The sequence below is a fragment of the Arvicanthis niloticus genome, chromosome 26 (genome assembly GCF_011762505.2).
Source record: "Arvicanthis niloticus isolate mArvNil1 chromosome 26, mArvNil1.pat.X, whole genome shotgun sequence".
NCBI classification, from domain to species: domain Eukaryota; kingdom Metazoa; phylum Chordata; class Mammalia; order Rodentia; family Muridae; genus Arvicanthis; species Arvicanthis niloticus.
Window position 1 is genome coordinate 5005280 of NC_133434.1, and position 70580 is coordinate 5075859.

At 43.4% G+C, this 70580-nt stretch overlaps 4 protein-coding genes across 8 annotated transcripts; 2 read left to right on the forward strand and 2 right to left on the reverse strand.

The window, feature by feature from the left end:
• Nucleotides 1–8819: 8819 nt before the first annotated feature.
• On the reverse strand, nucleotides 8820–26473 carry Ddx25 (DEAD-box helicase 25). 2 transcript variants are annotated; one of them, XM_076924631.1, is made up of 12 exons: nucleotides 26293–26473; nucleotides 25662–25705; nucleotides 25366–25410; nucleotides 24766–24901; nucleotides 22428–22520; nucleotides 22216–22318; nucleotides 20646–20760; nucleotides 19232–19409; nucleotides 13607–13844; nucleotides 12592–12754; nucleotides 10354–10542; nucleotides 8820–9028 (listed from the first exon to the last, which is right to left on the reverse strand). In XM_076924631.1, the coding sequence occupies exons 5-12, from the start codon at nucleotides 22487–22489 to the stop codon at nucleotides 8967–8969; spliced, it is 1110 nt and encodes a 369-aa protein (XP_076780746.1). In that variant the 5' UTR covers nucleotides 22490–22520; nucleotides 24766–24901; nucleotides 25366–25410; nucleotides 25662–25705; nucleotides 26293–26473; the 3' UTR covers nucleotides 8820–8966. The 2 variants fall into 2 exon arrangements, with proteins under 2 accessions (XP_076780746.1, XP_076780745.1); XM_076924630.1 differs by having other exon boundaries at nucleotides 25662–25728.
• Nucleotides 26474–27305: 832 nt separating this feature from the next.
• Nucleotides 27306–35035, forward strand: Pus3 (pseudouridine synthase 3). 4 transcript variants are annotated; one of them, XM_076924635.1, is made up of 5 exons: nucleotides 27448–27475; nucleotides 29024–29134; nucleotides 32571–32978; nucleotides 33081–33646; nucleotides 34321–35035. In XM_076924635.1, exons 3-5 carry the CDS (start codon nucleotides 32604–32606, stop codon nucleotides 34817–34819), a joined length of 1440 nt encoding a protein of 479 aa, XP_076780750.1. In that variant the 5' UTR covers nucleotides 27448–27475; nucleotides 29024–29134; nucleotides 32571–32603; the 3' UTR covers nucleotides 34820–35035. The 4 variants fall into 4 exon arrangements, with proteins under 4 accessions (XP_076780747.1, XP_076780750.1, XP_076780751.1 ...); XM_076924632.1 differs by lacking the exon at nucleotides 29024–29134 and having other exon boundaries at nucleotides 27306–27475; XM_076924636.1 differs by lacking the exons at nucleotides 27448–27475; nucleotides 29024–29134 and adding an exon at nucleotides 27510–27850.
• On the reverse strand, nucleotides 28676–38570 carry Hyls1 (HYLS1 centriolar and ciliogenesis associated). Its single transcript, XM_076924637.1, has 4 exons — nucleotides 37923–38570; nucleotides 36323–36373; nucleotides 31854–31977; nucleotides 28676–29972 (listed from the first exon to the last, which is right to left on the reverse strand). Exons 3-4 carry the CDS (start codon nucleotides 31865–31867, stop codon nucleotides 29027–29029), a joined length of 960 nt encoding a protein of 319 aa, XP_076780752.1. The 5' UTR covers nucleotides 31868–31977; nucleotides 36323–36373; nucleotides 37923–38570; the 3' UTR covers nucleotides 28676–29026.
• Nucleotides 38571–65582: 27012 nt separating this feature from the next.
• On the forward strand, nucleotides 65583–67643 carry LOC143438776 (prostate and testis expressed protein 3-like). Its single transcript, XM_076924466.1, has 3 exons — nucleotides 65583–65631; nucleotides 66974–67096; nucleotides 67519–67643. The coding sequence occupies exons 1-3, from the start codon at nucleotides 65583–65585 to the stop codon at nucleotides 67641–67643; spliced, it is 297 nt and encodes a 98-aa protein (XP_076780581.1).
• Nucleotides 67644–70580: the final 2937 nt, after the last annotated feature.

Below are 70580 nucleotides of genomic sequence, written 5' to 3' on the forward strand. Positions count from 1 at the left end.
CTTGCTAACTAACCCACATGAGAGTGATAGCCTTGCTCGGGCCCAAAAGTCCAATTGGGAAGAATTCATGTTCCTTTTTCTGGAGTGAACAACCTTGTTGCAGGGTTTAGTGATAAGACAGTAACAGGTCAGCAGGAGAGAAGGCAAAAATATAGCCTGGAACTTGTGGCAGTCCCCTGCCTCTGCTGCATCTGATGTGTTCTAACTATAAATGTAGCTGCCCAGTGCCCAGCTAGTGAGAACTTTCGGGAAGAGCTCCCCTGAAGCTAAAACTCAAAGCAACCAGCCTTACTCCTGTCCCAAAGGCGGGAGACTGGGAGAGAGAGGGTAGAGCAGACAGCCTTCTCAGTGAACCCCTTTATCCATTCTTTTGGCTGTGTCCCTTGACTCTCTCCCACTGGGATTCCCATCACACCATTCATTCCTAGGCCCTACCCCCTGCCCACCTTGATTTAATGATCTCAGATAGACATAAAACGGGCTGAGCTCAGAGTAAGTGACTGAGACATGAACATTGCCTCAGGTCCCCGTGGACCCCAGCTGGGTACCACGATGCCCGAGTCTCCACTTGGAGAGGATAAAGTGAACTCATTTACTCAGTTATTTCAAGTGAGCTAACAGAAAGCAGTGCCAGAAGACCAAGGCATAAATCTCTCCTAGAATCCAGATTCCCTGCCAAACACCTTGGATACAAACTTTCTGCTTGCTCAAGAGAGTTTTCCCACCCCCATAAAAGTGAGGAGAGAGAGAAAAAAAACGTACCAAAGAACTAAGGCAAGAGGGGTGAGAAGGGAGGGAGAGGCTTGTGCCTGCAAGTTCTGGGAATGACAAAGTTGTCAACACTTTAGTCTCATAAAATTCTTCCAGTAAGAAAGAACATTTTTCTTGTGGGGCTAGGGATCGAACCCAGGTCTTTACACTTAACACACAATCATTGAACCCCGGTCCCCCTTCTTTCTTTTAATCAAGGTCTCCCTGTATAGTCTAGACTGGCTTCAAACTCATGATCCTCCTGTCTCAGTATCCCTAGTGTTGGGATTACAAGTATATGCCACCATGCTCAATTTAATCAGAGGTGTGTGTGTGTGTGTGTGTGTGTGTTGCTCGAGTGTATGTACATGTGTGCAAGTGTGTGCTCCAAGAAATTGAAGCTAGGACCTCACACATGGTAGGCTCTACCACTGAACTAATCTCTTTCTACCTCTCCCCCCTCCCTTTGGGACAAGGTCTAACTGCCCAGGTTGGCATTGAACTTGTGCTTCTCCTGCCTCAGGCTCCTGAGTAGCTAGGATTATAGCCCTTCATGAAGTGGTCCAGCATTCAGGTTTTTAAAACAATGCTCTTGAAAGGTGTTGAGGCATCGCTGGTCAGCTGGTTTAGCTGTTTCTTTTGTCTTCAGGAGTTTTTTTGTTGTTGTTGTTTGTTTGTTTGTTTTTGTTTTGTTTTTTGGGGGGTTTTCTTGGTTTTTTTTTTTTTTTTTTTTGACAGGGTCTATGTAGCCGCTGGAACTCACTACGTAGAACTCAGAGATCCTCCTGCCTCTGCCTCCTGAGTGCTAGAATTAAAGGTTTATGTCACTATGCCCAGCTGTGATCATAGTCTTAATGCTTCCAAACTGTAGCCAAAGTCAAGCAAGCTATTCACAAACACTTTGAAATTCTTCTTAGACAGAGAGAATTTTCCCCTGAGGAGCACAGAGCAGCTCAGTGCACAGCTGTTGACAGCTGCACCACGGAGGCTTCAACTATGATCTATTGTCTTCTCCTCTTTAACCAAAGCTTTCTTCAAAGTTTCCGGTCTCTGCAGTAGACAACAACAAGCATGTGGGAAGGCACCTACAGTCAGAGAGTTCCCATAATGTGTCAAGTGGTTTTGTGTTTCCAAGCTTGTCTGTACCCAAATTATATATCTGCTTTAAGTATAATTGTGGCCAGTACGGTAGCCCCTTCTTCCTTTTGCAGTCTTACCAGATAATCATTCTGGAATTGTGGGGTCCAGAAGCTAAAAGGATTCCCGAGATCCTTGTTTTTTATACCGAAGTCAGTGCTGCAAAATGCACTGGCCCACACTAACCTTTTCTGCACACCGAGGCTACCTACTTTCCACTTTTCCATTCTCTTCCCATGGCTGGGGAACACATGTTGGGTGCCCAGTACTGGTTAGAGTATTAGTCCCAAAGAGAAGAAATGCAGTAGACGCTGCTGTCTGTAGACTGGGGAATAAGCAGAGGCTGAAGCCGCTGCCTCAGAGGCATCGCAGACGTAAAGGACTGCAGAGCTGGATAGGACCTGGAAGACAGGCCACAGAAGGTAAAGGGCCTTCATCAAGCCAAGAGCTTGTTGTTGAGGCCTCTAGCCAAGCATAACCCTCTATAATGAGATCTGGTGCCCTCTACTGGCCTGCAGGTACATATGCAGACTAAATGTACCTACTCAATACATCTTAAAAACAAAAACAAAAAACTGGCACAAGAAAAAACAAAGTCATAGATCCCCAGGACCACCTTATGTATTCAGGATATAGAAACCTATTATGAAAAAGGAGATAGCCAAAAAATGCAAACCAGATTTCTTTTCTTCTCCCCCTCCTCCTCCTCCTCCCCCTCCTCCTCCTCCTCCTCCTCTTCCTCTTCTTCTTCCTCCTCTTCCTCCTCCTTCTTCTTCTTCTGTCTTTTGAGACAGGGTTTCTCTGTGTAGCCCTGGCTGTCCTGGAACTCACTCTGTAGACCAGGCTGGCCTTAAATTCAGAAATCCTTCTGCCTCTGCCTCCCAAGTGCTGGGATTAAAGGCATGCTCCACCACTGCCTGGCACAAACCAGATTTTTAAAAAGAGGTGTTAGAAATATTAGAACTAAACTCTACCCTACCCCACCCCGCCCCAGTGTGTTGCAGGATACTGACTGGAGAGCAAGTTCTCTACCACTGAGCTACACCTGCAGACTCATAGATAACTGTGTTTTCAGAGGAAAAAAGTAGAATCAATTTGATATGCCTCACACCGCAGTGTCTCAGATGGACTGAGGTAAAGCCAAGGCACTGGCTACCAGGCTGATAACCTTAGTTCAGTGCCTGGACCTGATATGGGTGAAAAAGAGAACTCAATTCTGAAGATTGTCCTCTGACCTCCACACCCATACCGTGGCATGAGAACACACAAACGTCAAGTAAGAAAATGTAATATTAAAATCACAAAATAACCTAGCATAAAACTCAAATGTTTCTAGAGTAGTGGTAACATTTTAGACTAGACTAAGATTATGAGCATATTACAAGATTAAATAATTAAAAATATTTTTAAGTGTGTGTAAGAGAAAGAGAGAGAGAGAGAGAGAGAGAGAGAGAGAGAGAGAGAGATTATATACTTGAATGCAAGTGCCAAGTGGGTCAGAAGCATTGTAACCCCTGGAAGTGAAATTATAGGTAGTTATGAGCTACCTGATGTGTGGGCTGAGAATCGAACTCAGGTCCTCTGCAAGAGCAGTATATGCTCTTAACCTCTGGGCAATATAATTTTATGTTGGACTGCTATCTAAAATTGAAAAAGCAGGCATATGGAAAAATATATTCTCAATAAAATGGTTAATATCTTTATTGTATCTGGAAAAAAAAAACCACACATGTATTTCATATAACTTGATAACATTACGATCTTACAGGACAAATGATACTACAGATGGTTTTCAAATGACGAATCACATACAAAGAAATAATCTTGTTTGCATGGGGAAAAAATGTGAATCGAAACAAGTGAGCGTGCAGCCCGCAATGAGAATATCAGCTGATGGGAAGGTAAGGACGGATGGACAGTGATGGGAGGTGAGGACAGACTGATGGTATAGTTTTGGTCTCAGGAAGTCGTTTACTACTATCTGCTGGCCGTCACAAAAATGCTCCAGTATTTTTGATTTGGCGCTCAAACTTAACATCTGTAACCCTAAGAAATAATCCAAAATACTGTACAGCATGCCTTCTCATGTTGGAAAGCTGGATACCGCATGATCATGAGCAAAGATTGAGTGCATAGTTACTGGACGAGATCATCTAGCCAATTGGCACTATTAAATGATAACCTGAAGACTGGGAACACCCGGCAAAACACACCTGGTTATTCACCGTCAGACATGCACCAGGATGAACTCTGGTCCTACCAAGATGGAGAGGGCATAGCAAGACATAACTGCTGCGGCTGAGGAGAGTCTTCGATGGCGTCTTTGTTACCAGCACTTGCTGTTTTGTTGCTTTTATGATAGAAACAGTAAACTAAAATAACCTGTATTCTGCATAAAGACATAGTCATGCAGGGAAGAAGCTCGTGGATCTGAAAGGAAAAACGGTGCGATTAGAAGCTAATCCCCACCCATCCCTCTCACCTGTGAGCAACAGTCTCCTGAGGCCTCCAGGACGTGTATTCTTCACATTAATTGCTTCTTTGTGGCACCGTGGAAACATGGTGTCTTAGTGGGTCGAACGTCACAGATCGTTTTATGCCAAATTTGCACTGATTCTACAATCCAGTACAAGTAACCATTTGCTCTTTGGCCGATCATTGTAGCTTAGGAAATTATTAAGTCCAAAGTAGAACACCCCTATTCCTTGAAGATGTATTTCAAAACTGAAATAAACGCACAGTTATCCCCATCAAGAAGAACAGTGAAGACCTTGGGTTGACGCTCATCCTCCTTATAGCATTACAGCTTTCTGCTTGTTTCTAACATCCCCAGAGGTGGAAGGCTTAAATGCTCGTCAGTGTGGGCTGTGCAGTTATAGAGCTGGGCCCTGGGGCCTTCTGTGGGGCAGCTAGACAGTTATTTTCACCAAGCTCCAGGGCTCTTCATGTGCACTTCCTGTTATTTTACTAGAAGTGTGTTAAATTCTGTCGGAAGCAGAAACTGTGTCCAGTTAAAGGTGGAGAATGGGCACATGCCTTAATCTAACTCAGGAGGCAGAGGCTGGTGGATCTTTGTGAGTTTGGGGCCAGCCTGCTCTGACTAGCAAGTTCTGGACCGGCTAGGGGTGTACAATGAGAGCCTGTCTCAACAACAACACTCCTGCAAACATGGAGGCGGTTATGAATAGGGGCCAGGGACACGGCTCACTAGCAAAGGCACTTGCCACCAAGCCTGAGTTCCATGTCAGAATCAACATGGTGGGAGGAGAGAGCCAACTATGAAAGCTGTCCTCTAACCTCCACATGTGTGTTGTGGCATGCACGTGGCCCCTCCCACATCAATGGAGAAAATGTAGTTAAAACTGTGAATGATGCTTCAGTCTCACTTATATTATAAACAACAGTTTGCAAAGCAACGGGAGAGGTTAGAACACTGTCTAGGGGTAATGGGCCAGGCAATACTATATGAACAGGCTTGGCTCAACTGACCTGGGATGCCCATGGCAAATACAAAGGCAGAATCTGGATAAAAACATTATCGCAGGAAGTGAGGGGCAGGAGGAGAGGGGGAAGCAGCTAGCAGACAGGTATGACGGGGTGGGGGTGGAGTCATATATAATTCTCCCAGTGTGGAATTTAAAAGTTAGTGTTCCTTAAAGCATATAGCTAGGCTGTATTTCATGGGTTGTGGAGCAAACTGACACAGGTCTTTGATATTTCTGATTATTTCCTGGAAGTGGCTGAGGGCTAGAGTGGTCAGGATTGAAGAGAATAGAACCTTCTGTAGCTCCCTTGAGAGACTAGCAGACACCCAGTGCTAGCTCTGCGAGGCCCAAGCAAGATTGGTATGTATGACTGACTGTTTAATGGTGCCAGACAGAAGGTGGTCCAGGCCCAGGCTGAGAGGCCCTAGGTCTGGACTTGTATTTCTGTTTCCAGCCCAACAGCAGAGAGATCTCTGCTTGGGTCCTTTTTCTAATCTGGATATCTGAATAACTAAGAAGTCCAAGAACCAAATGCAGGTTTGGCACAACCAGCACTCCTCCCCCTCCCCTCACCCCCACCCCGTGTCTTGTAAGGAGCTGTTCACTTTGTCACTCCCACAATCCTCTAAGACTTTCCATCATTGTTCATGTGTGCAGACTGCCAGTGGCTTTCACGGTGACCAAGCTCCACTGAGGAGGAGCGACACTTTCTCTAAATACAGTAACGTCCCTTGAGCTGTCAGGCATCCTACCAGACCGTGGGCAACTCCTTTGCCTTTCCAATGATTAATAGCTGCCTTAGATGCTGCACCTAACATCACAACCACAGGGCTCAGGCGAGGTGATCGCTCACCGTTCCCCTCGCAAATCACAAGCCTGCCACATGTAATCACCGAGTTCAGTAGGCTAACAGTATTGAGATGGCCAATATAAACCTCCAGGATTTGGTTTAGCCTCTGGTGCCAAGGAATACACAGCTGATTAAGCCAGCTCACAGATGCTCTGAAGCCATCTGGCTGTTTCTCATTTCTCCATTTATTCCTTTTTCTAGCCAGCACTCAGAGGGATGACCTCGGCCATGCCATTGTGGAGATATGAAAACTGCTTACAGCTTGGAGCAAGGAGACCCTCCTGCAAAGTCTCCGGATCGTTGACTCACCAAACAGGGACAGCAGTTTAATATGGCTGTGACCTTGTTGCCTCCTAGGTGGTGAGACAAACGGATGGGAGGAGGGGACAAAGGGCAAAGTGTTTGCAGGCCCTGGGGGAGGTACTGTCAGGTGGGGCTTACCAAAGCTCTTGTGGTTATGGGGACCTGCTCAGGCCTTTACCAGAGATCTACACTGGAGATAGTGTGTATGTGGGGTTTATTCAGGATACACTGAGCCTGAGCTGGGGAGGATGGAGAACTTCTTTCTCAAACCGTGAGACAAAAATACCTTATTATGTCTCTCATGCATATCGTGTCTTACTGTTGGGGTTCAAACTGGGGAAAATGCTACTGACTGAGGAAACAGCAAAAGAAGAAGAAATATTTCCTTATCGGGAGAGTGATGCTCACGGATTTGCTGTCGTGGGTACCGTCTTACATGAGGTACTGATGAATACACAAGAATGGCAGTTTCTAATCATACAGAGGAGAGGAAAGCAGATTCAGTGTAAACAGTGGAGCAGAGATTCCCCAGTGATGAACTGAGGAATTGGCAAACTGTCTCTGAGAGTCTGTCTGACTCCACGTCTTGTTAGACAGTGGTCTTTCTACCCATTGCTCTGCCAACACTTACCGCTCTCTACCCAAGCACTTCTGGATTCTATCTCGGCATCTGTCTTTGTTTACCTGGGACAAGTGACTGGTAGGTTTTCCTAGGATCTCTTAGTAATTCCCAGGATGAGCTGGTCTGGAACATTGCCTCAGGGGACCCACATTAGGAGACTGCCATGTTGCTAAGTATGTCCCACCCCCCTTCAGGAGGCCTGGTCTAGCCTCTCTACAGCTGGCCTAGAGGCCATTGGAGACCCATCGGTGTGATGTCAGATAGATGTTCTTCTTTTACTTTTCTGATGATGGCTTATGCTGGGTCTCTGCCATTGCACGCTCTCTGCTCTGGTGTCTTCCGTCTTGCTCATTCCCCTTTCTGTGATGGTTAGCGCAAGGATGCATGTCACATGCCTAGTGTTGCACGAGGAGCTCGAGACTTAGAGGTTAACTCGGGCACAGTGACATCCAAGTGGAGCAGCCCAGCAGGGTGGCGGTAACTCACTGGAGGCACCACTGGCAGCTTGGGGTGTGGGAGAGCTGTAGGTTTCTGGCACACGTGAATTGCCTTGATGAGAATCTAGCCATTCATCCCATGTTTTCAAGCTCATGATTTATTTCTAAGCAGCAAATGTGGAAACTAAGAACATTTTTGCTCAACAAACTTTTTTTTTCTTTTTTTAAATTTTGGGATAGGTCTTGTGGTATTGACTATTCTGGCCTCAAACTTGTGGAATTCTGCCTGACTGGGCTTACTGACTGCCACGATTACAGGTATGCATCACTATGCCCTGATACTGTGAGATTTTTATAAACACTCCCTTTGGTTGTGCTTAATTTTTTTGGTGGATTTGTGTGATGCACGCATGTGTGTGGGTGTACATGTATGTGTGAGTGTGCATGCCTGTGGGTGTGTGTGTGTGCACATGCAGGTGTGCAGATGCTGTGGGTTTGTGGAGGGCAGAAGCTGATGTCACCGCTTATTCCCTTGTTTTCCAGGACGTGACAGTGTCTCACTGAACCTGGAGCTTGCCCTATCAGACAAACTTACTTGGATCTATGTCTCTGGCTCCCAGCTCTGTGCAGTTCTGTTCTACTAGGTCTGGTCCCATGCATGCTGGGAATGTGAAGTCAGACCCTCATGCTCACATGACCGCTGAGGCATCGCCTCAGGTCCTGCCTTGTTGTTTTTAAAACCCTCATTGCTCTTTTTTTTTTTTTTTTGGAAATATTTAGAATAAAGCCACATTTTTAAAGTCTATGAGATAACATGACAGAATAGACCTTTTCTAATCTGAAGATAGTAACAAGCAGAAGAGGAATTTAGAAGTTCTGCATGTCACCTGGAATATTAAAAAAAAATGTGCGTGCTCTTGCTCCGTAAGTTTTAAAGTACGCTTTCATCTGAGAGCATGGGGGTGGTAACGGGGAAATGAATATGCAGAGAGGGCAGTCTGCAAGTGAGGCCTGAAAATGGACTGCTTTTCTATCTATCCTGCCAGCTGAAATTCTAAAAATTGGTGACATTCTACTGCCCCCTTGTGGCCAGGTTCATAAATAGGTACGATCTACACAGCGTTTAGACTAGACAGCCAGCCCTGCGAGCAGCACAGGTAACATTGTTACCTATAAACGGGTTCAGAGAAATCTTTCACTCTCATTTAAAAGGAGTTTCAAAGAGCCCTCAGGTCTCAGGTGAAGAGAGTCGTGGCATTTATTTGTTATCTGTGACAGCTTCACCTGGACAGAGCCTCAACATAGAAAATTATCTTCCAACTCTGCTGGAACATTCTCACGTAGTCTAGGACAGCCCAAGAGCAACAAAGGCCCCTCTCTCTTCAGTATTCGATCTTCTCAATCTCATCCATGTCTTCTGGGTCGAGCTGCTTAATATTGCTATCTGGAAGAACAAAAGAGAAAGGGACCAGCGTCATCCTAGGTCCTAAGTGGACGCTCATTCTGGCCAGTGGTAAGTTTCTGAAGAGAGTGGCACCTTTGAAAAGACACAATCTTAAGTAGGGTGTGGTGGTGCACATCTTTAATCCCAGCACTGAGGAAGCAGAGGCAGGTAGACTTCTGTGAGTTTGATCTCTGGTCTACACAGAGTGAGTTCCAGGACAGCCTGGGCTACATAGAGAAACCCTATCTAAGAAAAAAAAGGGGGGGTGTGTGCTCCTGTGAATTTTGTATAGAAAGCTCAAGATAAGTAAGGGATACTCACCAAATAGCTAACCCACATAAACTACAACAGCATCAAGTGGACTGGGTCCGGGATGTACATATCTTGACACCTTGTGCAAAAGACAGGCTCAGTGGGAAAAGCTAGGGAGGACCAAGCCTCGTCACTGTAGTTACTTCCCAAGAGCCCAGCACAGCAGTAGTGGCCTTCATGGGTGCTTCTCACTCCGCTATGCAGGTAGCTTAAGATGGGGTGCCTAAGGAACTCTTTGAAGAGTCAGTGGGATATGCAGCAGTCTGCCTGAAAACCTTTACAGATTCCATTCCAGATGTTCTGTGAGTCCACTGCATCCAACAGAGATCCATCTGGGAAGACGGTACCTAATGCCTCTCTGCCATGTTCCCTGCCTACATCTGTGCTCTCTTCAGTGGGGGTCATTTTTTTGTTTGTTTTCTTTCAATGCAGAGTCTCACTTTGTAGCTCTGCCTGTCTTTAAACTCAGTGGTCCTCCTGCCTCTGCCTCTTGAGTACCCTCATTAAAAGCATGTGCCACTCCCCTTGGTTTTTGAAAGCACGTGCAAGAAAGGAGGCAGAGCTATCAGTGGGGAAAACCTTGAGGTTCTCATGAGTGCAATCTGCCAGTTCGGGGCCCCAGCAGGCTAGCTGAGCCTGCTTGTGTAGGTGTGGGGCTGGAAAAGGGTTGCAGAGCTCAGAAGTCAGGCATGTGCTGTCTGAGAGGGTGCAACAAGAGGAGGGCGAACTGTCAACACAAGAGGAAGCTGGGACATAACAAATCCTTCTTTGTGGTACCAGTCACTCTGTGGGCATAAAATTCCACAGATTGCAGATTGAGCTTCTGTGACTTCTACTTGACACTTACCTTCTATTTAACAAGCATAAAGGAATTGTGTAACCACTTGGCCCGTGTTATGACTTTCATCCTATGAATTAGAAGCTTTTCCCACACGGCTTCTGCTTCACACAACCCCTCACTGTCCACATGGCCTCTGAGCTCCTTACTGGGACTGTGAAAGCCTGCTACTTACTGAAGTGGTCTTGTATTTTCATAAGCAGTGGCAGCTTATCCACTTCGATCATGTTGAAGGCGAGACCTTTTTTCCCAAAGCGTCCTGTCCGCCCTATACGGTGGAGGTAGGTCTCATAGTCTGGCTCTTCTGACTGGTTTACAGGAAGATCAAAGTTCACGACGATGGTGACCTGCTTCACATCAATTCCTAGGAGAAGAAAGACTCAGTAGCATCTTGCAATATTTTCTTCAGGACAAATCCACCAAGAACTGTATTTGCCAAAGGAAATCTTGTTTGTGGAAAAAAAAAAAACCTGGAAAATTAAAACTGGTTTTATGTCATAATGTCAGTTTGTTTACACACTGTGATGTCTGTGATGCTGGTAAGACTGTTGATAAAGGCTAATTCTGCAGAAATATAAATAGGTACAAAGCATTTTATGTATAAGTGAGTGGGGACAGGGGAGAGAGAGGGGAGCCCTCCCAAGCCTATAGGGCCAAGCTCCTCCCGACATCAGTGGGCTAAGCCGTAGGTCCAGGGCCTTCTTACTCATTACAAAGAGCAGCTCCACTCCCTGTCATGGCTACCTTCCCATCAGGCCTTTCATCTATTTCTTAAATCTCTTGCTTCAACCGTTACAATTTCCAGAATGTTTTCTCCTCTATCTCTTCCCCCGCTCTCAAACGTCTCACAGGATGGTCACCACAGCTAAGGCCAGGCCACTTGTGCTCAGAGCCCATGCTACAAGTCCCTCCCACCCTCAAACCACCACCGGGCTCACTTCTTCATGTTCAGTTCCAGTTTCAAGGGCTAGTCATGTTCCTACCAATTGAATTTTTCTTGTGGCTAGTGACGTGGCTCAGCGGTCGAGTGCCCACCTAGCAAGCACAAGGCCCTGGGTTTGATCCCCACATCAAGCCAAACCAACCCAACCCAACCAACCAACAAAAACCCCAACAAAATAATAAAAAACCCAAAACAAAGAGACAAACAAAAAACCCCCTAAACTGTTTTCCTCCCTCCAACACCGGTCCACCCAATGTTGCCTAGGACACTTCCTTGCTCTCTGGGCCTTCCATCCCCACCCTGACGGGCTGCCCGCACAATGATCTTCCCTCTCTACTCCGAGCTTTCACCAACCCCCTTTTCCCCTAGGACCAGAGATTGTTCTATCCAGAAAGGAAACCATGAAACTTTATATAGCCACTCACTGAAAAACAAAAAAAATCCAGTTCCTCGGTCATACTATGGTTGTTTCAAGTGGTCAAGAGCTGACACAGTTAAGAGTCACCGTCTGGACAGCACAGAGTCCCTTTGGAGAGCCCAGGTGAGAAGTCCAGCTGAGGGTCATGGGATTCACCCTTTTTCAGGCAGGCTAGGCTTCCAAAAGTCAAAGGCTGAACCTGCTGTATACAGCAGCCCCTTCGTTCTGTTTCCTAAACTCCCAATGACCTAGAGCACATGGTTTGAGTACAGGGTCCAAGCAAGGACGTGGGAAGAATGAAGAAACAGCCTGTCTCTTTTCTTAACACTCACCAACCCACAGCGATAGCTTTCAAACTTAAAACCCCGAGGTACACCTGAGATACTAATAATGTTGGCATTATCAATGAACTGCAAATTAAAACCATGTGGAGACACTGTCCATGTCCATCTGAATGGATGAGACGAGGAGCTGACAGGCTGAGTGAGTGACAGGGACACAGGACAACTGCTATGGGAAGGCACATCGGCTGAGACGAACTCAAGAGCTGCGCAGTTTCTTAGAAGGCTGTCTCACTGCTGGGACATTGCTGACCCAAGAGCAAAGAAAGCACACGGACACAGGACCTACGTGTGAGTTTCTGTGACACATGCGTTCAGTTAGCACCTAGCTGCAAGCAACTCAGACAGCCAACTGGTAAATGACTGTCAATGGAATACTATCCCCAATGAAAAGGAACAAACTACTGTTCCATGTAGCCAGCAAAGCTGGGGGAATCCAGCAGCAGCACATCAGGCGAAGATGTCAGATACTAAGGTTGTACACTGGTTCAGCTTAGGTGGCAGTCTGGAAGAGACAAAAGCACACCCTGAAATCCCAGTGGCAGTTGCCAGAGGCCATGCGCTGGGAGGAGGCTGACTGCAGAGCAAGGTGAGGGAATGCTGGGAGGCGGCAGGGGGCTGATTACAGCGGTGGTCACAGGACTGTGCATGCCAGCCAAGTCGAAGGCGCACTGTGTGTACACTGCACAGCAACACCCAGCTCTGACATACCTCGAGCACAGACATTGGTCGTTATAAGAACCTTCTCTTTGCCATCTCGGAACCTCTGAATGATGGACGCTCGCTGCTCCACTGTGAGCTCTCCACTCAGCAGGGACACCTGGTGGCCGTCCTGCATCATCTCCACAGTCAGCCACTTGGCATTTCGACGTGTCTAGGAGAGAGAAAAGCAGTGGTCAAACCCCACCTGTTATGCTTGTGTGTGCAGGATGAAAGCTATGGAAGAATTTTTCTTCCTTCCTTCCTCAGCCTTCTAAGAAGTCTCAGAACGTGGCGTGGCATTCTCTGACTGCGTTTCTAAGTCATGTTCTCTTAAACCCAGCCACGCTTTCACCTTCTCTTCCACAAGCGGATGACAAAACCAAGCCAACAAACAGTGTAAGCGTTCTTTGTAGGAGCCAACCGTCTGACACCTTCATGTCCACAGTAAAACAGCTACCCAACTTCTGGCTCCTGCTCCTCCTGCTCCTCGTCATCGTTTTTGTTAAATGAACCAAGAAGAAAACAATTCTAAAGCTAAGTGTCTCGCCCAGTTTATATGGCTATGCTGGAGCAGAGCTGACCTTGTTTTTATTTTACGCAGGATTTCAGTTCTGTCCACACGCCAGCAGATGGCAGTCTAGTGCGGGGCCCATGTCTCAAGATCCTACTCATGGTAGGAATAAAGCCGAAACAGAATAGCATGAAACATGACAGCAAAAAAGCAAAGCACAGCAACCCCCAAACCCACATAAAATAAACATAGTGGGACATCAGTATTAAGTAACACCCAGGAAATCTTACGATAGGAGCAGGGCCTCTAAGAGGGACCTTACTTAACATCAATTTAAGGTCCTATTCCACCTTTTTATTCCTAAGTTTTACCCCTAAAGATGTTCTATTCAGAGCTGTCTGACGATTAAACTGAACACAGCACCTGGCTAGGAAGCATTTATTAATAGGATAGTCTCCAACCCCCACTTGTGTGGACCTCTGTCTGTGGCAAGGACACAGGCAGCAGGCTTACCTGACAGAAGATGATGGCTTGGCCAATGGTGATGCCCCCGTAGATGTTACAGAGGGCCTGATATTTGTCTTTCCTGTTCTCGCACAACACGTAATACTGCCGGATATTGTTCAGGGTCAGCTCCTCTTTTCGCAACTTGATGACATTGGGGTCAGGAATGATTCGTTCGGCAAACTGCCACACAGAGTCCTCAAAGGTTGCTGAAAAGAGGAGCATCTGGCATTCAGAGGGTAAAGCTCTGAAAGAGAGAAAGGAAGACGGCCATCACCCAGCTAGCAGACGGCCGCTCTTCCGGCACTGCCAGCAGCTGCTCTATGCACACGTGTGGATATGCGGTGCGGTGCGGTGTGCTGTGCTCAGCTACACCTTCACGCAAGAGGTCAAGCATCCTGTCAACCATCCTGGGTGTCAATCTCAGAGCAAAGCTTAGGTGACCATTCTGGAAGGTCAGCAGTCATTCATGTCAATCTCCTCCCTGCTGTCAGATTCAGCAATCTCACACTGGATAGACATCTGAACTGAGTGAAATGAGCCACTTATTTAACTGTTTTAGCCAAAAGAAAGGAAAATGGGGTGGGGGTGTTGAGCACCCAACATAAATACACTACTCATTATACAGCACTCTCATGAGTAGAAAGTAAAAGGGACCTCAAGGGAGCCCCCTTGACTCTCAAAGCCTTTTATTCTATGCCAGACTCCACTAACTTACTGGTTAGAAGGTGGCGAGAGGGAGTCTCCCTTGACCTCCGGCCATAAGAACAGTTGGATCCCTTACATGGGGCAGCTAAGCACAGACTCCCAGGAGCCTAGTGCAGAAGTTCCAGAGTTGGTGCTCCAAGCCTTAATAGTAGGTAGAGATAAATCACCTAGCTGAAGGGAAAACATGCCTACTTCCTGGCAGCCTCTTCTCACCCCAGACTGTCAGCAGCCAAGTTCTACCTCCTGGAAGGGAATCAGACATCACATAGTGCTAATGTCCCTTATGACAAGCAACCTAGAGTAAAGCTTCCAAGTCAGGCGTACACTGAGCCGTCTACTGGAATTTTGGTCCCTCGGATCATGAAAGAGTAGGCATGTGCCATCAGACAGGGAGAAGAAAGCGGCACCTTTTGTGAAATATAGATGCAGCAGACAAAGCAATGGAGACAGGAGAGCTGGACAATTCACAGACGATGTTGAAAATGGGGCCTGGGGGGTGGGTAGGCCAAACCAAAACAGCAACAACACTATCTGGCAAAAATACTGAAATTAGTAGAAAGAGAAGGTGGGTGTTGTATCTGCAACACAGGAAAAGGAAATAATGGGAAAGAAACAACCAGAAAACACCACCAAGTAGGATCCAGACAGGAAAAATAAGGCTAAAGACCATCATTTACGCCATTTAACTCTAGACAGAAGGAAACGCACAACAAAACACAGATTAACACAGGCCCTGCATGAAGAGCTTAGGACCAGGCATTCTGGGATGTAAGAGGCCAATGTAGAGACACACTTCTAAGTTTAGGGAGAGAGAGAGGCAGTGCTTCCAGATTTCTAAAATTGGCTTCCTCAAGAGCCCAGCGCTGGGGTGAAGAGCAGTCTCTCCATTACCCCAGACAGCACCTAAATGAGCATGTGCTACTGTGCTGTCCCTGGGAGCTACCTCCATGACCTGGAGTAGCTGTGAACTCAGGGTTTACAATACAGCTTCCTGAACTGTGGGCTGTGGCCCCATCTGGGCTTGTGTGTGACTGAAGGTGGGGGTTGTGACATAGTCTGCAGTTCAGTAAAAGGTATGAATGGCCAATGACCAACAATTAATTCGTAATCAAACACGCAACAAACCTAAGGGGTTTCTAGCAGAGCCTGCCTGGGTTGCACAGTGTGACTTCACCGTAGTCCTGTTTCCGAGCACGTGGGATGTGCACTTTGTGCCACTGAAGCCACACAAATGCCAACAAATGCTACTTGAGATCCTTGGCCCGACCCGGCCACCACTGTATGCGTGTGAGCGTTTCACAGAGCTTTCCGCTCTCACAGGGACGTCCCTTAGCACGCTCTTATCAAGTTAGTATGTTGCAATCGTTGCACTGTTGGATTTTAAAACTGCTGAGTTGCTGATGTGAGTTTCATAAAAAAAAAAAAAAATTCTAGCAATGTCCAAAATGGTATGAGACATCTTCCTGCTATTTGTATTACATACTTATACAAAGTGGTATTCCTAGCACTGGCAATTTAAAAAAAATCAATCAATTCCAGAAAATGTTGAACATATTCTGTTGCAGACAAGATTTAATTCCTGATACAAAGATAGGTGGCAAGTCTATCTCACCATTATATAAATTGTCTCATATGCACACTAACAAACTTTTAAAATAAATCTGTTTGTGATTCATGTTCGGTAAATACTTGATACACATACTTATACCATGTACTGAAATATCTGGGGGGGGGGGTCATGTAAAAATTTCTTTGGTGAAAACAAGTCCCAAGTAGAGAAAGTCTAAGACTTGGTTCAAACTCTAAGTGGGATATCTCCATCAAACCCTTCAGCTCAGAGGTCAGAGAGCATTACAAAAGAGGGCGCAGAAAGCGCATAAAGCCAAGGGGGACGCCAGAGAACAAGGCCCTCTTCAGCAAGGCTCATGTGAGCTCACAGAGACTGAAGTGGCAAGCACACAGCTAACACGGGTCTGCACCAGCTCCCCTGTGCATATATTACAGCTGTGAGCTTAGCGTTTTTATGGGAGTCCCGAGTGTGTGAACAAGTGGGTCTCTGACTTTCGTGCCTGCACTCAGGACTCTTTTCCTTTTGTTGGGTTGCCTTGTCCAGCCTCGATGTGATGGGTTTTACTTTAGCCTATTACATTTTATTTTGTCCCATTTAGTTGATCTGTCTTTTCTAATGAGACAGAAAGGGAGTAGATTGGGAGGAGCAGAGGGAGGGAAAACTGTCACCAGGATAGATTGTATAAGAAAAGAATCTATTTTCAACAAAGATATCTGAATAAAATGTCCTTCGAGTCTTATAGATCTAAATAAAATGTCTTATAGATCTAAGTAAAACATCCTTTGAGTAAATAAATGCAGAAGTGCTGGTAACAGATGACATGGGTCTTTCAGTGTGAAAGCTGACTCTTTCAAATCTATACTGATCAATTAAGACCACACTTCAGACATGCACATCCCATTCATATCCCAGCAACAAACACATGCTCATGTCAAGCGTGTTGGTTCATGCCTGTAATCTTAGCTTTCAGGAGGCTGAGGCAGGACTGCCATGAGTCTGAGGACAAGCTGGACTATATAGTTAGCCTGATCAGCCTGGGCTGCAGAGAGTCTTTCTCAACACACCAAACCACACACATACACACACGCACACACACACACACACACACAGACACACACACACACACAGAGAAAGAGAGAGAGAGGGAGAGAGAGAGAAATAGAGAAAGAAAGAGAGAAAGAGTTTAAAAATGGAGACATCTATGAAATTCTCATAAAGCAATATAAAAAAAAAGATTTCCTCATATCTTATCCAAATATAAACTAACAGTGGAGTATAAATATAAAGTCTGTCAAATTCTATTTATCCCATAAACTGCTTATCAAAACAAAACAAAACGGTGCCAATAGCTCCGTGTCTTGCACACTCTGCACCTGACATCTTACAGAGCAGGTCACACCTGACCCAAGCACCAAGTCTTTCCTTATCAAAGTCTTGGCCACTTTTCAGTTTCCAGTTTGTACTCGGTGAGACCTTTAGCTGTGAAGACAGGTGCTCGTATGGTGATGATTGCTGCTGGTGGCTCGGGGAAGAGGTACAGTGAATGAGAATGCACGGAGACACAGAGAATGAGACTCGAGAACGGAATGCCAGGAGACAGAAATGGCCGTCTGCTTTAGTGATACTGTATAATTATTTCCATTTTAAATACTTCTCCTTCGTGCCCTCCAATCGGCTATCTCAGCAGTTCATCATTTTAGGAAAAGAAACAGCTCAGAGAACTTCCAAAACTTGCCGGCATGAGTTTTGAAAACAAAGTGTCAACAAACGCTAGTGAGAATCACAGGACATGGAGGAATTAGGGTACCTCAAGAGTAGAGGAAGCAGGGTACCCCAAGAGTGGAGGAAGCAGGGGACCCCAAGAGTAGAGGAAGCAGGGGACCCCAAGAGTAGAAGAAGCAGGGGACCCCAAGAGTAGAGGAAGCAGGGGACCCCAAGAGTAGAGGAAGCAGGGGACCCCAAGAGTGGAGGAAGCACGGTACCCCAAGGGTGGAGGAAGCAGGGGACCCCAAGAGTGGAAGAAGCAGGGTACCTTGAGAGTAGAGGAAACAGGGGACCCCGACAGTGGGCTAAAAAACTCAAATCTGGGAGAGCAGGGTGACATGAAACCTCTCAGTCACAGAAGTGGAAGCTAACAGTATTGCCTGCATATAAAGTAACAAGAAAAAAACTCTGCTGTTTTCAACACTGAAGGGAGGAAAAGGAAAAGGGGAAACAGTGTAATTATATTATAGTATAATTATAGGTAGTGTAATTATAAAAGAAATTAAAAATTGTAAACACAACAATCCATGAATTGATTACATGAAGATACCGCTTGGTATAATGAAATGGCCAGGGAAAAGCAAAAGAGCCCTACACAAGGGTAATGCATGGGAAAAGGCAGGAGTCAGCTGTAAAGGAAAAGTATGTAATAAACACAAAATAATAACAGTGCATTGCTTGGCCCAGAAGTGAACAGTGTGTGTGTGTGTGTGTGTGTGTGTGTGTGTGTGTGTGTGTGTGTGTGTGTTTGGGGAGGGTGAGTATACACACATGCATTTGTATCCAGAATGATATGACCAGTGTCTGTCCAATCAAACTCTTATGATTTAAGCACTGAGAGGAGACAGAGGGACTGGGCAAAGGCAGAGTCTAGAAGAACTATGGCCTACTTTCTATACTGGGAATTCAGGGGACAGTAGTGTGAGTGTGTTACTCAAGACATGAAGGTCAGCATCAGAAAAGTCAGGCAGGTTCTTGGGAATGGGCAGAACAGGGGATTACTGTTCTTTCATTACTACTGATTTAACATTGAGTAAACACTAATTTAGGAAAAAAAAAAAAACAAAAACAAAAAACAAGAGCCATGCAGACTGCTAACTTCCCTTCCCAAATCCCAATTCAGTGAGTGTGAGGAGGGACCCAGAAAGGTGATATCTGAAGCCCTTCAGATGATCTGAATAGAGAAATCTGGGAACTGCTAAGATTTACTCACAGATTAGAAGCAGAGTCAGGCCTAGACCCGCCCCAACAGCACTGTGTTTCTAGTCTACCCCATTAGCCATTACAGCCCTAAGGCACCCCTCAGCACATCCCTTCTGGATCCTGCCTACAAGAGAAAACAGGATTGGCAAAGCCTGGTGCAACTCAGCACACTCACTTCATCTGGAAGCCTGCTCTGCAAAAGTAAAACCAAGAGGCGGGAATCACAGTAGCCTGAAGGCTCCCTGAGCTGGCCAAAGACAAGACTACACACAGGCGATCTGGATGTGAGGATGGCAGGAAATCAGGCAGGGAAAGTAAGCCGGAAGAGTGGACACACGCAATTCATCATTTGGTCTGAGAATCCGGGAGGACAGGATGGATGAGATTACCTTTGGATACGGATGCTCTGGTCGGAGAATCCTTGGGTATCAATCATCACGTCTGCTTCATCCAGGACAAACACACGGATCTTTGCCAAATCAATCAGTTTTCGCTTGAAACACCAATCTAGGACAGTCCCAGGAGTACCAATGATAATCTGTTTGGTGACTTCAGTGCCCCTTGGAACTGTGGAGGAAAGGGTTTTAAGTCTCCTGTAGCTATAAACAGACCCACTCAAACAGTACACAAATCAGGGTAACAGGACACATTTTCTTGGTGACAAGAATATAGTACTGTATCATTTTTCAAGTGCAAACCCCGAGGGTCATGGGTATATTTAGATTCTGCAGAATTTTAGGATAGATCCCACAGTTCTAAGTTTATGGCAATAATAGCATTATATATTTGAAAACTATGCTTGGATAAACTGGCTATAGTGGCATCCTATGGCCCAGCTACTCAGGAGGCTGAAGTGACGTGACCTTGCTCACATAAGTTCAAGACCAGACTGGGTAACACAGTGAAACACTGCCTAAAACCAACCAACCAACCAACCAGCCCCCAAAACAAAGCAAACAAACAAAATCCCATCCAGAGTTTCTATCAACCCATGGAACCAGTGGCACAGCTGTGGTGAGACTGGGTGTGGGAGCACAGGCAGGGAATGCCAGCTGCTCTGGAGACTGGCAGGAGGGCTGAAGCTCACGGCCAGCCTGCTACTGCATGAGCTGAGAGCCCAGTCTCAGTTACAGGAGCGATACCCTGAGTGGGATCTGTGAAGAATGGGAGCACTCACCTACCAGGCACAGACCTAGTGTGTGTCTCCCTCACCCCACCCCCAAACAGCACAAACCCCTCCAAACTGCAAAGCTCTTCTGAATGGGAAACAACAAAGACGCTCAGTAAAAGGACAGATGTGAAAACCGTGGGATCCTGTGAAGCTACTCAGACGGTGGTGTGACATGCTGCCTGCCAGTGTGTGAGCTCTCGATGAAACACATGTGCCGAGAAGCGTCGGCAAGAGTTCAAAGAAGAGCAAAGACTGGCCTTCTGCCGTCTGGAGGGCAAACTCCCCCTGTCCTATTCTCCCCGCCCTTTAAAGTTTCATTTTTCTGTGATAAGCATGTAATACTCTAATGGAAAAAAAAATCCCCAAATAAAACTTGTTTGGCACAACATTGCCAAGTCTCAAAAAGCAGAATAATAATAATAAAAAGACATCTTCTTACAAGATGTGGAAATAATGTACTGTTTGCTGTGCCCTCATGAGACTCCGGGCTGCGCCAGTGCTTAAGTCTGGATCATTTCATTTACTACTGTTTCCCCCACTTTAGAGACGAGAAGGCAGAGAAGTTACAACAGCCTTGCTAGGTGTGAAGCCAGGACTTCACAGACAGCCCAGACAGGCGGGCTGGTACATACTTCTGTTTCCTCGAACGGCATACATCACTTCAACATCCACACAGAATTTCCCCATCCTTTCAACCACACGGCCGGTCTGCAGAGCCAGTTCATAGGTAGGAGCCAGGCAGAGGCACTGCGAGACAGAAGAGGGGAGGAGGAAGGTTCATACAAGCCACTGTTCAAACCTGAAATCAATTAAACGTTGTACAGGTGGAGGCATACAAATGACACTGAAGATTTTAGCTGGACCAGACGTTTCGATCTGAATATAATTTGGCAGACTGAGAGAGATGGGAGGTTCTGAAGGACTAAGGAGTAGCTATTTTATTTAGGGCTATGTAGAAGCACGAGTTACTGCTCACTGTCTTTTGATGGAGAAAGGGGTATAGGAAGCTGGGATAGGAGGAAGGCAAGATAAATCATGGCTGGTACAATACCCATCACTTCTTGCTTGCTCTTAAGACTCTGCCTGCTTCCAGCATGCTCTGCTTAAACCACATATTATGAATGCATGATCCTGCTAGAATGACCTCCCCCCTCCCACTTGCTAGGCCAGCTCCCATAGAAGTGGTGGTGGTTACTGAATGAAGGCGCTGATGGAAGGAACCTCGTGCTGTTTAATGCATCACGCGCAGGCTCTGTGGTAGAAAAGGCCCCGTCAAAAGCGCTAAAAATAGTTTCCACACATTTTCAACACGTGGGCTCAAGCATGGCTCTCTTGAATAGTTTTGATCGATACCACACTTTAAATATAAATCTCAGTAGCCTTATCTGTGCTTGGCCTCCGCCATATGCATCTACAGTTTATGGGAGTCAGCAGAAGCATCTTGAGAAAGGCTTTTTTTTATTTTTATTTTTATTTTTTTGGCACATGTGGGAAATCGGCCTGTGAAAGAACTTGATGAGTGCCCTTTGGAGAAAACAGGGAATATGTGTACCAGATTATATTTTTGTGAAAAAAAAAATGAGGCCAGGAGAACGATGAGCTGGGTGCCTTGACCAGCCATGCTGTGTGACCATAGGAAGGCACTTTTCTCCCTAAGAGTCTCTGATAAAGGAGTGGGGTGCACTGGGTGCTCTTTCTGCCCTGGAATGAAGCAGCCATCTTATCCCAGGATGCTTACTTATCCCAAACACAGCACCGCAAATGTGTCTCCTCTGAATCCACATGCTGACCTTAGGAGAAGAGCATTCACTCACTCATTCATTCGTCATTCAATGCTGAATGAGTCATCTCTACAATCCTGGCACTCTGCTGGGTGTGAGCAGTCACGTGTGATCAGATCGGGGATGAGCCGGGCCTTTGGAGTGCTGTCTTTACGGAGAGGAAACAGACTCGGGGGTTTGCTAACTTGCCCCTGACACTCAGCTAGGTGGGCAGCGGTGGCAAGGCTGGGACTGGAGACAGTTAGGACCCTGGCCAGTGCTGGGCACTACCACCCATATCCTACCCAATGCTCTAGAATTTTACGTAAGAAGGCCGATTCTACACTTCACTGCAGTAATCGTATGTTTGCGGAAGGACCGGGCACTGCTTGAACATGCTGCCAGTGCGGTGGCAGTCATTTCCACCACAGCCCTTGCTTACCTGTGGAAACAATTCCGAGGCATTCACTCTGCTTAGCATCGCTAAGACAAAGGCAGCCGTTTTTCCTGTGCCAGACTGGCTCTGTGCTATGAGGTTCTGGGGGCTGTGAGAAGAGAGAAGACAACTGGGCATGAACTGAATATAAGATCCTGGGTAGAAACAGAAGACGCCATAAACAACCAACTTGAAAGACCACTACCCTGTAAACTCACGGATGTGCGAGCATCATGGGGAGGGCCATCTCTTGGATTTTAGATGGTCGGTTAAATCCCATTGCATAAATCCCTTTTAGTAACTCTTCTTTTCTGTAGAATAGACAGACAGACAGACAGACAGACAGACAGATGAGAGGTGCCCTTCTGAGGGGCCACTTTGCAACTGAGCACTGTCACTTTTCTACGATACAGTGCCTGACACTTGAGAAGGATTTATTTTTAGCTCATGGTTTAAGAAGGGGTAAAGTCCGTTATGGTGGGGAGAGCGTGTTGGTGAGAGCGTACGGTTGCTGGTCTCGCTGTGCCTGTGGTCAGAAAACAGAGAGCGGCTCTGTTGATGCTCAGCTGGCTTTCTCCTTTCCTGTGTTTTACTCAGTCAGAGCCTCCAGCCCGTGACGGTACCAGCCACATGCAGGATGATGCTCTTTCCTCCTCGCCTCCACCTCACTGCAAACACCTCAGACACACCCCCAGATGTGTGTGTGACCTGGGTCATTCCAAATCCAGTCAAGCTGGCAATCAAGGTTAACGTTCCATAAGCACTGAGAGTAATACTTAGACATACATTATTTATACATCAGCCCTATCCCAGACTATGTACAGCCATGCCTTTAAGTTGGACTACTAAAGGAATAAGCTGGGCTAGAAGCCTAGGTCGAGGGAAGGAGTAACAGCCGAAAGCCAAACGTTCTGTTAAGGAGATGGCTGGGGGGATGAGGATTCATCTGATAAATATATCCATTTACTGCGAGTGCCATTTTTCCATAAAACTGGGAAACCAACTGGAATTTATAGTTTAATTCCTTTTCATGGATAGAAATTCTCAGAATAGAAAAAGATGACCGAGGTGACCCTTATCGTTTCTCTTTGATGCAGTATCCTATAATCCCATATTGCTGATGCAGGGGCTTTAAATGCAGCTTTCCTGTACTCCTCTGCAAAATGTCTGAATGAGAACAGCCCGAATGGGCTGGGAGGTTTACAGCTTTCACGAGTCACTTTGTACAACTGGGTGTTCTTCTCCCCCACAACCCCTTCTCTTTCTCTTTCTTTCAAGACAGGGTTTCTCTGTGTAGCCGGTCTGGCTGTCCTGAAACTGTCTCTGTAGACCTGGCTGGCCTCAAATTCACAGAAATCACCTCCTTTTGCCTCAGTGCTGGGTTTAAAGGAATGCACTGTCATATGCCTGGCTGCACCGGATGGTCTTAATTTGGTGGATGGCTGGCAGCCACGTTTTAATCGAAGGCTTCTCTACCACTTAGGAAATGGGCATCGGGATGTTGCACATTTCCATTTATGTAAGTTCATATGCTACTGTATATCCTTCTCTTGGAAACCAAACATTTGGGTATTCCTGATTGAGAACCTGGCAACAAAGGCCAAAGAATCAGAAATCCAATATTCTGTAATCAACAAAGACATCTTCCAGACCCATAAACCATTTCTCTACTACAAAGTAAAACTCTGTGCTATGTTAGTATAAGTAACACTGAGCTACAGTCAAGTCCTGGGGTGATGCTCCAGCAGCTGTCCACTCACAGGCTCTTGATTCAAGCAACGGGCCCCCGAGGCATGGGCAAAAATCACATCTAGAGTTGCCTTTTGGGTAGTTGGCCAAGCAGCTACCTAATCAGGTCCGTTCTGCCTATGTACACGGCAGGCAACATAAGCCTGGTTTGGCCTCACATATCTGACATCTATTATTATTATTTAGAATATATTTTCTTCATGGCAATTTTAACCCTAGGGAATGAAAATTCATTTAAAAAAGTTACTCATTTTAATACCATTTGAAATAAAATTATGATTAGAAAAGCAAAACCCTCTAACTTTTTTTTTTTTTTTTTTTTTCCGAGACAGGGTTTTTCTGTGTAGCCCTGGCTGCCCTGGAACTCACTCTGTAGACCAGGCTGGCCTCGAACTCAGAAATCCGCCTGCCTCTGCCTCCCCGCTGCTGGGATTAAAGGCGTGCGCCACCACCGCCCGGGCCCTCTAACTTTTTAAGAAGTGCTAAGGGGATAATGTTCAAGTCATCAACGCCCGTGTCTGGATTCTGATACGGAGAGTGATACCACGGCTGTGCTTGGCTATCCCCAACTCCTACAGGATTAAAATATTTTCTACCAAAAAGTGCCCAGGTTGCTAGCCAACTTAGGTACCCAAGAATTCCCTGAGGTATGTTTTAATTGCATGTAAAAACCATACGCTCTACTCTAATACAGCATACTAGGGAAGGAAGGCAGTGCTGCTGATGGCTTTTAGTGAACTAGCATAGCGGCTTACTGATGCTTGCAAACATGAGCATCCGTATACACGGAAGAGTCAAGATACTCACAGCCGAAGCTCTTCAAATGTTTTCACCGAGTAGAGTGGAGAGCTGGGGTCCTTCTGTAAGACTTCCACTCGGTGGCTGGATTCTACTAAGGACTGACGGATTAACTTGTTTAAGAGTGAATTGGCTGCCAAATCCACTAAAAGAAGCAAAACCAAAGGGAGGGCATCAAACCTCCTGAATGACATCTAATTGTTACCTCCTTCTGAGTAGCAGTATACATAAACCAGCTGCAACTTATTCCCATCTTCCTTACGAAAAAGATCCCTGGAAGGAATGCCATAGCACTGAGAATCCCCTCTTCTTACAAAGATCCAGCTTCTTACACTCTGTTGTACCAACCCCTGACCTCGTGCAAACCAACATCTAACAGCAATGTCTTCCTTGCCAAACTGAAAATTCTTATTCTACACCTTGCGGTTTTCATCTCAATGTAGTCTAAAGAGATACACCCTCTTCCAATTCAGTATTTTTTTTCTGATAGTTTTCATTCAAAAAGAAAACAAAGATAGTGTTTTCCCAAGGAAATCCTATTAACACTGTCAAAGCGATAAGCCAGGCAAGCAAAGCTAGTAGGTACATTCAGTCAAACTTGTCTCCTACCTACATCGTCTTCATCATCATCTTCTTCCGTGTTAAGAGAGCCGTCTAAGAGGGTAAAAGAGAAATAAGAAATATAAAGAAAGACGTTGAGCAAAAATATACAATGCACTCTTAGAATGTCTCACAGACTCTACAGTGTATTCAGAGACATCTCCTGGAAGAGTAAAGTATGTGACTGAGGAGGTAGAGGATTTTCAGTGTAGAGGAACGAAGCCAACATTATTTCAGCTGGAGATATATGGGGGAAGCAAAGGTGTTTAATTAAGCCAGTCTTGCTTTAGGCTAACAACACTCACCTATGTTTGGGACTGTGGTACTCCTAATACCACGAAGGTTCTTCCTGGGGTGGACGAGATTTGAAAACTATTGAAAGGCACAAATATCAACCAAGGTTAGCAAGCAGGACATCAGGCCGGAGGCATGGTGCTATTCTACAGCAGGGGCAGGGAAGACCACCCCAAAATGCTTCCTTTGCAATGTTAAGGGTTAATGGTTTCATTTTGGGAATCGGTGTAATTGTATGTATAATAGGATGGGAGTTTCCATAGTCTCTCTTTATAAGGGCTCTTAGTCTGAATATGAGCAGTATCTGAGTGATGGGTGGTTTACAACACCTACAGGGGGGAAGGTGGCTATGAAGACGAAAAGCCTGCTAAATGGTCAAAACCATGATGGGAGAAAACTCAGTACAGCTAGCACTAGCAGCTGCGCGCGCTCTCTGGATTTCCTGGGGTCTCTGCCCTTTCAAACCAAAGGTCGGTCCTTTCTGGGAGTCTCCTTTTCTGTGGCCCTTCCAGCCCGGCCCCATCATCACTTGACACCCCACTCCACACGCCAGCGGGCGCGCTCCCCTTCCCAGGGGACTTCCCTCGGGAGTCCCTGTTCTAGCCCCCGCCCCCGGGCCCTCCCCTGCTCGGCGGCAGTTACGTGGCTGTTCAGCCGCTCGCTCTCCGCCGCCCCAGCGTCGCCTCCCCAAAGTAACGACGCCATAGCTGCGGTCTCCGCTCTCGCCCCCGGCACGTGCTGCCACCCCCGCGCGGGGCAGCGCCGGCTCGGCTCAGTGGCCAATGGTCAGGCTCCGGGACCGGCGTCCGCCTCGCGACCACCCGTGGCGCGGCGCAGTGCGCAGGCGCGGGCCCGGCGCGGGGCGGGCGGAGGGAGAGAGGTGCGGGGCGCAGCTGTGCGGGACACCCGCGAGCTTTCCGTTTGGCCAGCGGGCCAGCGGCACAGCAGAGAGAAAGTGGGCACGGAGGCGGTACACACACCGCGCTGCAGGCTCTCGTGCGGGTATCTCTCCCGACAGCCCCTCTTGGGCATCACAAGGTGTGAGATTGCACAGCGGAGGGACAGATGGGCTTGACCAGAGGTTCGGAAAGAAAATAGAATTCAAGTGCGGACGTGTGCCTCAGTCCTGGATACCTGGGATGTGCCCACATAAACGCGTATTTTAATTCTTTTTCTAAGGCATGGTCCCTTTTTAAAGCAATCTGGACCACCACTACCTAAGATATATATTGCATAGATCTGGGGTAGATACGTTATGCTAAGTTTGGACCAAAGAACCAGGATTTTCAGTTTTCCGACTGGAATTTTAGGAGTTGAGGCAACATTTATATAATTGTCAAAAGCAGAAATTCAGAACTGTAGCCATGATCTCTCCGTGGTGCTGAAGCAGAATTCCTTGGCCTGTTCTGTTGCAATCTTTCAATGTTTTCAGGTCATAGCGTTTCCCTTTAGCCCTTATATTTACATCTAATAGTAAACATTTCGACTCTCAATGTTAAATTTCTGTTAATTAAACGATGTGCAAGATTGGGACAGTATCTTAGTTTTCATACAGGATAGACAGTATTTGAAAATCTCTTTTCTCTCATTTTAGACCAGACTATAATTTCGCCATTTGTTCTTGTATTTTGTCTTGTGGTAAAGGGGAAGCTGCATCACAGAAACCTGCGCATGCGGTGGGCTTCGGCTTAAAAGCCACGCCGGGCCTTCGGAACTACATTTCCCAGAAACGCAAGCGCACGTTTAGTGAGGCCGCGCATGCTTACTAAAGACGGAAAGCCACCACTTCCGGCTAGTCGCATGGCCGCGCATTGAGGACCGGAAGGTAAGTGTGTACTCTGAGGTGGCAGCTTTGAGTTCTAGAGAGGAATGAACAGATGGAGGCTGAACTGCTACCTCCTACCCTGGTACTTAAGTGCTCCAAGAAGGCCTTGGTGTATGAAGTGGGACTTAGGACAACGCATGCCGTGTCGTGCCTGGAACGTCTTGGAGCTAAGAAATCTCACCAGCGGGGCTTAGAGTCTGCAACTAGTTTAGAGGGCCTATACTACACCAAAATCGCTCAGATGTAAACAGTAGAAAGTCCATTAAAGATGCTATGGGAGCAAGAGGTGGCAGGAAATTGCTTATTTTGGGTTTTTCTTTACACTACTTTTCAGAGTTAATGATCGTAGTGCGTCTCGAACCCTTTATTACAAAGGTATCTATCTATCTATCTACCTACCTATCTATCTAAACATTTAAATAAGTTTAGAACATTAGTCTTGGGGTCATGACTTTAAAAAAATCTGCCTGGTGACTGGATTGATCTCCTGGCCCAATTCTTGGTTATAAGGATACTTAGTAATACTGGGAGACTTACCTTGAAAAACCTTCTCATTTTGGTAATTTGAACTTTGAAGTTCAGGTAAAAGTAAATCATTTTTTCCCCCCAAACCAAGGGGTTTTGAAAAGCTGATATACTTTTAATCCTGCCCTTAGAACTGAGTTTAAATTTTTCCCTGTGCTCTAAATGTAGGACCGGTCTGGCTGTTTGATTTACAGTGTACCACTTACTATGTATTCCCAGGCATTTGTGGCCTAGTTCTGGCTCTGATATACAACTGAGTTTTTACTTTCTTCGAGTGTACTCAATAAGTAGCTGAGTCCTGATTATTTTTCTTCTTGATAATGTGTCTTGCAGTGGGTAAAACTATGTAAATGTATTCTATCTATAGCATTAAATATTGTTCAGAAAATGTTATAGCAGCTAGTAATTGCCAGTGCTTATTGTTTAGTGTTTTTCCTTCTTGAGCAAGCACTCAGCTTTCAGGCCTAAATTTGGTGTTTGAAAGAGACAACTGAGTTTTAGATATTTCTCACTGGACTATCAAGGTCTATACCAGTCTAGTTCATTTGGATCCGGTTTCATGTCAGGCTATATACAAAACCTTTTTGAGTATCATTAGGTGGTCAGAGGGGGAATCACACCCTAGATCCAAAGGCCTTTTATATTGGGAAATACTTAAAACAAGGTCCAAACTCGTCATTTTCCAAAATTCTTTAATAGATGAGCTTAATATTAAATTAAAAAAAAAAAAAAAAAACCACCAGTTTACAAGTCTTTTCAAAATGGCACTTTGACAAATTTCAGTAGACACCCCGCCCCCAGCCCCCACCAATTGCTGTATTTGAGAATGGCAATTTGGAAATTCAAGTGGTGTGTGGTATCTATGTGACATACCAACAATGATAGGAAGAACCAGTGAAGTATTTATTCTGTGTTCTGCCTGCTTTTCAAGGCAGTTGTATTTAAAGGAGAGATAAAGAACTAGGTTATTCTAAATCCTTTGGTAGGAGAAACTTTTTTTTTTTTTTTTTTTTTTTTTTAAAGGACTTAAGAAGGAGAAAGAGGAAAGGGAAGCTTCTTGGGCATGACACCATTTGCAAGGTCACAACGGACACCCCAACGAAGGGCAGATCTTTTCTTCTCAGTTGGTACTAGGTAATTGTTTGGAACATACACATGTTGAGGCTTGGACTGAGGTTCTGTTCGGGAAAGCATTTGCCCTCGGACACTCCATCGTAACTCCTTTCTATGGTCTTCACCAGGAAACCGCATTGAATCCCAGTCCCTTTTGTACTCAAAGTATCTGGCTACTCGGTCTATCTTGCCCCGGTTTCGGCTTAACTGATCCAGTCTGGGGAGAATAAAGGACTTGGGTCTGCTGGCAACAATCAAGTCTTGTTCATAAACAGGAGGGCCCATTTCTTCTCTTCGTAGATAGCAAATGAGCTGATCTTCTTGTGAAACTCCTGGGTATTCACATGGTAGGTTATATTTTTGTGAAGTGCCAACTGGGGATTCTGTGCCGTCTTGGAATTGCAGGTTCATCAGCCTGTGTCTCAAGTCCCAGAGATCCAAATCACTTTCTGTACCAGACTCAGACTCACTGACAACAGACTCATCTGTCACTAGCACTTCCCCATCTGGCTTTCTTCGGAGCACCTTCCTCTTCACTGGTTTTCTGCATTTTTGGGACGTCTCTGAAACAGTTGAGGTGACACGGCTTCCTGTATATGGGACGTGGCTTCCTGTATATGGGACATGCAGGTGCATAGGAAGAGCAGGTCTCTTTCCTGGTGTTACTGAGGCTTTACTGTAGGGATCATACTGGCCAGCCTGGGCTTCTCTCCTTGTATCTCCTTCACCTTGCCCTGCACAGATATGTGTAAATGCTGTAGCAGCAGCTAACATTCGTTCTTCTGGATCCATATTGGCCCATTTTTGTCCACCAGGTCCTATCAGTTGCTCCACTGCTTCCTGTACACTATAAGCTTGTCTGTAAGAGATAACATTGGTCAGTTTCTACCTAATGTGCTTCTTCTTGTCTCCATCTTACTGCTATGGAAAATGGCAGATGGTTTTGGTAGAGATACCTATTTCTTACATTCATTTCTTACACTTTCTATTGCCTTATCACATGATACGGGCTGAGTTCTGCATAGGTAAAGCTATGTAAAGCTTGAGACTACATGTAATGGAGCATGTTGCTTAGTGAACATTCTATAACATGCTTAGAGAATGCTTTATATATATATGGCCTCACTCTTAGGTGTTTTATTAATCCATGTAATCCTTATATTTTAGGCTTAATTCCTTTTCACAGGAAGCTCCAAGAAGTTAACTTTCCAAAAGGTATATAGCTAGTAAATAGCAGAGCTGGAATTGTAGTTCAGGCAGTTTGAATCACACCTAGTCCTTGCTTTTATTCCTAAGTGATATAACCCGAACATCAAAAGAATAACATTATACATGCACATAACATACATGTGAACGCATATACTCCTAAGATAAATCTGTTCTAAAAAAAATAATTTGAATATACATTATCTTCAACACCCAGTGGTTGATTTCCTGAGTGGATTTAAGGTAGGTAATCTATTGCTTGCCACTTTGTTTCCTTTTTCTCTTGAAATTGAAAAATCATGCATAATTTTAAGCATGGATTTCCTCTCAATGAAATTTTTCTAGAAGGCAATTTCTTAGCAGTTTTCTAGAATTTTCCACATTCAGACTGATTTTTTTTCCCCACTATAAAGAACATGGTGTAAGGCCTCTCTGAACTTTACAGAGTTGTGGTGATTCAGCTCTGTCAGTATAGGAAAACTTACTTCACCATTTAACATTTTGCCAAGTTCATCCAGTCCCTCACTGACATAATCTAGACTGATCACTTGTTTTTCACCCCTCCCTCCATAGTGATAATACCATCAAATTTCTCATCCTTGTGGACTCTTCCATAATTCCAACTCTCTTCATATGCTTGGACAGACTTTCATAAGCTTTTTCTTCTTTTGCATGAAATAGCTGGTCTCTGCTCATTTGCCTCTCAGTTTGTTAACATTTTATTCATCTTTATATTAAAACTGATTATCTTTACATCCTAAGTTATATACAACTTCTAAGTGTGAAATCAAACCTAGGTCTTTGCATATAAGTCAGGCAGGTGTTCTACCATTGTGCTACATCCCCAAGTTTTGTTTGTTGTTAATCTTTTAAAGTCTATTCTTGCTAGCCTAAGTGTTTTATTTTTTAGGTAGTTGCTTTTCTTTCTCCTACAGTTCTTGGGTTTTATAGTGTTTTACTTAGAGATTCCTTTCTGCTAGGGACATAGCTTAGTGACAGGAGTGATTGCACACACAGGAGGCTCTAAGTCCAGTTGCTAGTATTGCTCCTCCCAAAAGCTCTCTCGGATGATTTAATAATATAGGAAAAGGCTTAATCCTAGCAGTTGGGAGCTAGAGGCAGGTAGAGTTCTGAATTCAAGGTCAGCCTGGTCTACAGATCGAGTTCTAGGTTAGCCAGGGCTACACAGAGAAACCCTGTCTTGAAAAACCAAAAGAGCATTTTCCTGTCTTCTAGTAATTTTAGTTTGACTTACAAGATTTAAATGTTTAACCTTCTATCATAAATAAACTCCAAGGATTAAAATGGAACTTTAAGACACAGCCTTAGAACAGACGTAGAAATGCTAACCAAGTAACCACAGTCACAGATTAGTAGAGCCACCTCAGTGTTGACACTGTCATCACTGCCCTTTGGTTACTGAAATGCATCACAAATTTCACCTTCTAGATCCAAATTATGTCAGACTAACCCAACTGTGATTAGAAACCTTTTATAAACACATGAAATTTGGTTGTAAAAAGTCAGTAATTACCTTCTTTCTGCCATTAAAACTGCTTAAAGTATGGAAAATTTGTCTCCAGGTTCTCCTCCCAGTGGGAAATATAATATAATCATGGATAGTATTTCTTCAATGAAGATAGCTTCTGTTGTGCCACCTTTAGAACAAAACAGAACATTAGATAACAACATATAGGCCCCTTACTTGAAATATTATAAAACAATAGAAACAGTCATAAGTAGCCCACATAAATAATTCTTACCATTAAAAATACTGGACAAATGTACCAAGAAATCAAGAGGAAATGTTATAGTGAGAAAATGGCCAACCTGAGTCCTCTGTCATCTTGGCTAGTGACAAAGAAATGAAATTGAGACATTTCCCTAAATTTAAAAAAGGGTGATTTTTTTTTTCCATTTCCTTTTATGAAGTAGCCATATAGACTATGAAAGAACAGTATTTGAGCGATGAATACATAATAAACCAGTAATTTTGGGCATGCCGGGCAAGCAAAACCTATACTCTTTAATATCAAATTAAGTCTTAGCTATTCTTTTGTTTTCTTGAGGTAGTATCTTGTTCTATAGCCCTGACTGGCCTCCTAAAACTTATCCTTCTGTCTATCTCTCAAGTACTAGGACTCTAATCTTGCACTACCATGCTCGGTCTAGATATTTAATCACGTGACACTGACATCACCAAAGGAACCAGCACTGAAACTGATATATCACCTCACTTATCTTTCCACAGGGTGGACCTGCATGATTTCTTTCTGGGGATGTCATGGCTGAAAACACAGACAGAAACCAGATTGAGAAACTCCTCAACAGAGTAAAAGAACTGGAGCAGGAGGTGGAAAGACTTAAGAAAGAACAGGCCAACAATATCAAAGACTCAAGCCTCAGAGAAAATTCTTCAGGCTCTGGAAAAGCTAAGCGTGTTTTTGATTTCAGTGCTCATAGCTGCAGACATGTAGCTCTAAAAATAGCCTATCTAGGTTGGGGATACCAGGGCTTTGCCAGTCAGGAAAACACAAGCAATACCATTGAAGAGAAACTGTTTGAGGCTTTAACTAAGACCCGACTAGTAGAAAGCAGACAGACATCCAACTATCACCGGTGTGGTCGAACAGACAAAGGAGTCAGTGCCTTTGGACAGGTAAGGGCCAATACTTTGTTTCTCAGAATCAGTAATAACAGGAAAATCTGAGTGTACATACTGAGTCTTGATATCTCTGAAACAGTTTCTGTAATTCCACAGGTGATTTCTCTGGACCTACGTTCTCAGTTTCCAAGGAACAGGGGTTCAGAAGGTTCTGATTTAAAAGATGAAGCAGATGATGTTGCTAAAGAGATCCGATATACTCACATTCTCAATCGTGTGCTCCCTGCAGACATCCGAGTGCTGGCCTGGGCCCCTGTAGAACCTAGCTTTAGTGCTAGGTTTAGCTGTCTTGAGCGGACGTACCGCTATTTTTTCCCTCGTGCTGATTTAGATATTACAACCATGAATTATGCAGCTCAGAAATATGTTGGCACTCATGATTTCAGAAACTTGTGTAAAATGGATGTAGCCAATGGAGTGATTAATTTTCAGAGGACTATTCTGTCTGCACAAGTACAACTAGTGACCCAGAGCCCAGGTGAGGAGAGAAGGCAAGAACCTTTCCAGTTATGTCAATTTGAAGTGATTGGCCAGGCATTCTTGTATCATCAAGTTCGGTGTATGATGGCTATCCTCTTCCTGATTGGCCAAGGAATGGAGAAGCCAGAGATTATTGATGAATTGCTGAACATACAGAAAAATCCCCAGAAACCTCAATATAGGTAAGTTAAATCAAACTAGTTTATTCTTGTCCCTCCTATTATTGAAATTACTCACCAATGAGACTGCCCTCACTAAACTTTATACTTTTAAAAGACTTTATTTTATGTGTATGGGTTTTTTGCATACATGTATGTCTGAGAACTACCTGTGTACCTGAAAACCACATAGGCCAAAGGTCACGGTGTCAGATATTTTGGAACTGGAGGTATAGAAGGTTGTGGGTCACTGTGTGGGTACTGGGAATCGAACCTGGGTCCTCTGGAAGAACAGCTAATGCTCTTAGTCACTGAGCCATCGCCTCAATTTTCTCTATACATTTGTAATTTGTAGAACGTTAGGACATGTAAGAGGGGTGCTATCTACTAGTTTTCTCATTGTTCCAGTACTTCATCCTTAGGTTGTGACAATGTCACAAACAACTGTAGACAAACTGCTCTAACTTTTCTGTATGATGGGGAGCCCTATCAACCCATATCTTGATGATTTGTTACCACTGACATTTACTTAGTACAGGTCAAATTGATTGTTACTTTTTTTGTTTTGCTCCAGATTAAGATAGTTACCATTGACATTAGTGGCTCTTCCCTGGCCCCCAATTTTCAACTAAAGCTAAGTATTTTAAAAAAGAACCATTGGCTAACTGCTGTGTATTCTCATACTTGTTTCTCTTTAGCATGGCTGTTGAATTTCCTCTAGTCTTGTATGACTGTAAATTTGAAAATATCAAGTGGATTTATGATCACGAGGTTCAGGAATTCAATGTTACCCACCTACAACAGCTATGGGCTAATCATGCTGTTAAAACTCAAATGCTATACAGTATGCTACAAGGACTGGACTCTGCCATGGTACCATGTGCAGCAGGAACAAAGATAGAGGAAGCAACAGAATGGAGAAACATTCAACCCTCTGTCATCAAGCACACTAGTGCCTTTGTAGAAGGAGTGAAAATGCGTACATATAAGCCCCTCATGGATCGCCCTAAATGCCAAGGACTGGAATCCCGGATCCAGCATTTTGTACGAAGAGGACGAATTGAAAACCCACATTTACTCCATAAGGAAGAAAAGAAAGCCAAAAGGGACTGTGCTCACAAAGAAGAAAATCCTGTTTTAGAGAATCCAACAAAGAGGATTTGTATAATAGATGCAGAAATTAACACCATTGTATAATCCCAGGAAGCCAGCATCTCTACCAGGATCCAGGGAGAAACAGCCAGTTAAAATTCTAATGACTGGCAAAGGCCTAACAGGTTCTTAAACGGTAAAGGGTATATTCTCTAATCCAAACGAACTGTGAAATGAAGGAAGCAAAAGGCGCTTGTCAGTTATATGCACCTGGAAATTTGTGCCTTGTGTTCAAATCCATTAAAGCCTGGTCTACAAATAGATTTGTTGTTCTTACCTTTGCCAAAGTGTCTTACTTTCTAAGAATTCATCAGTTAAAGATAGCTAGATGCATTCTGTGCCAGGCATGAAGCTGCCTGGCATCCGCCGAACTCCAGGCTGCATAGCATGTTTTTAATGAGGCAGCTAAGTGCAGAGGCTGGCAAACATTTTACTAAGGGCAGGATACTTTTAGGTTTTGAAAAAACGATATATTGAACTCATCTTAGGACCCTTTACAGTTGTAAAAACATTTTGGTTCTTGTTGACCAAGTTCTGGAAGGCTTAACTTTGCAGAACTTGAAGACAGAGGAAGGAAAAAAGTTTGAGTCTCGAGGTGCAGAGACACACACCTATACCTCCAGCCTTTGGGTGGAGACAGAATCTAGTTCAAAGTCATCTCTTCACCACACAGTGACTTCAAGGACAGCCTGGGCTATTAGAAACCCTTTCTCAACAACCACACATGAAAAAGCTTGGAGTCTAAGGTGGAATATACAAGTTGTTTAAAGGGTTGGAAATTAGCAAATACTTAGTATGGCTGGAAATTGACAAAAGGTTAAATTAGGTAAGCAGTGTGTCACATTATTTTCTAGAGCCATGGAGAAGATTTAAAAGGAAATTATGTAGCAGAAGCATTGCTAATACTTACAAGTGCTAATATTTACTCAAGTGTACGCAATTCTTAATTCATTATCCTAACAATAAATACCATAGCAAAATAACTTACGGTTCTACCTTAGTAACTTGTCACTACAGTAGTGTTATGCAGATTTACTAGACAAAACCTAAGCATTTTTTATTTACCAATCAGCAAGTAACTAGTTCTTAAGTTCAAGACTCAAAGCACATCATGTTCTGAAACTGCTAAATAAAGGAACATGTAAACACAAACGTATTACAGTATTCTGTGATACTACTGCCTAAGCGCTAGAGCTCCTGGGGGAAAGTACAGCATAGAATCAAAGACTTCAGGAAAAGAGTTCCAGTTTAGAGGATCAAAGAGCTTCAGGAGAGTGAGGACTGGTACAACACAGTACAGCCTTCACAGCCCAGCACAGGAGCCAGGAGAGCAGTGACACAAGTCAGCTGTCAGGTAGCATTCTAGAAAGGACTGCTTTCTCCTTTAATTTTTAAAATTCTGAAAAATTTTATGTGTCTGTGTACACATGGGTGTCCACAGAGGTCAGGAGAAAGCATCTGGATTTCTTGGAGCTGGAATTAGAGGCATTTGTGAGCCATGCATTGGGCGCTGGGATCCCAACTCTGGTCCTCAGAGCAATTTCTTACCTTATTTTGGTTTGCATTGACTGGCTGTATTTGAGTTAACAAAAAGGAAACCTAGAAAAGAAAAACGGACTTTAAGAAACATTTAAAAAGTCAACTCCAAAGCAACAGTACACTGGGGGTAACAAGCCCTAACTAAAGGGTGTTGCACTCCAGGAGTCTACAGAAGCAACAGTACACTGGGGGTAACAAGCCCTAACTAAAGGGTGTTGCACTCCAGGAGTCTACAGAAGCAACAGTACACTGGGGGTAACAAGCCCTAACTAAAGGGTGTTGCACTCCAGGAGTCTACAGAAGCAACAGTACACTGGGGGTAACAAGCCCTAACTAAAGGGCGTTGCACTCCAGGAGTCTACAGAAGCAACAGTTCAGGGCAAAGGCAAATCCTTTCAAGAGGTTCTTCCAATAAAAAAGAAAATGGATTGCTGTCTTATTGTCAGTCATCACAGAAGCAGCAAATGAGAAGCTCCTACATGTATTTTTACAAAATTACTTCAGAGAGGTAGTATTTATACAAACTCCAAATTAGGACTGAATGTTAGAAAAATGTAAAGTAGGGCTTAAAGCTTACTTCATTTAAAAAGTGGGATTATTTCCAAAGGTTTGAAGTTTAATTGAGACATGTATGTATCTCTTCTAGAGCTGGCCTGGAGTGATTTTAGGCTAAAGCCAAGATGATGTTTAATGGCATCCTTACAGACAGTGATAAAGTCCTGTTCCTTGGTGTTCAAATTGTGTCTTCATTTTTACACCTCAAATATGTAGATGCTAAGAAAGTGAAATGCTTTCATGTTTACAGGTTATACTCAGTTCCTTTGCTTTTTAAATAAAACACAACGATCTCAAGAGAAGCTAAACCATCTTATCTTTTGAGGATAAATATAGGTAATATTGACTAAAATACCTCTTTTATCTTTTCTTAAAAAAAAAACAAAACAAAACAGTTTAATGCTCCAGGATTACCTAATTACAGCTGAAAAGATTCAGAGGGTGGGATTTTTTAACCCTTTAAATTCCTGGATTTGGCTGCAACTGAAGTTATAGTGCAATTTAACTTCTAAATCAAATGGCAAACTGCTCTCTAGAAAAACAGATTATTACCTCGATACACGCGTTAGAGTGCTTCTATTTTTTCATTAGCACGGCACACTGAAAAACCTAACCAACTTGGAAAAAAAGGTCATTGTAATATTTTTGTTTGTATTGTACAGCTTTCATAAGGTTTCTCTCTCCCTGGAGTAGGATCACCTAGAGGGGTTCCTTCGGTTTCACCTGCTATCCTAAATCTTAAGCAAACGGTATGGGCAGCCGGTGGTACGCACGAATCCACGAAAGGTGTAACCCAAACGTGAGGCTACTTCCCTGCTCTTCCAACAATAACAATACCAGTGTCACCATCTGGCCACGGGCGTGCCGGGAGCTCGTCTTCCCCAGGGACCCGTCCCGGTTTCCACGCTGGCAGGGAGAGCTCAGTCCGCTCGCTTGCCCGCCGTGAAAAGGTGGCGCAGGCAGGGTGTACGTTACATTGTGACCTGGGGGTATGGGCGGCCTGTGACCCGGCAGCGGGTTAAAGACGTCCGGAGCAACGCACGCCGAGATTTACCTTCAACGCAAGAGCCTGGCAGGGAAGAAAAACGCGAATCCACGCGCAGCGGCCGAGGGAAGGAGCGCGGGTCTCCGCTGCACCCTGTCGCAGGAAAGGTCCACCGCCCCGGCTCCGCGATCCTCACCAGCCTCAGCAGCCGCTGCCGAGGGTCTAGCAGTCGTCGCTGGCCGCCGAGCACTGTTTCCCACCCGCGCAGGCGCACAACTCCTCCACGCTCAGAGTAGTCGTTAACGGTCCGCTGTTCAAGTTTAAATCCCGGAGCGAGCCCACGCCCTTGGCTCCGCCCACCAGCTCTCTCGTTGGTCCAGAGGCCAGACGTTCTCTACATCTACATAACGATTGGTGCGCATTTTCTCTAAGCCCGCCTCCTCGGGTCGGGAAGCGAGGTTCGGGGCGTGCCGCTGAAGTGGAAACCCGCCCGGCAGTGGCGCGGAAGACGTTCCCTGGTTGTCTGGGTGTTAGTCTGGCGGTTGGGCCGCGGGCTGGCCCTGCTCGGTGGCGCAGCCACTCCTGGCAGTGGCCGGTGTCATCGGAGGGAAGCGGAGGGGAGGGTTCTGGGGCGCGGCTGGCCCGGCTCCTGAGTCGGCGTCCTCTGCAACCCCAGGCGGTAGGACGGCCTGACCAATGCTAGTCGCCGTCGTCCCCGCGGCACCATATGCGCTGTTCCAGAATGCACTATTACTACTCTTCTCTTCTGAACGTACTCTTAACAAAAGCAAAACTGTAATATATATAATAGTTTTGCTTTTGTTAAGAGTACGTTCAGAAGAGTAGTATATATATACTATATGTATTATCTACAGTATATATATGTTATATACTATATATACTATATATAATATAGTATATAATGTATACTATATAGTAGTATTATAGTAGTATATAATATCTATATAGTATATATTATATATCATATAGTATATAATATATACGAGTAGTAGTATAGCAGTATGTTATATAACATATAATATGTAGTAGTATATAATATATAGTATATATATATACTATATTATATATATGCCTGATGTTTAAAATTATTTGCGTACTTACCTGAAAAAAAAAAAAAAAAGGGCCCTAGTGCTTTGGGGATTGTTGAGGGTAAGATCGGAAAAGAGGCCCACATAGTTTAACTTTCTAGTCATTGGTATGCGTCGAATCCAAAGAATTTTGTCCAAATTCTGACGGTTGTCTTTTCTAACACAAATAGGCAGGTGCTTATTTCTTAAAATCTAGAAAGCTGGTCTGTAAAGATGGGGTTAACAGCACAGACTGCTCTTCCATTGGTCCTGAGTTCAATTCCTAGTAACCACATGGTTTTCTCATAAAGGGGTATTATTGTCCTCTTCATACATAAACACGCCCCCCTCAAAAAAAGAAAGAAAGAAAGAAAGAAAGAAAGAAAGAAAGAAAGAAAGAAAGCTAGCTTAACTCTTCCAAACAATCTTATCACTTACCTACTTAGTTTTATTTCAGGGCCTTCGCTGTACTTAGGAGGCTGAGGATTTATTGGAAGCTGAATGACTATCCCTTGATGGACAATGTACCATTACTTTAGTACACATATTCTTTGCCCAGGACAAACATCCTGTCTTCATGTAATGCTTGCACAGGATTTTCTTTAGCATAGAACCTCCAGTTAATGTGTCTCAAACAAGGTTAGATGATTCATTTTCTTGCCTACTTTTGGACATTCAGCATTGTTTCTGTACCTCAAGCTAGGAGCTTGCCATGTAGCCCAGGCTGGCCTGATACCAGGATCCTCTTCCCTCTGGTAGGAGGACTGTGCTTTGCTGCCCAGCAAAGGAAGATCAACATAACAATAGTACTATATCCAGTGTTGAAGTTTTCACTTGCTTCTCCAAGTCAGTATTCAGAGTTGCACATTGTGCTTGGTCAGTTTACCTCATTTCTTTTCTAGAAATACTTCCATTTTCTTTATAGTTTACTTTCTAAAGTTGGATTTTGATGAATCCTAGTGTCTTCCTTACCTTTTGACTGCCGCTTTAGTTCTCTTGTTTGCCCCCCCCCCCCCCCCCCCCCCCAACTAGGTGCAGTATTTTAGCCCCTCAGCATCTTTATTTACAGGTTCGAATGTTTTCAACTGGTTCTATGGTCATGCTTAAGTTAACCAGCCTTTTGTGGTGTCTTTGATTTCCTTACCCCTCTGTTGACATTTTAAATCCCTCCAGTTGCAGTTCTCTGATTATATCCTGACTTGTTTAGATCCTTTGGATCTGTGGCGTGTAGCATGGTACCTGTATTTTATGGCTAGTATCCACTTATAAGTGAGTACATGCTGTACATGTCTTTTTGGGACTGGGTTACCTCACTGTGTTGGTTTGTATATGCTTGTGACAAAGAATGGCACCTTATAAGGAGGTATGGCCTTGTTAGAGTAGGTATGTCACTGTGGGCATGGGCTTTAAGACCCTAGTCCTAGCTGCTTGGAAGTTAGTCTTCTCTTAGAGGCCTGCAGATGAAGATGTTGACCTTTCAACTCCCCCTGCACCATGCCTACCTGGATGCTGCCATGCTTCAGCCCTGATGATACTGGACTGAATCTCTGAACCTTTAAGCCAGCCCCAATTAAATGTTGTCCTTATGGGAGTTGCCTTGGCCATGGTGTCTGTTCACAGCAGTAAAACCCTAACTAAGACACTCACTCAGGATGATATTCTCAAGTTCCTCCCATTTGCCTTCAGAATTCATGATGCCCTTGTTTTTAACAGCTGAATGGTATTCCATTGTGTAGATGTACCACATTTTCTTAATCTGTTCTTCAGATGAGGGACATCTAGACTATTTCCAGTGTCTAGCTATTATGAATTAAGCTGCTATTGACATAGTTGAGCAAATGTCTTTGTGGGATGTTAGAACATCTTTTGGGTATATGCCAGGAGTGGTATAGCTGGGTTTTGAGGTAGCACTCTTCCCAGTTTTCTGAGAAACCACCAAATTGCTTTTCAAAGTGGTTGACAAGTTTGCACTTCCACCAGCATTGAAGAAGTGTTCCCCTTGCTCCACATCCTCGCCAGCATGTGCTATCACTTGAGTTTTTTTATTTTAACCATTCTAATGGATGTAAGATAGAACCTCAGAGTTGTTTTGATTTACAAATTTGATTTACAAATTTACTAATTTGGATATTAGACCTCTGTCAAACGTAGGGTTGGTGAAGATCCTCTCCCAATCTGTAGGCTGCCAATTTGTCCTATTGACAGTGTCCGTTGCCTTACAGAAGATTTGCAGTTTTATGAGGTCCTATTTATCAATTGTTGATCTTAGAGCCTGTGCCATTGGTGTTCTGTTCAGGATATTGTCTCCTGTACCAATGCATTCAAGGCTATTTCCCACTTTCTTTTCTATGAGATTTAGTGTATCTGGTTTTATGTTGAGGTCCTTGAGCCACTTGGACTTGAGTTTTGTGCAGGGTGATAAATATGGATCTATTTTCATTCTTTTACGTGTAGACATCCAGTTAGACCAGCACCATTTATTGAAGATGTCTTTCATCCCCACTGTATGGTTTTGGCTTCTTTATTAAAAATAAAGTGTCCATAGGTATGTGGGTTTATTTCTGGGTCTTCGATTCAATTCCACTGATTAACATGTCTGTTTCTGTACCAGTAACATGCAGGTTTTTTTTTTTTTTTTAAATCACTACTGCTCTGCAGTACAGCTTAAGGTCAGGGATGGTGATTCCTTCCAAAGTTCTTTTATTGTTCAGGCTATCCTGGGTTTTTTGTTTTTCATATGAAGTTCAAGGTATATAAAAATTATATTAGAAAGAAATTATATTGGAATTTTGATGGGGATTGCATTGAATCTGTAGATTGCTTTTAGTAAGATGGCTATTTTCACTACGTTAATCCTACCTATCCATGAGCGTGGGAAATCTTTCCATCTTCTAATATCTTCTTCAATTTCTTTCTTCAGGGACTTGAAGTTCTTGTCATACAGGTCTTTCACTTACTTGGTTGGAGTTACACCAAGATATTTTATATTATTCATGGCTATTGGAATGGGTATTGTTTCCCTAATTTCTTTCTCGGCCTGTTTATCATTTCTATAAAGGAGGGTTACTGATTTTCTTGAGTTAATTTTGTATCCAGTCGCTTTGCTGAGGGTGTTTATCAGCTGTAGGAGTTCTCTGGTAGAATTTTTGGAGTCACTTATGTATACTATCATCATCTGAAAATAGTGATACGTTGATACTTTGATTTCTCCCTTTCCAATTTGTATCCCCTTGATCTCCTTTAATTGTCTTAGTGCTCTGGCTAAAACTTCAAGTACTATATTAAAGAGAGAGAGAGAGAGAGAGAGAGAGAGAGAGAGAGAGAGAGAGAGAGAGAGGAAGAAGAAGAAGAAGAAGAAGAAGAAGAAGAAGAAGTAGAAGAAGAAGAAGAAGAAGAAGAAAGAAGAAGAAGAAGAAGAAGAAGAAGAAGAAGAAGAAGAAGAAGAAAGAAGAAGAAGAAGAAGAAGAAGAAGAAGAAGAAGAAGAAGAAGAAGAAGAAGAGGAAGAAGAAGAAGAAGAAGAAGAAGAAGATTTGTCCCTGATTTTAGTGGAATTGCTTTACATTTCTCTCCATTTAGCTTGATGTTGGCAACCGGCCTGCTGTAGATTGCTTTGATTATGGTTTAGGTATGCGTCTTATATCCCTGATCTCTCTAATACTTTTAACATGAAGGGGTGTTGGCTTTTGTCAAAGGCATATTCAGTATCCAATAAGATGATCATGTGATTTTTTTCTTTCAGTTTGTTTATATGGTGGATTATGTTGATGGAATTTCATGTATTGGACCATATTTGCATCCCTGGGATGAAGCCTACTTGATCATGATGGATGATAATTTTGAGTGTTCCAGGATTCGGTTTGCAAGTATTTTATTGAGGATTTTTGAATTAATGTTCATAGGAGAAATTAGCCTGAAGTTTTCTTTCTTTGTTGAGTCTTTGTGTGGTTATCAGAGTGACTTTGGCCTTACAGAACGAATCTGGCAGTATTCCTTCTGTTTGTATTTTGTGGAATAGTTTGAGGAGTATTTGTGTTAGTTCTTTTTTGAATGCCTGGTAGAATACTGCACTAAAACCATCTGGCCCTGGTTGGGTGACTTTTAATGACTGCTTCTACTTCTTTAGGGGTTATAGGGCTGTTTAAATAGTTTACCTGACTTTGATTTAATTTCGATAAGTAGAGTCTGTCTGGAAAACCATTTATTTCTTTAAGATTTTCCAATTTTGTGGCGTATAGGCTTTTGAAATAAGACCTAATGATTCTTTGAATTTCCTCAGAGTCTGTTACGATGTCTCCCTTTTCATTACTGAATTTTTTATTTGGATACTGTCTCCTAGTTAGTTTGGCTAAGGGTTCATCTACTTTGTTCATTTTCTCAAAGGACCAGCTCTTGATTTAGTTGATTCTTTGTATTGTTTTCTTTCTTTCTAACTGATTGATTTCAGCCCTGATTTTGATTTTTTTCAGAATGTGCCTGGCTCCTCTTGTGATTGTGGCATTTATAACCTCTCAAAATTTCCCAGAATTCCAAATGTCACACAATCACAGAAACTATCTGAAGCTGACAAAACCAAGCCCCTGCTAGAGCACCAGGCAAATCATAATCACTTGCTGTGAAGCAGCCTCTTATTCCATACCTAGGCACAAAATTTACATGCTTGACATTCAGTGTGCCAAAAATTTGTGCTGAATCTACTTATACTTTGGGTTTATTGATTCTTTGATTAGTGATTTGAAGTAACTGATTACATTTATCAATGGGCTGATATTTTATCTTATAGTCAAAATCTGTTGGTTTTACAATGCATCCAGTAATCCCTCTTTTTACCCCACTTCTCTTTCTCAAGAAAATAGGAGGCGCAAAGTGAAGGGGCCTTCCAACTCATCACTTACATATGATGGCTACATACCTGGTTACTTTGGAGGAAAATAGGATTTGTATTATGCGTACGCTCCCTCCTATTTCCAGAGGAACCTGACTGACACAGTCAGGTTCTGCTTGTTCGCAGACAGGTGCTATTTCTTGGAATGTGCTACACAGAACCCTCTGTTTGGCAGGCATATGACCAGCTCAGGCACCAAGCCCCTTGTGATGGTTTGTATAAGCTTGTCCCAGGGGGTGGCACTATTAGAAGGTGTGGCCCTGTTGGAGTAGGTGTGTCACTGTGGGTGTGGGCTTTAAGACCCTCATCCTAGCTGCCTGGAAGCCAGTCTTCTGCTAGCAGCTTTCAGATGGAGATATAGAACTCTCAGCTCCACCTGCACTATGTCTGCCTGGAAGCTGCCACGCTCCCACCGTGATGATAATGGACTGAACCCTGAACCTCTGAACCTGTAAGCCAGCCCCAATTAAATGTTGTCCTTATAAGAGTTGCCTTGGTCATGGTGTCGGTTCACAGCAGTAACTCCCTAAGACACCCTTCTTTGTTCTCTAGCCTTCCAGAAAGAGGATATAGGTTACGCACAAAGCAGAACAGTTTAAAAGGCAGAACATTAGTACCCTATGAGACATGACAAAGAGATTGCATCTTCTTAAGGACATAAAAGCAAGTTAGACTTCTTAATAAATGGAAGGTAGTGCTAGACACAAAAGGGACCACAGTACCACACGTCCTGAGTGCCATCGAAGTTCAGCTATCTTTTTTAGGCCTTTGATTTCAAACAATGTGTGTGTGGGGGGGCAGAGAATATAGTTTTTAATTCATGTGAAAAGTCTGTAGTGAGGATTATTTCTAGTGAATATGGGGACCTTGACAAACATGGCAAAATCATGAGACCTTGAAGAACACCAGAGTCATAAGAACCACAGTATCCAGTGCGATGAGCCATGTATCTGCACAGTAAGTCCGTGTAAAGGAGCAAAGAATAGAGAAATCGCTGAAAATTTGGCTGAAAACAACACGAATTTTCTTTTCTCATGGTCTAAAAGGCTCCGCCTTGTGGCCACAGGGGAGAATATTCCTAGCATAGTTTTAAAGGGTGGGAGGGGAGAATCCATTTCTCCCCTGCTCTAACTCAGGCTAACTGCCAGAGTGGTTCTGATTCTTAGAGTGCAGCTTGTTTTGGCCATTTTCACATAACCTTTACCCCTCTCTGTAGATTGTGTATGCCTGCCTCTACTTTTAATTTTTATTTTACATTCTTTTTTGAATTGACTCTTCACTGCAGAGAATTAAAAACATTTTGTTTCTATTTCCCTACTGGGCCTTGGATGCTACAATCAGCTAGTCAAAAAGTATCAGAGCAGGGCTGAGGGGTGCAGCAAAGGGCTTAGAGCCAGAAAAAAAAAGCCTAACTTGTAACAGGCCCCTGGTATGACCCCATGGCTGAGAGACAGGAGTGGGGAGGGGGGAGAGGAAGGGAGGAGAGAGAGAGAGAGAGAGAGAGAGAGAGAGAGAGAGAGAGAGAGAGAGACAGAGACAGAGACAGAGACAGAGACAGACAGAGAGACAGAATTAATTAGACTATTACTTTCATCTGTAGCATAAAGTTTAGCAAGGCAGTCTCCAGGTCTAGGAGATGTGTTTTCTTTTGAAGTATTTTAAGGATATTTGTTGTCACATTAAAGGTCCACGCAGTTAATCACCTCTGCAAAATCACTGTCCCCCCCCCAAATAAAGTACCTTTTGAAAGATACAGTGATAAATTTATCTCAACTCACTTTACCCTATCCTCTCCCATTTCTGAAGTTTCCGCAGGGCAGACTTGTAGTGAGCGGAGTCTCCAGGAGATGGCTCTGTGCCTCTGTACAGTAAGAGGGTGAAAACCAGGGAGCCTGTCAACGCGGTTCTGCAAACTTGGTGGCTCTAGGTTTTATGTTAATGACTCATTATTTTCAAACCCAGTGGTGGCTGCGTTTCTCCACACTGTGTCACTCTCACACTGTCTCCCTTCCTGTGATTCCATGGTGACCACGCAGGAGAGCTCCCCTAATCTCCCTCCAAGGCAGCCGGATAGCAGTTTAAATCCTATGTGCAGTGTTAACTCTGCCTTTACCACACAGCAGGAAACATCCATAGGTAGTTGTCCTATGCGTTCGTTCCTTCTCTGTGATTGTCTCACTAGAACTGTATCAGGATTATGAATCTTACAAGTTCCCCAAATCTAGCTTTATTGATTTAGCTGTAATTTGCTACCTTGTTAAAAATTTATCATTTCAGTTTGCTTTTTTTGTACTTCTCTCTCTCTGTGTACAAGTATGTGCATGCATGTAGGTATATATACATATATACATATATACATATATACATATATACATATATACATATATACATATATACATATATACATATATACATATATACATATATACATATATACATATATACATATATACATATATACACATATACATATACACACATGTACACGTCTACACATATACACATATAGACACACACACAGACACACACACACACACACACACACACACACACACACACACACACGGAACACGTGGAGCCAGAGGTTGATGTTGGTTCTCCACCTTAGCTTTTGAGACAGTTGTAGTAGCTGGCCAGAGAGCTCCCAGGATCTGTCTGATTCCACCAGAGCCCCAGGGTTACAGACAAAGCACCATGATGTTCAGCTTTCACATGGGTTCTGGGGAATTGAACTAAGGTTCCCATGCTTATGAACAGATACATTACCCACAGGGCCATCTCCACAGTCCTTCCTGTCTTCTTTGCTACTTTTTCTTTTCTGCTCCCCCCCCCCACTTAATTTGATGATTATTAAAAACCCAACAACTTAAGGATTCTTAAGTCGCTGATTTTTCAACCTTTCTCTTCTACTGTACACAATGCAAACATCTTTCAATATTGACTCTAACTCATGTAACATGTCTTTTCTTTAACATGTAATTTTGATTTTTTTAAAAAAATTGTTTGTATAGATGTTTTGCCTGTGCATATATCTGTGCACTACATGTGTGTCTGGTGCCCACGGTAGCCAGAAGAGGGTGTCAGGTCCCCTTGAACTGGAATTACAGATGGTTGTGGGTGCTAGGACTCAAACACAGGTGCTCTGCAAGAGCAACAAGTGCTCTTAACTAATGAGCCATCTCTCCAGCCCCAGATCTTTTTTTTTTTTAAATCATCTCGTCTGTGGGGAGTGGAAGAATCCCTGAATGAATGTGTGCTGTTGACATGAGCTGGCCACATCAAGGACCTTAGCCTTAGACCTATGGGGAAATGGCAAATTTTTCCTACCCCCGTATAGTGACCTGAATTAGAGTGGACTCCTATAAGCTCATAGTTGGATACCAGGGCGTGGCACTATTTAGAAGGCTTAGGAAGTATGACCCTGTTGAAGGAAGTGTGTCACTGGAGTTGGACTTTGAGGTTTCAAAAAGCCCGTTCGAGGCTCTCTCTTCCCGCTCCCTTTGGATCTGCACGTAGAACCCCAAGCCATCTCTACCATCATGTCTGCCTGAACGTGACCACACCTTTCACCATGATCACAATGGAATCAACTTCTGAAACTCTAAGCAGGCCCCAATTAAATGCTTTTTTTTTTCTCCATAAGAGTTTTTGTGGTCATAGTGTGTGGTGAGAATTCTGGAATTTTGGTTTCTTAAAAAAAACCCCACAGAAATATAAGACTATGTTTTCATTTTAGTCTCGTGTGTGGAGATACGGGGCTGCTTCAGAGCAGGTGACTATGATTTGCCTCTTGCTCTAGCAGAAGCAGAGTTTTGTCAGCTGCCTATTGTTTGTGAGATTGTGTGATGTTTGGAATTCTGGGAACTTTTCAGAGGTTATATAAATGCTAGGGCCCTGGCTAGGTGGGGTCCTTTGGTGGTTGTTGATCATTCAGGGAGGTTGGTTGCAGTTTGTTACTCGTGCTCAAAGAAGAAACAAGAAGAAATTAGGTTCAAGGCTCACTATCACTCTTTCCCTCCTATCTCATGATAGGGGGTGAAACTGGGGGAATAAAGAGTGAGAAAGAGAACCCACAAAGTAACTAAGAGCAGTTAAAATGGTGCCTCTTCATAGCAGTAGAACGCTGACTAAGACACCCAAAGTGAGGCTCAGAATGACAGCAAGGCCTTCCTCTAGTCCATATGTGGATGTTGACAGTGTATGCAGAAAATGTCCACCATAGCTTTCTTCCCCAGGATTCTACATCCTCAAAACTGCTACCCTTTAGACACTGCTACCCTTCAGACACTGCTACCCTTCAGACACTGCTACCCTTCAGACACTGCTACCCTTCAGACACTGCTACCCTTCAGACACTGCTACCCTTCAGACACTGCTACCCTTCAGACACTGCTACCCTTCAGACACTGCTACCCTTCAGACACTGCTACCCTTCAGACACTGCCACCCTTCAGACACAGCTACCCTTCAGACACTGCTACCCTTCAGACACTGCTACCCTTCAGACACTGCTACCCTTCAGACACTGCTACCCTTCAGACACTGCTACCCTTCAGACACTGCTACCCTTCAGACACTGCTACCCTTCAGACACTGCTACCCTTCAGACACTGCTACCCTTCAGACACAGCTACCCTTCAGACACTGCTACCCTTCAGACACAGCTACCCTCCAGACACTGCTACCCTTCAGACACTGCTACCCTTCAGACACTGCTACCCTTCAGACACTGCTTCCCTTCAGACACTGCTACCCTTCAGACACTGCCACCCTTCAGACACTGCCACCCTTCAGACACTGCCACCCTTCAGACACTGCCACCCTTCAGACACTGCCACCCTTCAGACACTGCCACCCTTCAGACACTGCCACCCTTCAGACACTGCCACCCTTCAGACACTGCCACCCTTCAGACACTGCCACCCTTCAGACACAGCTACCCTTCAGACACTGCTACCCTTCAGACACTGCTACCCTTCAGACACTGCTACCCTTCAGACACTGCTTCCCTTCAGACTCTGCTACCCTTCAGACACTGCTACCCTTCAGACACTGCTACCCTTCAGACACTGCTACCCTTCAGACACTGCTACCCTTCAGACACTGCTTCCCTTCAGAGACTGCTACCCTTCAGACACTGCTACCCTTCAGACACTGCTACCCTTCCGACACTGCTACCCTTCAGACACTGCTTCCCTTCAGACACTGCTACCCTTCAGACACTGCTACCCTTCAGACACTGCTACCCTTCAGACACTGCTACCCTTCAGACACTGCTTCCCTTCAGACACTGCTACCCTTCAGACACTGCTACCCTTCAGACACTGCTACCCTTCAGACACTGCTACCCTTCAGACACTGCTACCCTTCAGACACTGCTACCCTTCAGACACTGCTACCCTTCAGACACTGCTTCCCTTCAGACACTGCTACCCTTCAGACACTGCTACCCTTCAGACACTGCTACCCTTCAGACACTGCTACCCTTCAGACACTGCTTCCCTTCAGACACTGCTACCCTTCAGACACTGCTACCCTTCAGACACTGCTACCCTTCAGACACTGCTACCCTTCAGACACTGCTGCCCTTCAGACACTGTTACCCTTCAGACACTGCTACCCTTCAGACACAGCTGCCCTTCAGACACTGCTACCCTTCAGACACTGCTACCCTTCAGACACTGCTACCCTTCAGACACTGCTACCCTTCAGACACTGCTACCCTTCAGACACTGCTACCCTTCAGACACTGCTCCTATAAGCTTAGCTAAACCTGTCTTCTGGTTCAGCTGCATTTTTATTTGTTAATCTCTTGAGTCTATTGAGGGCACTGTTGGCCCATTATAGGACAACTTACAAGTACATTTAAACTGTCTCTGTCTCTGTCTTTCTGTCTCTACACACAGGTGCACACACACACACACACACAAGAGCACACACATGCACACATACACACACACACACACACACACACACACACATTTTAAAGAAGCTTCTTTATTAATAGGCCCCTAATGACTTTCTCAAAGGCCTTTAGTGTTAGTTATTTTAGTTATTCATCTCAACTGAGAAACCAGCAATAAAGGACAGGAAGGAAACCGTCCATGTGAATAGCAAGTGCCCTACATGGACTGATATGTTCTAGATTAGATTACCAGGGCAGGTCTGTGGGAGTAACTTGTCTCTTGATTCTTCCTGTCTCTTAATCTCCTTTTTGTTTAAAATGAGGTAAATGGATGTCGATTACCATATTATTCATGGTACCATGATTCTTAGATTCTTATATGGTCCCCACATCAATGGAGCCAAGGGTTATGGACAAAATCCTTTGAGACTGTGAGCCAAAATAAATCTTGTCACCCTTAAATCCCTATCATGCATTTTGTCACAGTTACACAGAACCTGACAGTAACCAAAGAGATTCACCACAAGTGGGTGTTTATACTCAGATATAGAAGATATCCTCAGAGCCTCAGTGATAAAATGGTATAGTAGTTATTTAAAAATAAAATTATCTTAAATAGCTTGTGTTGCTGTCACAAGAATACCAGAGCATATGTAATATAGATAAGACACATTTGTTTCTCCCAGTTCTGGAGGCTGGATATTCCAAGATCAAGGCATAGCATTGATCAAACATTCTTATGGCTCACCTTTTTTTTTTTTTTTTTTTGCAAGTAATGCCTTCTTGCTGAATTCTGCCATGTTAGAAAGGACAAAAAGCTCCTTGTGGATTCTTCCATAAGACTACAATCCCTGCTCATGTAAACCCCACTCTTAAGACATAGTCCCCTCCTCAACCATTATTATATTGACAACTAGGTTTCAACATCTGAATTTTGACACACTTAGACCACAGTACAAATAGACAATAGAACAGAACAGTATGTCAAGTAATACAACGCAAAATCCATACAAATAGTTTCCCATGCATCATTGCTCAACTTAGGATTTTTTTGACTTTGTGGCAATGTCAGAGGATGCCATTTGGTAGACATCAAACTTTGAATATTGAATGTTTTTTTTCCTCTGGGTGAACGACACAAAGTTTACTCCTGTTTTATAGTGATGAGCAGCAGGACAAAATCGTAGCTTCCAGCTACTCGACACTCAGAAGGTAAATGTTGGGTATTCTACAGTGCACTGTGTTTCTGAGATGTGTTAGTTTGGATTTTACTGTTGTGAAAACACACCACAACCACCGAAACTCTTATAAAGTTAATTTATAAATTTAACTGGGCTGGCTTACAGTTTCAGAGGGTCAGCCCATTGTCATCATAATGGGAAGCATGTCAGTATGCAGGCAGACATGGCACTGGAAGAGCTGGGAGTTCTCCATCTTGATCTGAAGGACCTCCAAGCCCTCACCCATGGTGACAAGCTTCCTCCAACATGGCCACACCTACTCCCACAAGGTCATACCTCCTAATGGTGCCACTTCCAATGGGCCAAGCATATTCAAACCACCACATGAGCTGTGCTGCTCATTAGGATTGACATATTAAGGTCATTTTTATCTGCATATTTCCAGCCCGCAGTAGGTCTGTTGGGATTGTTTTACACCATAACTTGAAGAGAAGTTTATTTTGTATTTGCACATGGCTTCTGGTGCAAAAGAAACTTCTGTGATCTCCTAAGTGATAATAACAGGAATACCTTAGGTTACAGTATTTGGCCTGTTGTCCTCGATTCCTGAACTATTTATATGTCTTTCACTATTCATAACAGACTTCAGCTACAGCTGAGTGTATGCTAGGGAGACAATTTGGGGGAATTGCTTGTATAACTGCAGAATCAGGACTGATCATAGGGGAACCAACCAACATGTGTTTGAGATTTAGAACCTTCAGCCTTCTTCCTCCATTTCCAGTCTCTGGGAAGATAGGAGAGGAACTACAAGTTGAATTAATCGTCATTAGTTGATGACTTAACTAGAATCAATGTTGTATTATAAATCTCCCATTGAAATCCCTAACCAAAGATGTGCTACTTTGGGGGCTACTGAGCTGGTGAATAAGAATGCACGTGTGTGCTGGAAAAATGGCTTCCCTCACACTCTGTAGAACAGAAGCTGACACTGCATGTCACAGTTGAGTTAAAATGTAGGACACTCTGCCAGTGTCCAGTGGAGATGCATAGGATTCATTTGTGTGAAGAAACTCATACCTTTGTTATCAGAAACTTTGTGTGAGAGAGATTAGTAGACAGCAGTGAACTTTTCTCTTTAATTATAAAATAGGATCTCAAATAAATGGATGAATTCTTTTATAGCAAAACAGATAAGTTTACTCTATGGAGAAAAATAATAATGGACATTTTTACTCAACAGCATATTGTGAGTGACGTCCCACAATAAACTGGGGACTTGAATATACAAGCACAACCATTTCAAAAGCAAACTAAAACTATGCACAGAAACTAACACTCAGGTTAACTAGAAAGGGGCAGTCAGTAAATGGACTAGTGAGCAACTGTAAATTCATGTTAGAACACATACTTGATTGCTTTAGAAAGTGGTAGGGTAAGGCTTTGGTGCCCTGGTCTGGCCTCAGTGGGAGAAGATGTACTTAATCCTGGAGAGTCTTGAGGCCCCAGGGAAGGGGGAGACCTGGTGTGTGGGTGTGGGAACCCTCTCAGAGGCAAGGGGGAGGGAAATGGGTTGAAAAAGCATGAGAGGGGAACAGGAGATATTGATGACTGGAATGTAAAAAATATATAATTTAAATAAAACACCCTCTGTTTTTTAAAAAAGGAGAGAGTGGAAGGGACCACTAGCTTCAAAGTCACAACTGAGGGGTTTCCTGCATCATGTGAGGTGGAGCTTTCACCCACCCCAGTACTTACTCCACATTCCTTTCCTTCCAGTGGACACCCTAAGTCTGAAACAAAGGATTCTAGTTTGTCCACCCCACCACAGTTGGGGGTCAGGATTACCACCACTTTTAATTCCTACCCAAGTATTGGGATTTTCCATCACTGATATGATAAAAGACTACAAACGTAAATGCTTCAAACAACACATATTTATTCAATTTGTAGAACTTTGAAGTCAGAAATAAATCTCACAGGGATAAAATCAAGTAGCAGCTGGTGGGAGGCACTGAGAAGAACTAATTTCATTGCCCTCCTCAGCTTCTAGTGGCCTTTTATATCTCCTTGCTCATGGCCATTTAGTTCATCTTCAAGGGACATCTCTCCAATAACTGAGTCACCAGTACACGATCATTTCCTCTCCATCGTCAATTCACACCCTCCCAACCCCCAATTTTATAAGGACATTTGTACTTACGACAAGGACCCACCCTGGCAATCCAAAAATCACCTTTCATCTTGAGATCCATATTCACATCTCCAATGTCTGTTTTGCCACTTAGAGCGGCAGCATTCATAGATTCTAGAGATTAAGATAAAAACCCTTGGGACACTATTACAAGACCTAGACATTGCAAACTGGAAGAAGTAAAATAACATGGTAAGCATGGGACCCACCCCCCGCCCCCCAGTGGTCTAATGGTGTGGTCAAGAGGTCTTCCACTGAAATGAGGACACAGCCTCTGTTGCTACCTCAGGGATCTCAGGCCAGTGTGGAAACAGTAGGAATGCAAGTTGCTCATCTTGGTTCATTTGTACGTTTGGATCTTGAACAGAAGATGATCTTCTTCAAGAGACTCTTCTCTGTCTAGTAACTATTACACAAGTTTTTTTGACAGCACAGTGTGTAAGTCACTGACTTTCCATAGTGTTGCTCTATTTCCTGGCATGAATGCTTGCACCCGTGCAATGAGAACTCATGTTGTGATTCTAAAAATAAAGAAGCCCATTATACATGCTGGAGGAATTTATAATAATACAACTTTCTAAAAGTCACCACCAAGAGGAAAGCCCCTTCACACTAGATCCCCTTCCTCATCTCCTTGGGAGGTCACACTCCATATTGACTCTCTCTCTGGATGCCAAGCCTCTCACTGGTCAATTGGAAAGTATTCTTTTTCCTCCCTTCCAAATGTATTCACTGCCTTACTACAGAGCAGGGACAGACAATGTTAAGTTCTTTATCCCAGGCACTAGCAGGAGGAATAGTTGTTTGAAGGCATTTTTGGAGTCTATATTGGCCCCCACTTACCATAAAAGTGTGATATGCTAAAACATGATCCACCTTCTGGTGCCTTGCATCTCGATGGTTTCACCAAACATCTTGAATTTTTTGATTTTTTACATTCATTACAGATCAGACCTGTATTTGTTGGACAAGGAGTGAGTACGATTTTAGGATGAACTGTGGGGGCTATGGGAACAGTTGATTACAAGATCAAAGAGAGGCTTCAGTGTTTCACACAGACTGTGCTGTCTGTTTATTCTATCCACTGGTATTCAGCCTAGCTCTGTGAATTAAGCTAGAGGATGGATTAACATAATAACAGCACTATTTATATTATCTAGTTACTACCTACTTATATTTGAAAATGAAATAAAAACAGAGAATCAAAGGATATGTATCTGTGTGTGAGTGTGGGGTGTGTGTGTGTATACAAATGTAGTTTGAGTATAACAACAGACAGATTTCATTGGGCAGAGAAGACAGGACTTGAGTTGACTACTGGAGACATGGACATGTAGGTTAGATCTGGGTAATTGTGAGTTGGAAAGCATAGAGGACAGAATAACAATGGAATGTTCAGAGCACACTGAGGTTACATTGTCTGCTGATGCTTCCACCTTGCTTAGCCTGACTTTCTCTCTTTTCAAGGAATAAGTAAAACCAAGTTGTACTACCAAGCCGAAAAATGATCCAGGAATCTCTGTGCCAGGTAGTAACGGGGCAGGAGAGGCAGGGCACTGAGGTGTCAGAAGCTATGACAAGTTTAGCTTTAAGGGTTAAGAACAATGTTGATGGAGAAAAAAAATTGAGTATGTTATTTTAATTTTTCATCTCAGACATTTCAAAATTATTGAGTCAGAATCTTTATGGATCTGAGGAGTCTTTGACTTGCAAATGATTTTGAGAATGCTAATTTTGTGATGTGGGTTCATATTTGGCTTTCCTCATGCCACATATGTTTCTAGCAACCCCTAATGAGAAATCTGATTGTCTTTGTATGATTCAAGAGTTCATCCACTTATAAGTAATGACAATTTAAGGCAAGCAGGTAGATGTGCACAGGTTAGTTGCAAACATAGTCCAAATTTTTTATGTCAGGGAGATTAGCATTCATGAATTTTGGTATCAGTCAGACTTGAAGTGAGTTCACATTTATAATCAGGTGATATGGCTATCCACTGTACATAGGCTGCACTTTGATTTCTTTTGAACAGTTTGCTATATACAAAACAATCCACTGTACCTTTGTAGCGTGCTTTAGTTAATCAGTTCCTTCTGTGCATTTATTTCTATTTTTGATATGACTTGCCACAATAAATAATCCTGAATGCTATTCAATGCAATATACTGAGGTGGTTCTAATATAGTTTCATTTGCATATGATTGTATCTGTTAAATAATTTCATACAAGAAGATTTGCCAGTTAAAAATAATTATTTTGACAGGTTTCCAAGATGGACTCCAAAGATAATGAAACTACACATTCTCTTGCTATCAATTTTAGACAATTCTTATTATCTCTCTATAACCAGACCACTGTATCATGTTATTCAGTTTCTGAAGGTTGTCTGTCTGGTAGGTTCTTTTAATTTGTACTTATCTTGATATATAAGGAATGAGATTGAGCACATTTTTGTATATTTAATACCTATTTGTATTTACTCTATGGTAATTTTTTATTTCTTTAACTTATTTTTCTGTTAGATTATTAGTGTATTTGCATTTTTTAAATTTAAAGTCATTATGTACTAGGGACAATAGCCAGTTGTTCATGACATGAATTGACATTTTTGCTTTTATAAATTTAAAAACTTTTCTTTTTTATATTTTATTTTTTGAGATTATAACACAATTACATAATTTCTCTCTTCCCTTTCTTCCTTCCAAACCCTCCTATATGGCCCTCCTTGGTCTCTTTCAAATTTATGTGGTCTTTTCTTCTAAGAACTCTAGGTTTTTGAGGTATAGTTAGAAACGTCTTTCTCTAATAGGTGATAAAAACAACCCTACATTTTCTATAATGTTTTATGGCTCAACATTTCTTAGTATCAAAAGGAAGACAAAATAGAAATGCCGTTGTAATTCAAGTACATTGAATAAGTAGAAAAGATAGGAATTAGCCATTAATATTCATTTAGTATGAGGGAGAGTTATGTGTCAAGGCTGACTTTCAAGGGAAGTGTGCATTCAGTGGTGTAAGACAGAAACTCAGAGGAAAGATCTCCCTGGGGAGTGAAGCTGGGTATTTTTGGCTACAATTTATAATGGGAGCCTTGAAAATGGAAGGGGATCCAAGAGGAGTATTAAGCTATGAAGAGCCCAAGTGTAATCAGGTAAATAAAGATCCCTGCAAAATACATGGAGACGAAGTGACCAGAGAAAAGAAGGGGAGAAGAGTGTTGTGTAGAATACAGCATAAGAGCATTTCAAGAGAAAAGGAAATTAAATGGGAAGAGATAAAGAAAAACTCAAAAAACCGAAGGTCTAAAAACGGCTCTTATTTGTCTGCAAGCACTGTTTTCTTCTTGATTAGTATATCACATGTGATCTCTCTAGTGCCCAGAACCTCAGTCTTCAGATTTGAGCTGCAATGCCCAAGTGAGACTGGAGGATAGTGGTTTAGAGACTAGCACCCTAAGATCTCCCTCCACTCCCCTTTGCAGACACTTACCCTCCACAAAGCAGAGAAAAGATAAAGTCACAATGAGCACTGTGCCGATTTTCATCACTGGATTCATATTGGATGTTAGAAGGTGGCTTGAGGTAAAGGATGGCCACTTGTTCTCTATATAAAGCTGGAGAACAGGAAGGAATCTCCAACATAGGCACAAGGAGGAAGTGCCCTTTTCTTTATCAAGAAACCAGATGTATGATAATGTGGAAAGTACAAGCTGCCCAGCTATCTAGCTACCTTTCACATATCAGATGCTAACCCCACCAAACCTCTGGGAAGTATGTATAATATTTATCATTTCTTCAAATGAAAGAATAAGCTCAGAAAGGTTCAGCAATGTACCTAAGGTCACACAGCAGCTAGCAAGTGGCAAGGGATCTGCAACCATGATTGTGTGCGACAAAGTTACATTAGAGATACTTTTATAAATCATACATTTATTCCTATTAGTGGGATTTTGCTGTGTTTCTCAACTCTTGAGAAAATATTACTATTTAATTAGCTTCCTAGAAATCCACCATAGTGAAGAAGAAATTCAGTTTTGTATTTTGAGAGTTATATACTTTGTATTAGTTTTATCTTGCCATGGTAAAATTAAACTCTAAATAATAGCTTATGATGCCCTGAATTACTCTCTTAAAGTTTCAGGGGACAGACATTCTACTGGGCTACAAGACTGATTCCTTCTGGAGGCACTAAAGGAGAAAGTATACTTTCTTAGCTTTTTGTTCAGTTTACAATGGCTTCCAAAATCCCTTAGTTTGTGACCCATTTATCTTTAAATTATATAGCTTAAAATTAGCATTCATCATTAAATTACATTCTATAGTCAAATATCTCCACCCTCTGTTTCCTCCCCCCATGTTGTGTTCACATATAGGGCTTTGCATATTGCTAGGCAAGTGCTCTCTCTGCCTTTGAACTAGGTCCTCTGTTCTCTACTTCTCTTTTATGAGGTTACTTGTGATTGTATTTAGAGGCCCAACCACCTATAACATAAAAGCAGGTGCAGGCAGATGGGATAGGGGGATTCCAGGTGTGTGTGTGTGTGTGTGTGTGTGTGTGTGTGTGTGTGTGTGTGTGTGTGAAACCTGGAAAGGGGATAACATTTGAAATGTAAATAAAAAAGATAAAAGATTTTTTATTGGACAGTAGCTAGGTAGCTAGCTAGATTTTCTCTATCAATTCATTTAGCTTATATTTTGCCAAGGGCCATGCAGGAGGAATGACAAATAGCTTTAGAACTCATGGAATGTGGCCCACCAGTTAGCATAGCCATGATGTGTGTGTCAGGTGGCCCAACCCTGAGGAATAGGTGTGCTGAGGGCTGCCAGCTGTTAGGACCTTCTGCTCTGCTTGTTGCTCTCACTTCCCTCATAGTCTAAGAACTGTAGGAAGACTCTAAGTGGGCTCCTTGTCCCTCACTGGGCAGTATCTGTGGCACTCACAACAATAGTGCTTGATCCCTTTCAGGCTTTGCTGCTGGAGCAGATTAAGGATTCAGTCACCCACAGTCCTTAGGAAAGAACTTAGAGCTGTAGATTGTCAGCCATGACCTCCACCCTTAGAAGGCATTTGGAAACATAAAATTGTTAATGAAGCTAGGTTGAGATGTTTTTGCTACTGAATTTGATGTAGAAAAACTTAGAGAGCAATCTGAAGTTCAGAATTCAATTAAGCTGGGAACCCTGTATGGTCTGGGAGCAAGAACAATAGCAGCACAGGCTTCATGACTCTCACCAAGGCTGGGATGGTGGTGAGTAATTTCTTATTTCCATTGTTTGTCCTCAGCCTCCTTATAGAATTTATTAAGAATTGCTGATGAGTAGATATGCATTCTGAGGATTTAAAGTAAATATGACTGATTTTTATATAAAAGCGTATAGTTAGGATTTTTTAAAATTAAAATTATTTATTTATTCTTTTTACAATCCAATATCAGCCCTTCCTGTCCACCCAGTGCTCCTTCATGAAAGTTCTCGCCCCTCCCCACTTCTCTTTGGAGAAGAGAAAGCCCTCCTCTAGGTGTCAACCTCGCCTCCACACATCAAGTCACTGAGGCACTAGGTACATCCTTTCCCACTGAGGCCAGAAAAGGCTGTCCATTTAGGAGCACGGGATCCACAGACAGGCAGGCAAGCAACAGGCTTAGGGACAGCCCCTGCTCCAGTTGTTTGGGGGACCTGCATGAAGACCAAGCTGCTCATGTGCTACATATGTGCAGGAGGCTTAGTTCTAGTCCATGCTCACTCTTTGGTTGGGGATCCAGTCTCTGGGAGCTTCCAAGGTCCAGATTAGTTGACTCTGTTGGTCCCTCAATCTTTCTTCCAACTCTTCCATAGACTCCCTGAGCTCCATCTAATGTTTGGGTGTGAGTCTATTTTGCTGGGTGGAGCCTCTCAGAGGACAGTTATGCTAGGCTCCTGTCTGCAAGCCTAGCAGTATCATTTATAATGTCAGGGATTGGTGTTTGCCTATGAGAAGGGTTTTGAGTTGGCTTGTTGTTGGTTGGCCATTCCTTCAGTCTCGAATGAGCAGAAATTTTAAGGGCAGAGACTTTGTTCAACTTTAGGGAGAAGTTTTAGAATAACTAGAACAGAGAGATACAGTAGGGCACTTTGGGGAGTGGTTTTCCAGTAACTGGAATTAGGGTGAGCACTCTTCCGGGAGTGTATGGTAAGTCGGCTAGGAATGCTGTGTTCCTGGTAATGTCCTCTCTGGTATTTGATTCTATGATATGTAACATTAGGTGATCAGTCCAAGAAGATATCATGAAAGGGAACAGTGTGCACATTCCCCGCGGGAGGCACATGATGAAACATCTGAGAGTACTTGATCCAGGACTCTGGTCATACTGAGTATTGTCGCTCTGCTCTGAACATTTTTAAATAAGCCCTGAAAATGCAAGAAGAGCAGCTGGCAACTGTCTGAGAGACCAGAATCATGTCATTTAAAAAAATAGTACACAAAAAATATAATAAATGAATGTGTAATTGTAAAGAGGATTCTTTTGCTCATGGGAAGCTTGTTGCCTGCATGGTGCTTGGATAAATTTGATTCCCCATGAAGCCTTTGAAGAGTGTCTACTTTGGAAGATGGCTGTGTTTTTCTCCCCCATTATAAGCATCTCTATTGTTTGATTCCACAATGGTCCTCAGCCTGTTGACTTCTTTCCTTATTAATCCCTCCTCCATTGTAAGCTTACTGAGTAAGTGAGAGTTTGTGTCTGGATAATCTTTTGAAGCAGTGCCATCCACCTGGGACTCTCACACTGCTTTTACTTGTGTGCAAATTATCAAAGGAGAGGCCAAGAGAGCCACAAACAATAAGAGATCAACACATTGGGTAACATAAAGATGAACTTTCTTCACCAATGAGATGGAGAGTGAAAAATACTAGTCCCAGACTGGGACTCTAACAGTTTAACTAGGAGTGACAACTTAGCTCTGAAAAATTCTTGAAAAGTATAAACAAGAACTAACACACTGCTGATACTAAGGTCTAGTTCCCTAATTGGTTCTTGATTTGTCAATAAAGTAGGCCAGTAGTCAATTGCTGGGCAGAAGGTACAGGTGGGACTTCCGGGTCCCAAGAGGAAAAGGCAGACACAAGGAAAAAGTGGGGCTTTGTCTGTAGTGCTTTGGAACAAGAAGAAAGCAGCAGTCCTGTAAGTTCTCTGGGCAGCTAGGGTCTTTAACCTCCACTATGGGCTGGGGCCAAGGATGTTGGCAGGGGGCTAGCTGATGCATGCCACTAAGTTTAAAGCGGGTAGAGATGAGGGCATATCTTCCCAGGCAGAAGATATCTGGCCCCAGCAATTGTGCCTATTCGGCCTGTTCTAAAATAATAAAACTGAGTGTGTGTTCTTTATCCGAGGATTCTAGATCTGGGGAGTGGGCTGGTAATGCTGCTGATCTCAGAGCAAAGACAGGTAAGGAAAGTGAACCTGAGTCAGTGCTGGCTGGGCCGATCTCCAACTGCAGCTCCCTGGCGAAGGTGCTAGTGTGAGTATAAAACTATCTGCAACGTAAGGTCTCTTTATAGGCAAAGAATGATCCATGTTCCGCTGAGTTATAGATGGGAAATTGTGCCCTTCTTCCAGGCCTGAGCAGGCCTGCAAGTCATTTACCACAATAGACCAAGCAACAGTAGGACCTAGGAGGTGCATTGCATTACCAGCCTTGGCTCCTTGGAGCCTGCTACCTGAGCTAAGAAGAATGGACTGCCTGCTGAGCTAGCCTTGACACCTTCTAGACTGCTATCTCCTTGCCCAGCCCCTGGGCTGAACCGAGAAGAGACTCTGGGGGGTGGGGCTTCCCCTTTATATGTGAAAGCAAATTATTAAACTTCGAGCCTTGATCAGAATACTTTGTCTTGGCCCCACGTTTCTCTCGCCCTCCATTCCCGTTCATTCCTAGGCTTCCTCTCAGGAGAACCTGGTTACTCATGGCTGCAGGCAGCTACAGAATGGCACCTAACATGGGGCCTGAGAAGGGAAGACCAGTAGAGGAAAACACTGTCTTGGTGGAGCTCCACGGAAAATGGAAGAAAAAGTAGAGTATCCGGAGCACTAGGTAAACAAGGAATGCCATTGATGCTAGCTAAGTTATGGCTGTGTTTACAGGAAGTGCAAGTAAGGTGGACAGGGGTCTAGAGGGCCCAGGCTAGCCTAGAACTCATGGTTCTCCTTTCTCTGCCTCTGCAGTCCTGAGACCATGATATGTATACTACCATGTCCAGAAGACTTACATCTTTAAATGAATGAACTTCTTTTATACATAAGGACTATCTGTAAAAATTGCTTCAGTGAGGACTGGAGAGATGGCTCAATGGTTATGAGCACTGACTGCTCTTCCAGAGTTTTGAGTTCAATTCTCACATGATGGCTCACAACCAACTGTAATAGGATCCGATGCCCTCTTCTGATATATCTGGAGTGTATTCATATACATAAAATAAATAAAAAAATTTCTTAAAAAATGCTTCAGTGTAAAATGCATCTGGTATTTCCAGCCAAGACACCCATCAGCTGATTGATTTAGGAGACAGAATGCAGAGATTGGGCATATGGGAACCTTAGCTGAGTTATCCTTCATAGAAAGACATCAACACAACAGACCAGAATGGAGTCAGATCAATGATGTGCAGCAGAGTGGTTCTTTGACCAAGACTACTCAATTATACACATTTCTTACCTCTGTTGAGTCTAGCTTGTCAGAGGTATCATGGACCAGTATCTGACCCTATAGTTCTAATGGGGTGACATAATTAGAAGGGTGATATTACATCCCTACAAATTAAATGGTCAATATCCTAAAAGGACAGACTTCTGATAGGGAAACCCAGGATAAAAATCAGAAGTTCTGGGTTGAACGTCCATCTTGATCACAGACTACATATCCTTCTGTCTCTTTCTCTGACCTATCTCTTACCCATAAGGATAGGCTAGGTGAGCCTAGCTGCCTTGTTCAGTGTTCTCTCATGTGGAGCAGTGTATGTATGATGCATGTGTATGTCTCAGCGAGGTACTGAACAGTGGTTGTGAGAAGTGTGAGCTCTAGAATTGGAGACTTATTGTAAGTAATAGTACTAGCACTGTTACTCACCAGGTATGGGATTTCGAGAATGGTACTGGACTTCACCAAGCCTTAGTTTCCTCCTGTGTGAAGATGGATAAAAACGGCAATATTATAACAATAGTCAGCCCTCATTTGGTATCCACAGCTTCCACATCCAACCACACATCGAAAGTTTCCAGACAAAAAAATAATTTTCCTCATCATTATTTCCTAAGCCATGCAGCAGGATACAAACAGCTACAGAAATTAAACTATTCTAGTTTGTCCCTCAACATTCTGACCTATTCAACTATTGAGACAATGAACCCCGAGAAACTAGAATTTACCTCCCCTTGAGATCTCAGTCTGGGAGAAGGCTGAGCCTGATGCCATCTTGAAGGGGGAACTTGTCTCCCAGGAAAGGGATCTCTTTGTCCTTCTCCCCAATGTATTTAAATAAATGAATCACAGTTTTTCTACATTTTGCAATTAATTTGACTGTTTTAATCGGCTTCGGAGGAGTAGCCAAAGCTGGCTCTTTGGAGTACAGACTGTGACCACAAGTTCAGTAAAAATAACTATTTATATAGAACTCACCTTATAATACAGTACAAGTGATATATCATGAGGTTCTATAACTAACCTAAATATGATTTAAACTATACAGGAGAATATGCAGAAGCGGTATGCAAGCACTACATAATGTTACACATTGAACATCATGGATCTGAGTATCCTTGAAGGTTCCTGGAGCAAATCTACTCTTGATACTGAAGGGCAGCTATAATTGATATGATAAAGACTATATCGTAAAAAGTTAACAGAGTGGAAATATTAACAGTCATTCATTATCATTATTGGCTTTCGGTTGATATGGGAATACTAGGGTACCTTTGAGAGCAATGGAGCCTTTCTTGACTCTTGAGTTGGCTAAGCCCAGTGAGCTAGAGTCCTGTGACTTCCATGTTCTTTTTTTTTTAATGTGAAAATCTTTATTGGGTATTTTATTTACATTTCAGATGCCATTCCCTGTCTCCATTTCCCCTCCCTAAAAAACCCCTAGCCCATCCCCACATTTGCTTTTATACTTTTTTTTTAAAATGTTAATCAAAGGCTTTATACATTTGGTAATGCTCAATATCAATCAGAAGTGTAACCCAATATCCAACCTAGATATATCAACTATCTTTGACTGGTGGGGACACGCAAACATCCACCTCCATGTCCCCCCTCCCATATTGTCACCTAGCTCCTCCTCTCCTTCTCCTCCTCTACTTACTCCTCCCACCTTAGCTCCTCCTACATATCACCCTTCCTTTTAAAATAAAACTTTTCTCTTAGAATACAATTAGAGCATAACTATACCAATTTGTGTCAGTAAGATACAAGATAGACCTAATACCCAGTCCATCATTTTGTTGACTAAACAGAACCTCTGTCATCCCTCCTAACTAAAAGACTTAATTCTGAACTTGGCTTTTTTTTTTTCTTGGCTTTAGAATAAATGTCAGCTGAAAACCATCCTCTCAAACCTTTTCTCTCAAAGTAAATGGCCAGGATTGGCTATGAGACTGTAAGTCTTCAACCCGTCAGAAATCCAGAATGACTGAGTTAACTGAAATTATGGGAAGCACAAAGCATAGCTTCTAAAACTTAGCCAAATTATAGAGACCGATGAGCACCTGGACAGTCCCTATACTACAAAACGTTGGAGCATTCGATCTTCAGCCTTCTGGCCCAGAATCATCTGACAGACCTAGTGATGCAGAATTATTAAGGGCTGATTACTCTGTATTGGCAGATATAATCAGTTGACTATTCCACAAGTGTGTCCTTTTCTGGACAGTAATTTGTCCGAAGATGAAAAGAGGCAATTCTTGCCTAGTGGCTGTCTCACCACAACTGGAGCAACTCCAAAGATGCACAATTTCTTCTTAGAATCTAAGACAGGAAGCTGTCAGGAGCAGACAGGTCTCTAATCAAAGTGGACATTAATACAGAAATGTTTGTAACGTCAATTCTGTGGACTTCTGACATTTTGAAAACCAACTATACATGTAAGGCAGTCTGGACTATTGTTTGTTAATGGCTCTCAGCTAAATAAAATATAGAAAACACCCTAATAATAAACTTAGAGCCACGAATTTGCTATAGACCCTTAACTCACAGTCTAACCATCTCAAATCAGTTTAAAAAGTTAAAGAAGGACTGGGTCTAAGCCTTGTATTCCTAAATGTGTTATATAGGCACAATGCCTATGAGAGTAACAATATTAATCTCACTTTTATATCAATAAGAAGCTGATAACAATGAAAACCTTAAATTTGAAATCAAAGTAAATTTTGTACCATTTAAGAAATTATAACTTCATCTTAATAACATTTATACATATTTCTACCAATAGGTTATGGCTATGCAATAAATCCTAGCTAATCCTCCCTGTTCCAACAAAACCACTACTTTTCCCTAGAACCAGTGATCAGGCTAGGAGTGACTACCTGGGTCCTAGTGGGTCCCAGTTACTCCTTGTTTGGGGAGAGCGTTGTTGTCTGCTTACCTAAGATAATGTCAGGATTAGAGCACCTGGGAGCCAGGCTTTTTCTGGGTTCTGTGAGATTGGGGGCAGAGGTGCCGCTGGAGATCTGCTCCGTGCTCAGGCCCAGACCGGAAGTCGACTTCCATGTTCTTGACTTACAGATTTGAAGAATGAAATTCTCAGACCAGACAGAGTGAATTTTACAAAGAGTTATTTTATTACAGAAAGGAAAAAGGCAAAGTTCTTGAACAGCAGGAGCAGTGCCCTGGAGGAGGATACCACGAGCCTCACTGTCTTGGGGTTAACAAGGTTTTCTAGAGGGAGGAATGGGGTGAGGGTGAGCTGGCCAGTCCAGTTTCTATTGAGTGTCCCAGGTGCTTCTGAGTTTTAGTCATATAGTCAATATGGTTTCCAGGGAAGGAGTACTCCTTTACAGGGCAAGTGACAACTAAGATCTAGGTACTCTCTGCTTTCTGCCACCCCTGGTTTCTGTCTCTGACAAAATCAGAGAGATTTTGGCTTTAAACCCTTCTACATACTCCTGGAATCCAGCAAGTGCAAGGGTGTCACAAGCTCAAAGGCATGGCCAGTTTGGGGCAAAATATTCTCTGTATTTTAGGGTCCTTTTACCCTAAACTGGTCTGGTCAACTTCAGGCTCCAGATCTCAAGACTATGGCGACCACAGCCAATGAACTTGAGTTCTTAAACTAAGCCTTGTGGGACTGACTCCCCTTAGGCATGAATAATCATGAACTTTTGCTGGAGGAGAAAGCCTGTCCCTGGAGCCCATCAGACCTGGCCTTTGCTGGCTTTCCTGCAGAAGGGCTAGCTGTCAGACCTGTGCTTGCAGCCCTTTCTAGCTTTACTCCACACAAGGCATCTGGGTCCAAATGAACAGATACCTCTTGCTGCTCTTCTCCCCCTTCTGTCTCATTGTGGGTGAGTTCCAGAGGCTCCTCCCTGAGGAGTGAGCTTCAGTGGCGGGATCAACGGAACTGGAGGGAATGAATCTCCATGTGTAGAACTATGTCCATGTGTTCTGAGCTTTGACCGTATTTAGGAGGGAAGAAAGGGAGATGGCCTTCAAAACGTTCTGTCTTCTGTTCCATCTTTGTCTTTTCTAGCACTCCAACACATCTGGGTGTATAGCCTTTATTTTGTTACCCTTTCTGCCACACCAAATCCCATAATCTAAATGCCTAGAACATTTTCCCTTAAGTTATTCATTCTCTTCACAACTCTGTGTTGCTGTGAAAGCTGATCATTCAATAATCTGGAAATGTGTTTTAGCCCTAGACATTGTATTCTGCTACCCAATTCAAGGATCTTGTTACAAGCTGTTTAGGAGAAGAAATTCTATACTCCCTGAAATCAAATTTTTCCAAACTAGTCACTTTCCTAAATACTCTAATTTGACAAGTGGAGACAAATCCTTCTTCAAGATTTCTAAGATCAGGTTACACTATATTAAGTCAAATACAATTCAAAACAACGTAGCCCCAATAAAATGGTCAATAAATAATACATTGTAATCTTAGCACCATAGAGAGATTTGTTAATGTGTGTGTCTCTGTGTGAATGTGTGTGTATACATTGTACATGTCATACCACACATGTGACCAGAGAATAACTTTTAGAAATAATTTCTCTCCTTCCATCCTTAAGTTCAAACTCAGGTCAGTCGGTCTTGAGGACAAGCAAATTTAGCTGCTAAGCCAAGTGACCAGTCTCTGGAAAGAGGTTGTTTTGAACCTATATTTCAATTATTCACACTTCCAGAAGGTATTACTCATTGACCATTTTTTTTAAAGCTAGATAAATAAACTATGTAGAGGTCAAATCTTTACACAAAGGGCTGGAGAGTTAGCTGCCCAAGAATGAGGACCTGATTTTGATCTCCAGAACTCACATAAACAAACCTAGATGTTGTGATGTGTGCTTATAAATCTCAGTGCTAGGGAGCAGAGACAGGCAGATCTGTGGAGCTCACTGGTCAGACGACTCAGCAAAATCGGTGAGCACCAAACCAGTGACAGAAAGTTATCCAGAATGTAAAGGCTAAAACCGAGCCCAGAATTCTTTTACTTGCTCAGTAGCCTTTCATTTTCCATCACTAAAGGCAAGAGTTGATGAAGGGCTCAACTGTCACTTCCCAAACCCTCAACCATCAGCTAGCTCTTTGTCTGCCTTCCCTCCCTTGGAAGGTCCCTTCAGCCAGCTCTGCCATCTCTCTCCAAATTCCAAATCCATGTCCTCATGCCAAGCTGTGTGCTCTCTCCAGAAGCAACATCACTGAAGTGTGTAACATGCCACCTCCGCACACAGTCAGACCACTGCAGAAGAGGCTTTGGTGTTTGCCTTGCTCAGAAGCACGAAGTATGCATGAGCTTGAGGATCTACTCAAGTAAGTTTCAGGGTTGGGTCCAGTCACGAGACGCTTGGGCAACATCTTAGAAAAGGGTTGCAGCAGAATTGCATCTCTGACCCAGGCCATAGTACCCTGAGCATGGAGGGTACAGTCCTATGAGAGAGGCAGAAGAAATGAGACAGGATGAAAACAGCCAAATGGATTTTTACTTTGAAGATACCAAAGCACTGTTTTTCTTACTTTCTAGCAAGAGAAGGAATGAAGCAGATGTATAGATGTGAGTTGTCAGGGGCCACAGGCTAACAAGCCCGCCCTATAGCTTTCCAGGAATTTCTGGATGGATGTTCTTGGGAAGGAGAAGCTGGGAAGCCAACCATAAACCTGTCTGGTTAAGGCAGTGGGTAGTCTGCCTTGGAGACTGAGATCACAGCCTTATGTCTGGTTCTTTCTTGTTGTAGATGGCACTCTCCAGATATCATACATGGTGTGTCAGAGATTCTGCAGGAATTTGACATATAATTTCAACAATCGAACTTATGTTCATAAATGTTGCAACTATGATCTTTGTAACTTCAGACTCTAAGATACTCCTCCCCTCCAACCTCATTCTGGAAGGTCCCAGATGTTTTTCTTCTTTTACACTCTGCTTATCCCGCCTTTCCACTCTACACATCAAGGATGCATTCTCTGTACCTTGGATAGCTATAACCACATACCATCTTGAGACAGGACATATTTCTTGGCACAGAGCTTCTCTAAAGTCCTGAAAATAAAAAGTCACAGATTAGAGAGCCTGAAAATATACAGCTATACACTCTGGATGGGAGCTGGCAACACAAGGTAATCATGGAAACAGGGGGACTGAATGCAGAGATGCAAAGAAACTCAGATATACAGAAGCTCAGACAATGAAAAGCTCAATGGTGGCTTGGTGGGTAACCTTACCCTTTGGGTGAATAAGAGGGTAGTATAAGATGGTGGCCCTGAGACAGAAGTCAGGCTTCTTCTTGGCCATGCAGTTTTCCCATAGTAGAACTCAGAACACCAAGGCTCATATGAATGGATACGCCCCACAGGCTCCTCCTTTGCCCAGTGTGTGTAGTGTTGGGGAGGATTAGAAAGCATTGAGATGAGTCCTCTAGTGACAGCTCTCAGTTCTCTGGATCCTCTGCTACCAATACACTTGGGGCACCCCTGACTTAGACATCAGTTATTCCAATATGTACAATCTGGGGGTGAGATTCTTTCTGGCCCACACGCTGCAAAGCTAATGCTTGTCAGAAGCGGTTCCTGATCTGCAAAGAAGGGGGGGGGGGCTTAATGTAATTAAAGCACTCTTGAGCAGCTGACATTTGAGCACACGGCGGCCCATTGAGCAGTCTCTAATTTCAACTCATCACACCTACCACCTGCCAGGCTCCAATATTAGACAACTCAGCCAAAAAAGCCGTTTGTTTTTTTCAATAAGATCTCCAAAGGGTTCAATTGTTTTAAGTATAAAGTATCCCTGTAAGTCAGTTAGGAAATAATAACCCTCAAACATATATGCATGTGGTAGAACACATGCACATGGGAGGTCTTTGTGCTCACAGATAAGCTCTAGAGAAACCAGGAATGTGTGGGGTGGTGGGCTGTGAGAGGCAGCTGGGTCCCTGGTGGAGCACAGGCCTTGAACCCCAGACCCTAATTGGATGGCAGGTGTTTGGCTCCACTTCTGGGACCTGGTTCCTTTCACTTAGCTTCAGCCTTCCACAGCTCCTCCCACAGAGAGGTCTATCATCATCAGTCACGAGGAACAGTACCTCAGTTCAGTACAGTAGATGAGGTATCTCCAAGCTCTCAGACCAAGCCAATAAGGGTTATCTGTTGCCAGACCCTGACACACCCCACAACTGCATAAAAGAGCCCTATTCAGAAGTAAAGGTGTGCAAGAATCATCCCTTCGTCCCAGAGTTCCTGTCACAAGAGCTGTAACACTTGGGAAGAGATCTGCTCTCCCAAAGTGCCTTCAAAACTCCCCCAAAACATGTCATTACTGAATGGGCTGGCCCTAGGCCAGCCACCAACATGGAGGTAATGTCCTTGGAGATGCAGACCATGGGGCAGTGGTGCTGCCAGAGGGTTACATACGCAAAAATTGAACCCAGCAAGCATAGGGTAGCAGACATAGAGAGCAGGGAGATATGCAGCAGCCAGAAGCTCACATAAAACCTGCCCTTGGGTGCCCTGCCTAGGGCACAACATCACCCTGACTCCAGGCAACAGCAGAACATCCAAGATAAATCTCAGCAACGGTCCAGTATTTATGGTGCTTCAGAAAGCAAAAATCTTGAACCAGACCAATGACTCTTTGCAATAAGTATTATTCACTTGCAAAGCTGATTTGGGTAATAATATACTGTGTGACACACTGCAGTTTCCAATGTCACTATGATTAAGCAAAGGACAGGTGGGAGAAATAGAGGAAATGAGCAGTGAGTGTGGTGGAACTAGAGGCTAGACAGTGGTGACAGTGTTAGAGAAGGCTTTGGTAGAGGGAGAGCATGGCGTCACTGAGTGGAGCCAACAGGGTGATATACAGCAGACTGGAGCTTACGTAGACTCGGCCCCTGAACACACTGCCCAGTCACATGATAACCCTGGTTCTAAGCAGTGACAGAACATCCAGGATGAAGAATAGTTCATTTTCAGGACTGGACCTCTTCAACAGACCCCTATGTACCATGCTGTCCCTGGAGACACTTTGGTGTCTCAGAGTGTTCACATGAATATCCAGGGTCCTCAGCAGCCAGGGACCATATTGAGGTCCATGGCCTGTATTTTCTCTCTAGATGCTGGCTTCATGTGTTGAAGTCCCCTTGTCTCTTCTGTGTCTAGCTTATGCCCTGAACATATCCAATCATCAGGATTATGATGGAAAGATGAATGGTGTGACTGGATACAGACAACCTGGGAAAGGTCAGAGAATGGTCCAAAAGTCTTTATAGTGACTGACAGTCCTACTTCTAAACTTACAAAATGAAATTCCTGGTCTTAAATTTGCAAATTGTCATCACTACAGAGCTGATAAGGCAGCACAAATGACAGGTTTTTCTGTGGTGGGAAGAGAGTGAATAGGGGAATGTAGTTTGAATAAGTTTGTCCCAGGGATTGGCACTATTAGGAGGTGTGGCCTTGTTGGAGGAAGTGTGTCACTGAGGGGATGGGCTTTGAGATCCTCCTCCTAGATGCATGAAAGCCATTCTTCTTCTGTCTGCCTTTGGATCAAGATGGAAAACTTTCAGCTCCTTCTCTAGTTCCATATCTGCCTGGATGCTGCCATGCTTCCACACTGATAATGGACTGAACCTCTGAACCTGCAATCCAGCCCCAAATAAATGTTGTACCTTTTAAGACTGTCTCTTCACAGCAATGAAACCCTAACTAAGACAGGGACTCGTTTATCTGAGAGATTACTTCCCAAAGCGATCCATGTACCATCCAATACAACCTCTCATGTCATACTGGCTATAGTATAGTA

Excerpts from the sequence above, each read along its gene's own strand:
- Ddx25 (XM_076924630.1), bottom strand. The coding sequence starts at position 26,355 with ATGGCGTCGTTACTTTGGGGAGGCGACGCTGGGGCGGCGGAGAGCGAG. Across the intron at positions 22,319-22,427 it reads CCCATGATGCTCGCACATCC|CCCCCAGAACCTCATAGCAC; the intron begins GTGAGTTTACAG and ends CTCTTCTCACAG. Across the intron at positions 12,755-13,606 it reads AAGCCATCATCTTCTGTCAG|ACACGTCGAAATGCCAAGTG; the intron begins GTAAGCCTGCTG and ends TCTCTCTCCTAG.
- LOC143438776 (XM_076924466.1), top strand. The coding sequence starts at position 65,583 with ATGAACAGATACCTCTTGCTGCTCTTCTCCCCCTTCTGTCTCATTGTG. Across the intron at positions 65,632-66,973 it reads CCCCTTCTGTCTCATTGTGG|AAGCAACATCACTGAAGTGT; the intron begins GTGAGTTCCAGA and ends TGCTCTCTCCAG. Across the intron at positions 67,097-67,518 it reads GAGCTTGAGGATCTACTCAA|ATGGCACTCTCCAGATATCA; the intron begins GTAAGTTTCAGG and ends TTCTTGTTGTAG.
- Pus3 (XM_076924632.1), top strand. The coding sequence starts at position 32,604 with ATGGCTGAAAACACAGACAGAAACCAGATTGAGAAACTCCTCAACAGA. Across the intron at positions 32,979-33,080 it reads GAGTCAGTGCCTTTGGACAG|GTGATTTCTCTGGACCTACG; the intron begins GTAAGGGCCAAT and ends GTAATTCCACAG. Across the intron at positions 33,647-34,320 it reads CCCCAGAAACCTCAATATAG|CATGGCTGTTGAATTTCCTC; the intron begins GTAAGTTAAATC and ends GTTTCTCTTTAG.